The following is a 72089-nucleotide window of genomic DNA, read 5'->3' on the forward strand; positions in this document are numbered from 1 at the left end:
AAGGCATTTTTGTCCTTTCCCCCTTCCTGCTGCATGCCTGGAATGGGAAATGATGGTGTGCACTTCTGCAGCCATCTTGGAACACAAAGTAACTGAGGATGGAAGCCAAATATTGAATATAGGACATGTAGGAATTGTTCCCTGTACAAACCATGGAGAAAGTTCATGGGCCCAAGATTATCCACAGCAGGACTTCTTCTGTGAAACAAAAACGTCTAACTTGTTTAAATCACTGTTGATATGGATTTTTCTGTTAAATGCAGCAAACTCATTTCCTAATTGATACAATGCTATTTGTACAGAAGCTTCAAATTTCTTTTTTTTCTTTTTTTTTTTTTTTTGAGACCACGTCTTTCTCTGTTGCCCAAGTTGGAGTGCAGTGGCACGATCTTGGCTCATTGCAACCTCCACCTCCTGGGTTCAAGCAGTTCTCCTGCCTCAGCCTCCCAAGTAGCTGGGATTACAGGCACCCACCACCACACCCTAATTTTTGTTTTGTTTTTGCTAATTTTTGTATTTTTAGTAGAGACACAGTTTCACCATGTTGGCCAGGCTGGTCTCGAACTCCTGACCTCAAGTGATCCACCCACCTTGGCCTCCCAAAGTGGCAAGAGCCATTGCGCCTGGCCAGAAGCTGCAGATTTCTGTGTCATCAGATATATAACATTTTATCAACCCTGAGACACATCTTTTCTTACAATGCAGTCTCTCTGGAATCAGTATCATTTAATATGTCATAGTTAAATAACTTTTTTTATTGAGGTAAAATTTATATAACATAAAATTCATCATTTTAGCCATTTAAAAGCATACAATTCATGACTTTTGGTATGTTCACAATATTGTGTAACCACCATCACTACCTAATTCCAGAACAGGAAATTCTGTACCAGTTAAGTAGTCACTCCCCATCCCCTGTCCTCCCAGCCCCTGACAACCATTAATCTGCTTTTTGGCTGTCTCGATTTGCCTATTCTGGACATTTCATATAAATTAATGAATACAACATGTGGTCTTTTGTTACTGGCTTCTTTCACTTGGAATAAGGATTTCAAAGCCCACCCATGTTGTAGCATGAATCAGTCAGTCCTTCATTCCTTTAATGGCTGAATAATATTCTGTTGTACGTTATTCAGCCCTAACGATGGTTGTATAATGCATTCAAATGTTACACCACATTTCATTGATTCATTCAATTGATGCACATTCAGATTGCTTCCACATTTTGGCTGTAAAGAATAATGCTGCCATGAATATTCATGTATAGACAGTCCCTGACTTATGATGGCTTATGATTTTTCAGCTTTACAGTGGTGCAAAAATGATATGCATTCAGTAGAAACCATACTTCGAGTACCCATATGACTATTCTGCTTTTCAGTTTCAGAACAATAGTCAATAAATTACATGAGATATTCAATACTTTATTATAAAATAGGCTTTGTCTTAGACCAGGGGTGTCTAATCTTTTGGCTTCCCTGGGCCACATTGGAAGAAGAATTGTCTTGGGCCACATATAAAATACACTAACACTAATGATGGCTGATGAGCTAAAAATAAATCAAAAAAAAGTCTCAATGTCCTAACAAAGTTTACAAGTTTGTGTTGAGCTGCATTCAAAGCTGTTCCTGGGCTGCGTGCAGCCTGCAGTCCATGGGTTAGACAAGCTTGTGTTAGACGATTTTGCCTAACAGTAGGCTAATATAAGTGTTCTGAGCATGTTTAAGTTATGTTAGGTTAAGCTATGATGTTTGGTAGGTGTATTAAATGCATTTTCAACTTATGAGATTTTCAACTTACAATGGGTTTATCATCAGGTTGTAACCTCATCATAAGTTGAGGAGCATGTGTACAGAGTTTTTTTGACTATGCATATTTCTCTTAAGTTACACTAAGGAGTGAAATTTCTGGGTCATATGGTTGCTTTATGTCTAACTTTTTGAGGAACCGTCAAAGTATTTTCCAGAGTGGCTGTATTATTGTACATTTCCAACACTAATGTACCAGCGTTCTAGTATTTCCACATCCTCAACACTTGTTATGTTTTCATTCTTCCCAACCTAGTAGGTGTGAACCACATTTTCTTTATCCATTCCCCAGCAGTTGATGGACATTTGGGTTGTTCCCCCTTTTTTACTATTATAAACAACACTACAAATAATACTGCGAACAACTGTGTACAACACAGGTGTGTGTTCAAACAAACACTTTGTTTGAACATATGCTCTTCAATCTCTTGGGTATATGACTAAGAATGGAATGGCTGGGTCATATGGTAATTCTATGTTTATTTTTTGAGGAACCACAAAACTAGTTTTAACAGTGGCTGCATCATTTTACATCTCTACCAGCAGTGGGATTCCTGCAGACTCTCATCAACAGGCAATGAAAAGTGATAAGCAAATTTTCTTTGGTTCTCATTTCATTTTGCCTCTTTTATTTTGAAATTTAAATAATAGAAATAGACAAAGAGGAGAGTAAGCATTTTTATATTTACCACCCAGAAATGAACAACATTAATGCTTTGTTTTGGCTTCAGATATTTTAAAGTAAATAGAACATAACAGATTAAAAAACCTAAACCCCCCTTTCCCCTTTACCGCACCTATTACGTGGCCCTTCTCCAGAGATAATCATTATCACAACTTGGTGTCTGTCCTTCTAGACTGTATCTTACTAGTTACAAATATTACAAATACATTACATGTCTCAACGTGTTCTTTAAACTTCAGGTATGTGCTATCATACTGTTTTCATCCTGCAACTTGCCTTTTTTCTAAAAAGAGCTTTATTGAGGTATATAACTGGCACACAATAAACTGCACATATTTAATGCATACAGTTAGATGAGTTTGGACATATGCCTACATCCATGGAGCCATCACCACAGTCAAGTTAACAGACATAACTATAAGCTCCAAAAGTTACCTCGTGTCCCTTTATTTTGGGATATGTGCATGTATGGTGAAAACATGTAACACAAACTCTGTCATCTTTAATAAATTTTAAAGTGTATAATTAATACAGCACTGTTGACTGTGTATTAATACGATGCTATATAGATCTCTTCAACTAATTCATCTTGCATCACTGAAACTTTCCTCTCCCCTGAAACATGCCTTTAACTGTTTTTTTGAAGTCTGTCCAGTGATGTGCTAGTAAATGTTTAACAACCAGCTTTTGTGGGGAGGGAATGATATGTAGCTTTTGCTAATTTCCATGTTGTAAATACTCCTGACATAGCTTATACCAAGTTACAGAAGTAACATCAGCCAGCTCACAAAACTGAAATGTTAGCATTTCGTTCTCATGAGCTAGCTTCAGCATGCTACTAAATCCGTCCCTGTTGATGTGGAGATCTGAGTTTTGCTTTTTAGTTTTTATATCTTAAGACCGTATCACAGTGTTTTTATCCATCACCCTATTGATGGACGTCTAGACTATGTCTAGGGCTTCACTGTTACAAAATGGTGCTACAGTAAACATTCTTCTGCATAGCCCTTGTGCACATGTGCAAGAATTTCTGGAGCAGAAGGTATGTTTACTAGATGTGGAAACACTGTTCTCTGAAGTACTTGCCCAGTCCACCCACTTCACAAGCAGTGTGTGAGAGATCCTATCTCCCCACAACCTTGGCAATACTTGGTCTCATCAGACTTGCTTTTTGCCCATCTAAAGGTTATAATTCCATTGATTTTATACGTAGTTGTCCCTCACTGTGAGATCCAGTAACTATTCATATTACCTATACGTTTATAATTTCTTTTTTCCCCCCATTTAACTCCAGTATTCATCTGTCTCTAGTTGATTGTAATGAATACAAGAGGCTGTTGTGGAGTGTCAATGCCAGACCCCAAATAAGGACAACATGGCTACTTAGCTTCTCTCTGAATTTGAAAGAAATGTATAGCTTTAATTTGGGAATTTAGAAACAGAAGCTAAGGTGTCTGTAAGCCTGTATTGGTTACTGTAGCCTTTACCTGCAAGCATCAAAGAACCACAGCAACAGTGACTTAAACAATTGTGATGGGCATTTATTTCAAGCAATAAGAAGTCTGAAGCTAGTAAAGGAGGCAGTGTTGCCATCCTGGACCCAGGGTCCTGCCATCCTTCTCTGCCACCCTTAGCTGTAGGCTGTAATTCTCATGCTCCTCATCTCATGGTTGCAAGATGGCTGCTGCAGCTCTAGGCTTCACATCAGCACTCAAGGTGGAAGGAGCAGTGCTTGAGTAGAAACACAAGAGCTTTCACGTAAATACCTAGAAGCCTTTTGTCAGCATCACTAACCAGACCTGTGTCACAGGCCACTCGATGTGTTAGGCAAGCATTTAATGGGATATATTTTCTGTCATCCTCTGAACAAAATTGTTTTCTGTTAGGATGGGAAAAAGGAAGAAGGGAATTATCTGCAACAAGAGTTATTTGGAATGTGGATTTTATAGTATTTTTTCATAGTAGCATCAAATTGAGTGAATACTGGGAAATTATTCAGAGATATATACCATCCAGAACAAGAACCACCACCACAGAACACACAGTCGCCACATTCCATTGCTTTATAGGCTGCTGTTTTGTTATTTTCCACTATCTATTAGGTATCTAAATTTCACTTCTCTTTGTTCCTTTTTGCCAATTCAAGAAGAATTTAAAATGTTAGAATGGACAAATACTAATGAGGCACATGTTATCTAATGATGAGTTTTCAGGCATTCCTTCTGCCACGAACATGAAGAAAACGGAATCATTATAGGCTCTAGGGTGCGGTAGAGAAGCACATGGGACTAAAACAACTTGCATTTGTCATTTACTGTTTTGTTTGTAGGACAAGTCTCTTTTAATGTCTCATATTGACATAACTCATGAATGCTTTTTTCCAGAGTTGATCACACTTAACAGTATGTGCAGGCAGGACCGAAAAAAGGTGTGGTGCCCTCCAGCCCATAAATCAAAGGTGAGTCATGAGAATGCTGTCCATTAAACAGGAAGGAGGAGATTTGGATATGGAAGTAGGACATGCATTAGATTCCACAGCAATTAGGCTTTTCCATAAAAGCAGCATCTGCTTTTGGAACTTGAAAGTTCGAGGAAAAAAAAAAAAAAAAAAAAAGTAGAATAAAAGAGGAGCATTTAAAGGAGGTCTTGAAGAAGGCACACCAAGGTATTCGACTAATTGTAATTAGCTAATGAATACCTCCTGTAATAAAGCCTGAACTGTGGAAGGGAATCATTGATCGACTTCCCAGGAACACCCTCTCACTGTACTGTACCTGCAGTGTATCAGCATTCGGACACAGTGGGTGTGCAGATGTGTGTCTGTGTCATTTGGTTATATTCATTTATTGCAGTTTCCATTTTATACATTATTCTAGTATAGGTCAGAGAAGCAAAGAGTCAACCACTCTCAGGGGCTTAACATTTTACATACCCAGTGGAAGGATTTTCCTTCTAACTTTGCTAGATTCTAAGCCTGAAATGAGAGGGAAAAAAAAAAACTTGAACTATCTATTTAAGTTCCATATCCAAGTCTGATCTATTGCATAGGAGTTTTTAAAAAGAAGACAATGCAACTGTATATCCTGAAGGAGCATGGCAGCAAATCAAGGAACAAAACTTAAAGCTGACTGTCCCTTTTTTTCCCCACTGCTCTCTACCTTGTAGAGTGACAGAGAAACTTTGATGGGATGTTCAACTTCAGTAATTTTGACTCCTTTTATTTTTATTAGGAAATAGTATTTTCCTTACAATATATAACTGAAGTGTTTTCTCTGTTGTGATTTTCCTTATGTCTGAGGACACAGAGATCCTTGGAAGTCAGGCAGAGATGAGTTCAAATCCTGACTCTGCCACTTAGTAGTTGTGCAACGCTGACTGCATTACTCAGCCTTGGCAAATCTCCATATCTTAACCTGAAAAATGGGGATAATAATATATGTGTTTTGCAGAGTTTGTTGTGAAGATTGAGTGAGATTAGGTAAAGTGCTTAGCACCATGCCTGGAATTACTGAGTGCTTAAATGCAGACTGCGGATTAGTAGGATTTGATCTGTGACTTAACTTCATGTACTTCTTTAGGAAAGCATGTATTTTGTCACATGAGGCAAGTACTTGATTATTAACAAGAATGGTCTTCCTCAACATCGTGGAAGCAGTGCACACCTCAACACTGTGCATTGCCTCCACGTTTGTGTACATGTACTTAAGAAAGGGAGCTAGACACTTTCACCTTCATTGAGTTGCTGTGAGGGTAAAATGAGAGTTTGCATTTCATACCTGACACACGGGGGGCTTAGCAGATGTTAGCACCCTTCTACTGTGTCCCCCACTTTCTGAGTCAGTCTGTACTTCCATAAGTGTATCTCTTCTCTTAGAAGGGCCATCGAGAGGTGGGGGCAGAGAAATGATTCTGGGGCCAGGGGTCTTCTTCCAGGGCTCTTGTAGTCAGACTCTTACCTTGTCTTGGACGATCACTCAGATATTTGGATTAACACAGTTAAGAAATACAGTGGCTCTCTCCATTTCACAGATTAGCAGGACCAGAAAATCAATATGAAGAAAGCATTTACTGAGTGTCATCACCAAGATGGCAAAATAGAAGGCAACCTGCTCATATCCCCCAACTACAATATGGGTACAAGAATTTTTGTACCCATCTACAGTCAAAAGTCTGTCAGTGGGAGCCTCAGGATTCAGGTGGGAGTTTGTGAAACCCTGAAAGGGCCCAAGACCTAGGAGGGTTGTTTTGAAAGTACAGCCCAACACCCAGGTCAGTTGATCTGGTGAGCTTGCTTCCAGGTTCATGCCTGGAAATGGCCAAGAAAGTTTCTGCATGGATAGGATCATTCCCCAGGTACAGCAGGAGGGGCCAGAGCTGAGACTGGGACCCCTTGGGGTCTGCCGTTGGCTACAGCCCTGTTTGGCCTTGAGCTTGCAACCAAAACTATCTGCCAAGGAGTCTAGAAGGAATTGCACATATTAGAACCTTGGCAGAAAGACTCGTCTGTCCACTGACGTCAGTCTCAGCAGTGAACCTGGAAGTGGCCCTGTGGCTCTGCTCCAGCCTTTCTCAGCTGATGTCTCAGTTCGGACCCAGAAGGAGACTTGCCCATATCCCACAACCTAAAAGTCTGAGTGTCCCCAACACACTTGCCAACCTCTGTCTCATAGAAGATCCCAAGTGGACTCAGTCTCAGCTGCACCCTGCCCTCTGCAGCAACTAGGGAACTATCCTATTTGTGCTGAGACCTGCTGGGAGATGTGTACTTGTCTGGCCCAACAAGACAGGCTCTTTAGCTTCCATCCCACAGCAGATCTCAAGGACACCCAGACTCAGCTCCAGCCCCTCCTGCTGTAGACAAGAAACTATCTTATTTGTGCAGAAACTTGCTAGGTGATATAAACCCCTCTGAGCTGAGACTGGGCTCTCCAGTCCCTCACAGCAGATTCCATGGGGCCCAGTCTCAGCTCTAGCCCCTACTGCTGCAGTCTAGGAACTACCCCACTCATACAGGGACCAGCTGGGTGATGCATGTTCATCTGAGACAATGAGATAGGCTCACCAGCTCCTTCTCACAGCAGATCCTGAAGTGTCCAGTCTCAACTCCGTCTCCCCTTGCTGCAGTTGAGAACTGCAGAGATCTGCTAGGAGACACACTTGTCTGGGCCACAAGGACAGTTTTCTGGACTCAGGTCCCTCAGTCCAGTATCTGCCTGGGGTCTTCCCTAGGTCCATCTGGGCTGGAAAGCCATGTCAACCCCAGAATCCTCATGAAACTCATGGCAAGTCTGGGCTTGGAGTGTCCTCTAGTGCTGAGATGGCTGCAGTGGTCACAGGCTCAGGGAACACAACAGTTAGTCAGCTTAGAATCCGGAAGGCCCTCTGAAGGACAGGCACAAACAAACCCAGAATGCAAAGACTAAAATAAATACCTAATTCCTAATGCAGACATTGTTGTACTTCCACAAGCATCAAAAACATTCAGGGAAATATGACCTCACAAATGAGTTAAAACAAGGTGCCAGAGACCAACCCTACAGTGATAAAGATGTAAAGATGTGTGATCTCTCAGACAAATAATTCAAAATAGCTGCTTTAAGGAGACTCAATGAAATTTCATAAAACAGAAAATCAATTCAGAAATGTATCAGAAAAATTTAATAGAGACACTGAAAAATTTTTAAAAATCAAACAAAAAATCCTGGAGCTGAAAAATACAATGAATGAAATGAAAAATGCAATATAGAGCATCAATAGCAGAATTAATCAGTGACAAATTATTTGAATATACAGTCAGAGGAGAAAAAAGAAAAAGGAATAAAAAGAATGAACAAAGCTTACAGTATCTATGAGACAACATCAAAAAAGAAAATATTCGTTATTGGAGTTAAAGAGGGAACTGAGAAAGACAAAGGGGTGGAAAGCTTATTCAAAGAAATAACAGAAAGCTTTCCAACCCTGGAGAAAGATACAAATGCCCAAGCTAGGAAGATCAAAGATCACCAATCAGATTCAATCCAAATAAGAATATCCCAAGACATATTACATCGAACTTGCAAAAATGAAAGACAGAGAGGATTCTAAAAGCAGCAAGAGAAAAGAGGCAAATAACATATAAGGGAAATCCAATACTCCTGGCATCAGACTTCTCAGCAGAAACTTTTCAGGCCAGGAGGGAGACGATAATATTCAGAGTGTTGTAGGAAAAAAATGGCCAACCAAGAATACTGTATCAAGAAAAGTTCTTCAGAAATGGAGAGATAAAGACTGTCCCAGACAGACTTTATATTTATAGCAACCAGAACTGTCCCACAAAAAATGCTAAAGGAAATTCTTCAAACTGAAAGAAAAGGACTCTAATGTAATTATTATAGTAATATTGTAACTGTGATAATTAAACCACATATCTTTGGTCAGAAGACTAAAAGTCAAAATTATTAAAATAATGAAAATAATTTGTTAAGAGACAGGCAATAAAAAAGGGTAATTGGTGACATCAAAAATTGTAAATGTGGAGGAAGAAGGGAGTTAATCTGTTCGGGTGTTTTGTTTGTTTCTTTGCTTTTTTATGATCAAAATTAAGTTGGTATCAGTTTTAAATACCTGTTATAACTGTAGGATGTATTTTGTAAGCTTAATGTTAACTACAAAGCTAAAACTTATAACAGATAGACTAAAAATAAAAAATAACAAATTAAAACATACTGCTAGAGAAAAATCACTTAACCACAAAGAAAGACAAAGGAAGAGAGGAGTTACATACAACTAGTAAACAAGTAACAAAATGGCAGCCGTGAGGCCTTATCTATCAATAGTAACATTGAATGTAAATGGACTAAATTCTCCAACTAAAAAAACAAAGAGTAGCTGCATGAATTAAAAAACAAGACCCAACAATATGTTGTCTACAAGAAACTCACTTCACCTGTAAAGATACACATAGACTGAAAGCGAAGGGAGAGAAAGATGATATCCCATGCAATGGAAACCAAAACAGAAAAGGAGTAACTATATGAGCTAAAATAGACTTTAAATTAAAAACTGTAAAAAGAGATAAATAAGGTTAATATATGATCATTAAGAGGTCAATTAAGCTGGAGGATATAACAATAGTAAATATATATGCACCCAACACCAGAGCACCCAAATATACAAAGCAAACATTAATAGATCTGCAGGGAGAGATAGACTGCAATGCAGCAGTAAGAGGGGATTTTAACATCCTACTTTTGACAATGGAAAGATCATCCAGGCAGAAAATCAACAAAGAAACATCAGAGTGAAACTGTTAGAAATGGATCTAACAGACATTTACAGAATATTTCACCCAACTGCTACAGAACACACATTCTTCATCAACACATGGAACACTCTCCAGGATAGACTATATTTGGGCCATGGAACATTCTCCAGGACAGACTATATGTTGGATCATGAAACAAGTCTCAGCAAATACAAAAAAAGTGGAAATTATATCAGGTATCTTTTCTGACCACAATAGAGTAAAACTATAAGTCAATAAAATGAGGAATGTTAAAAACTGTACAAATACATGGAAATTAAACAACATGCTTCCAGACAACCAATTGGTCAGTGAAGAAATTAAGAAGGAAATTTAGAAATTTCTTGAAAAAAATAAAAATGGAAACAAAACATACAAGAATCTATAGGATACAGAAAAAGTGTACTAATATGGAATTTTATAGCAGTAAACATCCACATTTTAAAAAATAGAGACTCCAAATAAACAACCTAACTATGCACATCAAGCAACTAGAAAAGCAAGAACAAACTAAACCCAAAATTAGTAAAAGGAAAGAAATAATAAAGATCAGAGCAGAAATAAATGAAATGAGACTAAAAAAATTACAAAAGATCAACAAAACAAAAAGTTGGTTTCTTGAAAAGATAAACAAAATTGATAAACCTTTAGCTAGACTAAGATAAAAATAAAGAAGACCCAAACAAATAAAATCAGAGACAAAAAAGGAAACATTACAACTAATACCACAGAAATACAAAGAATCATTAGACTATCATGAACAACTATACACAAGCAAACTGAAATATCTAGAAGAAACGGATAAACTCCTGAACACATACTCTACCATGACTGAACCATGAAGAAACAGAAAACCTAAACAGACCAATAACAAGTCATGAGATCAAAGCTACAATAAAAAGTCTCCCCTCAAAACTTGGGGCCTGCCAGATTCACTTCTGAATTCTAGAAAACACTTAAGGAAGACCTAATACCAATTCTACTCAAATTATTTCAAATAAGTGAAGAGGAGAGAAACTCATTCTACCAGGCCAGCGTTATCCTGATACCAAAACCAGACAAACACACTACCAAAAACAAAAAATAAAAGAAAAACCAACTGTGGGTCAGTATCCCTGATGAACATGGATGTACAAATCCTCCACAAAATACTAGCGAACAGAATTCAAAAACATTAAAAAGATCTTTCGCCATGATCAAGTGGATTCATCCCAGGGATCCAAAGATGGTTCAATATATGCAAATCAATAAACATGATACATCACATCAAGAGAATGAAGGACAAAAACCATGTGATTATTTCAATGGATGTTGAAAAAACATTCAGTTAAATTCAATGTCCCTTCAAGAAAAAAATCCTCAACAAACTGGGTATAGAAAGAACATACCTCAGTACAGGCACAGTGGCTCAGGCCTGTAATCCCAGCACTTTGGGAGGGTGAGGCAGGTGGATCACTTGAAGTCAGAAGTTTGAGACCACCCCGGCCAATGTGGTGAAACCCTGTGATATGGCTGGGTGTGTAACCCATCCAAATCTCAACTTGAATTTTATCTCCCAGAATTCCCACGTGTTGTGAGAGGGACCCAGTGAGAGGTAACTGAGTCATGGGGGAGTGGGCAGTCTTTCCTGTGCTATTCTCATGATAGTGAATAAGTCTCATGAGATCTGATGGGTTTATCAGGAGTTTCCGCTTTTGCTTCTTTCTTATTTTTCTTTTGCCACCACCATGTAAGAAGTGCCTTTCGCCTCCCGCCATGATTCTGAGGCCTCCCCAGCCATGTGGAACTGTAAGTCCAGTTAAACCTCTGTTTGTTCCCAGTTTTGGGTGTGTCTTTATCAGCAGTGTGAAAACGAACTAATACAGTAAATTGGTATCAGTAGAGTGGGGGTTGCTGAAAAGATACCCAAAATGTGGAAGTGACTTTGGAACTGGTTAACAGGCAGAGGTTAGAACAGTTTGGAGAACTCAGAAAAAGACAGGAAAATGTGGAAAAGTTTGGAGCCTCCTAGAAGCTTTGACAAAAATGCTGATAGTGATATGAACAATAAGGTCGAGGCTGAGGTGGTCTCAGATGGAGATGAGGAACTTGTTGGGGACTGAAACAAAGGTGACTCTTGTTACATTTTAGCAAAGAGACTGGTGGCATTTCGCCCCTGTCCTAGAGATTTGTGGAAATTTTGAACTTGAGAGAGATGATTTAGGGTATCTGGTGGAAGAAATTTCTAAGCAGCAAAGCATTCAAAAAGGTGACTTGGGTGCTGTTAAAAAGCATTCCATCTTAAAAGGGAAACAGAACATAAAAGTTCAGAAAATTTGCAGCCTGATGAAGCAATAGAAAAGAAAAAACAATTTTTTGAGGAGAAATTCAAGCTGGCTGCAGAAATTTGCATAAATAGCAAGGAGCCTAATATTAATCCCCAGGACCGTGGGGAAAATGTCTCTCCAGGCCATGTCAGAGAACTTCATAGCAGCCCCTCCCATCACAGGCCTGGAGACCCAGGAGGAAAAAGTGGTTTTGTGGGCCAGGCCCAGGGGGGTACCCATGCTGGTGCCCTGTGACCCAGCTGCTCCAGCCGTGGCTGAAAGGGGCCAACATAGAGCACGGGCTGTGGCTTCAGAGGGTTGAAGCCCCAAGCTTTGGCAGCTTCTGTGTGGTGTTGAGCCTGCAGGTACACAGAAGAATTGAGGTTTGGGAATCTCAGCCTAGATTTCAGAAGATGAATGGAAATGGCTGGATGCCAAGGCAAAAGTTTGCTACAGGGGTGGGGCCCTCATGGAGAACCTCTGCTAGGACAGTGCAGAAGGGAAATGTGGGGTCGGAGCCCCCACATAGAATCCCTACTAGGGCACTGCCTAATGGAGCTATGAGAAGAGGTCCACTGTACTCCAGACCTCAGAATGGTAGATCCACCAACAGCTTGCACCGTGCACCTGGAAAAGCCACTGACACTCAATGTCAGCCCATGAAAGCAGCCAGGAGGGAGGCTGTACCCTGCAAATCCACAGGGGTGGAGCTGCCCAAGACCATGGAAACCCACCTCTTGCATCAGCATGACCTGGATGTGAGACCTGGAGTTAAAGGAGATCATTTTGAAGCTTTAAAATTTGACTGCCCCACTGCATTTTGGACTTGCATGGGCCCTGTAATCCTTTGTTTTGGCCAATTTGCCCCAACTGGAATGGCTGTATTTACCCAATACATGTACCCACATTGTATCTAGGAAGTAACTAGCTTGTTTTTGATTTTACAGGCTCACAGGCAGGAGTGACTAGCCTTGTTTTAGATGTAACTTTGGACTGTGGACTTTTGCGTTAATGCTGAAATGAGTTAAAACTTTGGGGGACTGTTAGGAAGGCATGATTGGTTTTGAAATGTGAGGACATGAGATTTGAAGGAGCCAGAGGCAGAATGATGTGATTTGGCTGGGTCCCCACCCAAATCTCAACTTGAATTGTATCTCCCAGAATTCTCATGTGTCGTGGGAGGGACCCAGTGGAAGGTAACTGAATCATGGGGTCTGGTCTTTCCCATGCTATTCTTGTGATAGTGAATAAGTCTCATGAGATCTGATGGGTTTATCAGGGGTTTCTGTTTTTGCTTCTTCCTCAGTTTTCTCTTGCTGCTGCCGTGTAAGAAGTGCCTTTCACCTCCTGCCATGATTCTGAGGCCTCCCCAGCCATGTGGAACTGTAAGTGCAATTAAATCTCTTTTTGTTCCCAGTTTTGGGTATGTCTTTATCAGCAGCATGAAAACAAACTAATACAGTAAAAGAGAACCCTAATACAACTCCTCTCTATTAAAACAAAACAAAAAAAGAGCAAGGAGTGGTGGTGCACATCTGTAGTCCCAGATACTTGGGAGGCTGAGGCAGGAGAATTGCTTGAACCTGGGAGGTAGAGGTTGCAGTGAGCCGAGATCACACCACTGCACTCCAGCCTGGGCAGCAGAGCAAGACTCCATCTCAAAAAAAAAAAAAAAAAGAAAGAAAGAAAGAACATACCTCAGTGTGATAAGGGCCACATATGAGAATCCCACAGCTAATATTAAATGGGAAAAAATGGAAAGCCTTTGCACTAAGAACTAGAATAAGACAAGGATGCCCACTTTCACCACTTTTATTCAACATAGTACTAACCAAAGCAATTAGTCAAGAGAAGGAAATAAAGGGCATGCAGATAGGAAAGGAAGAAGTTGAATTATCCTTGTTTGCAAACAACATGATCTTATATTTAGAAAAACCTAAAGAGTCCACCAAAAAAACCTATTAGAAGTAACAAATTCAGCAAAGTTGCAGGATATAAAATCAACATACAAAAATCAGTAAAATTTCTATATGCCAGCAGCCAACAATTTGCAAAAGAAACCAATAAAGTAATCTTACAACATCTACAAATAAAATGCCTAGGAATAAATTTAGGAGGTGGAAGACTTCTACAAGGAAAACTGCAAAACATCAAAGAAATTGAAGAGGATAAAAAGAAAGGGAAAGACATCCCATGCTCACTTTTCGGAAGAATTAATATTGTTAAAATGACAAAACTACCCAAAGCAATATACAGATTTGATGCAATTCCTATAAAAATACCAATGACAATTCTTCACAGAAATAGAAAAAAAAATCCTAAAATTTATATGAAACCACAAAAGACCCCAAATATCCAAAGCAATCCTGAGCAAAAAGAACAAAGCTGGAGGTCATTACCTGACTTCAAAGTATACTACAGGCCGGACACAGTGGCTCACTGCTGTAGTCGCAGCACTTTGGGAGGCCTAGGCAAGTGATTGCTTCAAGCCAGGAGTTTGAGACCAGTCTGGCAAACATGGCAAAACCCTGTCTCTACTAAAAATACAAAAATTAGCTGGGCATGATGGTAGGCACCTGTAATCCCAGCTATTCTGGAGGCTGAGGCAGGAGAATCACTTGAACCCAGGAGGCAGAGGTTGCAGTGATTCGAGATTGCATCACTGCACTCCAGCCTGGGCATCAGAAAGTGACCTTGTCTCAAAAAACAAACAAACAGACAAACAAACAAATTATGCTACAGAGCTATTGTGGCCAAAAAAGCATGGTACTGGTATAAAAACAGACACATAGACCAAAGGAACAGAATGAAGAACTCAGAAATAAGTCTGAGTTACTTAGAGCCAACTCATTTTTGACAAAGGCACCAAGAACACATATTGGGGAGAAAAACAGTCTCCTTAATAAATAAGGCTGGGAAAACTGTGTATCTGTATGCAGAAAAATAAAACTAGATCCCCTTCTTTCATCATATACAAGTATCAACCCAAAATGAATTCAAGACTTCAATGTAAGACCTAAAACTATGAATCTGCTAGAAGAAAACACTGAAGAAATGCTACAGGACATTGGTTTGGGCAAATATTTTTTGGGGTAGGACCTCAAAAGCATAGGAAGTCAAAGCAAAAATAGAAAAATTGAAAAATGGGATTACATCAAGCTAAGAAGCTTCTAGACAGCAAAGGAAGCAACAAAATGTAGAGACAGCCTTCAGAATGGAGGAACATATCTGCAAACTATCCATCTAACAATGAATTAATAAATAGAATATGTAAGAAACAAACAATTCAATAGCAAAATAACAAATAATCTGATTTTTTTTAATGGGCAAAAGACCTGGGTAAACATTTCTCAAAAGAAGACATACAAATGGCCACAGGTAGATTAGAAATGCTCAACATCACTAATCATCAGGGAAATGCAAATCAAAACCACAGTGAGATATCAACTCACTTCAGTTAGAATATCTATTATCAAAAAGAGAAAAAAATAACAAATGCTGGCAAGGATGCAGAGAAAGAGGAACCCTGTTATAGTGTTGGTGGGAATGTAAAGTACAATAGCCACTATGAAAACAGTATGGAGGCTTCTCAAAAAACTAAAAACTACCATATGATCCAGCAGTCTCACTGCTGGGTGTATATCCAAGAGAAGTCGATATATCGAAGAGGTATCTGCACTCCAGTGTTTACTGTAGAACTTTTCACAATAGCTAAGATTATGGAATCAACCTGTGTCTATCAATAGATGAATGGATAAAGAAAATATGGTATATATTCACAGTGAAATATTTTTTCACCACAAACATAATGAAATCCTGTCATTTGTAGCAATATGGATGGAACTACACATTATTGGGCACCAATGTCACATATTTTCATTTATGTGTGTGAGTTTAAAAAGTGGATCTCTTGAAAGTGGAGAGTAGAATGGTGTTCATCAGAGGAGAGGCAGGGAGTGGGGGCAGGGGGAGTGAAGAGAAGTTGGTTAATGGGTACAAAAATAAAATTAGAAGGAAGACGTTCTGGTATTCAACAGTACAGTAAGAAAATTATAGTTAACAATAATTTATTGTATATTTCAAAATAGCTAGAAGAACTGTAATGTTCCCAACACAAAAAGGTAAGTATTTAAGATGACAGATATCCCAATTAACCTGATTTGATCATTACACATTGTATACCTATATCGAAATATCACACATACCCCCAAAATATGTACAACTATGATACATCAATTAAAAATACAAAAAAAATGAGGGGGCAGGCATGGTGGCTTATGCCTGTAATCCCAGCACTTTGGGAGGCCAAGGCAGGAGGATTGCTTGAGCCCAGGAGTTGAGACCAGCCTGGGCAACATAGTAAGACTCTATCTCTACAAAAATTTTAAAAAATAATTTTTCAGGCATGGTGGTGCACACCCGTCGTCCTAACTACTTGGGAGACTGAGGTGGGAGGATCATCTGAGGCTGGGAGGTCAAGGCTGCAGCAAGCTGTGATTGCACTGCTGCACTCCAATCTGGGTGCCAGAGCAAGACTCTGTCTCTAAAAAAGAATCACGCAAAAAAAGAGAAGGCATAACTTAACTGCCAAAGTGAGAAAGACAGTGGGATAAATTCAGATTGAGACCTGTGGTTCCTAGTTCAGGCAACACTTGAAGACAGAAGGGCCTGTCATAACATGGAGTTGGCAGTTGGTTTTTTTCCTCTGGCTAACCTAAGCATTGGCTTAGTGGTTATCAGAGTAGGGGAAGACAGAGAATACTTTTCTGAAAGACTCCCTTTATTTTCCTCCTACAGAGAGGGTTTCCTTCAGGTTCACATTTGTTATGTCGTTGGCTCTGACCATGGTGCTGAATCCTCTGAACTTAAAAATTGAACTCCTACAAAGGTAATAGATTCAAACCCTTAGTTGGGAGATGCGCTAGAAGTGATATGGGGAAGTGCAGCACCCCTCCTCTCTTCTGTACTTCTACCAACTTTGTCTGCTCCCTTGAGCTCCTTTTGAGGTATAAAATATAGGGGAAATTTCTGGCTAAATTTATAGGCTCAGATGCTCCCAGTTCCTGAACGCCATCTACATATGAGTAGTTCTTTGAATTGTCAGAAAACAACCTGGCCCCAAAGTAAACTCAAGGCAGGCCAAGCACAATATTTTTGCCATTTATGGTGAATGATAAGAGGTATGTCACAGTTCCTAAGACAACCACAAGGGCTTCTGATCAGTGTGGGTGTTGCTGACTTCACTGGAGTCAGCAGCAGTCGGCTGCTTCGTCGCTGACATTCAGCAAATGTGTTTATATAAAGCTCTGTCATAGGCCAAGCCTCCATAATCCCACAGAATCTGCAGGGAATAGTACTTCCCATGCTAATTTGATTCAACACAGAGAGTACCTATATTATGCCAGGCATATGCTAGGAATATGGACCTTGAATCAAGAAGTTTACAGTCTATTTGCTGAGAAAAACACGCATATGAGTGATGCAAAGCAGAATGTACTATGTGTGTTACCAGAGATCCCATGTGTTAACCGACAGTGACAGGACAGTGGTCTATTCTGATCTGGAACCTGACCAGAGGCAGCCCTCAGAGTACTGAGCTCTGAGCTCGACCTTCCCCTCACCTTCCATTTCAAGCTAGGGGCGGACATATCTGAGCTGGTGGAGTCTGGTCAGCTACAAACCTGTTTTTAGAGATGAATTCTGTGCTATGAGACTCTGGTCACGAATCATGGAACTTCTGCTGAGAGCTTGTGTGGATTGTTTATTCTTCCAAGGACTGCTAACCAGTGAGAAGATAGTTAAGACAGGCTGGGGCAGACAGTGTTTAATCTGCTTCACAAACTGCAGCTCCATCCCACCAGCATCTGCAAACACAAGGCAGAGAGATTAGTGTGTGGACGTGGCACAAACAAAGGGATGCACAGGGATTGGTTTAGGAGAGAGAAGCCACAGGATGAGCCTTTCCTCTAGGGGACCTGGGAGAGTGTCAAGCAACAGGAGCAGAGGGTCTTGCCTCTCATTCAACATCAGGAGTCCTGCATCCCTCCTGGGATCCCTTTCTCAGAACTTAAGGACTTAAGAGAGAAGGTGTGGTATGTTGAGCCAGACATTAACTTTGTCTAGGAGAACAGCATGGGTTTTTAGCAGCATGGAAGGGTGGCACTTGTGATCAGTTTAGCTGCCTAAGCCAGTGTCCTAAGCTGAGAAAGGCCTGAGGAGCAGAGTTCTGGCCACAGTACAGGAAAACCCCCTCTCAGTGCCTAGAGAGTACCTGGAGCAGGGTAGGTGCTCAGTAAATTTTTACTGAACTGAATTCTTGCTGAGCTACTAAAGGAGAGGTGAACAGCTGCTTCTAAGGGCTGATACTATGCTCCAGAAAGCAGAGGAATGTGTCACGTGTCCGGTCTTTTGGACTCACAGCAGACCTCACATTCTATAGCACTGAGGTGCTCCTGCTGCTGGGACAGAGACATGAGCTCAGGAGCAGCTCTCCCAGGGACCCAGAACGCAGCCCATCTTCACCAGCCATAGCACCTTCAGATAAAAAAGGCCAACACATATGTCCACAAGTCCTCTTTTTCTCTGTCACTTTCACTTCGCAGACATTTCAATGAGGTACTGCTATTGACCTTCGCTTCTATATAGGGAAAACGGGGCTAGTGGGTTTTTTTTTTTCCATGCCCATCAGGACCCTTTCCAAGGCCATTTCAAAGTAATTCTCAGGTAGGGTACCCACCAGAATCTCTTATCTGTTGACTCTTTTCCTTTGGAACTCAGTTCATAATTTACATTTGTGCCAGCCTCTTTCCCAAGTTTCTAATTTTTTGTTTTTTGACATAGAAAGCTGGTAAGTGAGCTGGATTGGAACAGGAGTCCATGTACAATCCACACTTTATGCCTTTGTCCTTGTTCTCCTGCCTGCCCTTGACCTTCATCTCTGGCCTGTTCAGTCACAGGAAGGAAGGGAGAGGCAGCTGTCTACAAGAGTAAAAATGCCTCTTACAAAAGCATACCCGACGGCTGTCCTTTTTTCCAAGACTGGTTCTGACAGCTAAGAAGGCTGACACCCAGCTGGCATCCTCTGGTACCTTTGTCCTGTCACCTCCTGCCACACCAAGCCTCTGGCACAGTATTTGTTACCAACTTCTGTCAGGCCTGCACCATCTTCTGCCCAACCCACAGTGGGTGGCATCCAGCATGTTCAGGGTTGACACAGATTGGTTCAGGGCCATAATTTTGTGGACTTTTTTTTCATGAATGCAGAATTTATAGGTGATAGAAGCACCACTATCTTTCTATCCTCCTCCTCTTTGACTTCCTCCTGTGACTTTTGGTGAACAAGGTCCTCATCCACCTACAGACCCCTTTCATCTCCAGGAGGAAGGGCTGTGTACCTACTGCCCCTCGTTTCCGCTCTGGCTATAGAAAGTGCTAATCCTGAGACAGCAAGTCTGCACAGTTTGGCCCAAAGCTTCCTGGCCGCACCCACATACCAGGGCAGTGCCAGCTTGCTCCCTTCTAAGGCAGCATCTATTGTTTCCGTACAGTGGGCAGGGTTGGCCATTCGGCGCAAGGCCACCTGAGTGGAAAAAGCCTCTTCAAAACAGGGTGGCTTCAGAACAGTTGACTACACTTTGTTCTTTGGCCCCTAAAGAGGAGAGAGAGAGTAAATGAGAGGTGCGCAGCTTCACTAGAAGCAGACTATGGGAATTTAAAATTGATGCCAAAAATCCTTCCATCAGCTTATTAACAAAACACAATTTCTATGGGGTTCCAAGCTCCATTCTTGGAAAAAAAATCAAAGCCCACTGCAATGGGTGGCCATTATACCCAGAAGGAATGGAGGAGAGAAAACACTAGAGCTTCTTCCAGTCCTCACTGACCGAGGAAAGCTGTTCTTCCTTCTGATGCCTCTGTTTTAACAGCTGTAGAATGGAGGTAAATATTAAAAGTACAAAAAACTAGCTGGGCACGGTGGTGCACACCTGTAGTCCCACCTACTTGGGAGGCTGTGGTGGGAGGATCACCTGAGCCTGGGAAGTCGAGGCTGGAGTGAGCTGTGATCACACCACTGCACTCCAGCCTGGGCGATGGGAGTGAGGTGAGACCCTGTCAAAAAAAAAAAAAAAAAAAAGAAAAAGTATATTAGATGAAAAAGACCTCTATTATGGCACAAACTCAGGAAATTTAAAAGACACAAAGGATAAACAGAATCTCCTCAAAACTTTCAGAGCAAAAGGGCCAGAAATCAGCATTGTATCAGACCTCTTCACGGCACTGGGGGCTAGAGAACCAAAATCTGAGCCAGTCAGGAATTCCATAACCAGTGAAATGATCAATAAAATATGGGCAAAATGAAAAACCTAAAAAGACCTTTGTCAGGAAACTGCTGAAGGATGTGTACACACACACACACACACACACACACACACACACACACACACACAACACACACACACACACACACACACACACACACACACACACACACAGTGACTGTGTGTGGGGTCTGAAAATGCTGAGGGAAATGTTACAGTTCTATAAGGTTTAGGAATTGTTAAGTATATCATGAATTAAATTTAAAATGATGAAATTATTCATTTCAGAGTTTATAAGTTTTAAAAGGAAATCTAAAACTATGTAGTTATGATATCAGCAGTATCCATATAATTATCAATACCAATTCTTGAGTTAACCAAAAGCTGTGTTATAACCAAATTGTGAAGGTGAATGGAGTAATATGTGTACAGGTGGCAGTGGAGTTAAAGCTAAATTCTCATTTCCCATAGTAGAAAAATTCAAAAAATTCAAAAAATAAAGTCAAAATGAAGACATAGAGGTATGAGCATTTTAAAATGGAAGTAACAGTCTGTAGAATCACTTATCAGAAGAAACAGATAAATGATTTGAAAGCAGCTGCCTGCGAGAGAACAGAGTAGGACAGAGAACAGCTGTTTGTTTGCTCTGGGACTCAGTGCCCTCTTACTTGTTTATCTATGGATATATATTACACTGACAGAAATGAAAGTTTAAATTTAAAGAACGAGACAACTCAAATGCCTGTACGAACCTATGAGTGGATAAACAAAATGTTGTCTATCCAAATAATGGAATATTATTCAGTCATAAAAAGGAATGAAGTACTGATACACACTACAACATGGATGAACCTTGAAAACATCACGCTAAGTGAAAGAAGCCAGTCAGAAAAGGCTGCGTACCTTTATGTATCATGTATCATCCCTATTGTATGTATGTATCATGTATCATCCCTATTGTATGTATCATGTATCATCCCTATTGTATGTATGTATCATGTATCATACCTATTGTGTGATTCCGTTTACATGAAATGTCCAGACTATGTAAGTCTATAGAAAGGAGATTTTGCCAGGAGCTGGGAGGAGGAATGAATGAGGAATGTCTACTTAATGGGTACAGGTTTCTTCTTGGGGTGATTAAAATGTTGTGGAGTTAGAGAGTGGTGATGGTCACACAACACTGTGAACGTACTAAGGCCACTGAATTGTATGCTTTAAAATGGTTAAAATGGTAAAAACGGTAAATTTTATGTTAGGTGAATTTTTACCTCAATAATGAAGGAACACTGTATAGTGGATTTTGTATGGCTAGTACACAGATTCTATTGTAGTTTCAGTTAAGTAAGAGTTGTTTACAAAGTCTCTGCACTATACATTCTGCTTTAGTTAACACGAAAGAGTGAATAAATGTATGCCTTTGATGATTTATTATTTCCATAGTATCTGAGGAGCCGTCATCATTCTGAATAGCCAAGATTTTAGGCACAACAGACAGAAATGAATTATAAACTAACCTCAAAATAGAAGATCTTATCATTTATAATACAGGAATTATTCATGCTGCAGTTCTTTAGTAAACAGCTTGCTTTCTTGTCATCTGACACTTTCAAAAATGGAGAAGAAGAGAAAACTTGAATTCAGAGTTCTGGGTAGTAATGTCTTGTGAATGAGCTTACACTATGTTTCGCTTCACTTTTTTCCAATTAGATTTCAATTCTCTCTCCTTTGGCACCCCCTCATTCTGCAACATATTTTATTGCCTATTTTTTTATTAGTCAACTATTGAAACAGGTGAATTGGCTACAAAGAAGAGCTTAGTCACTCAGAGTTAACTAAGCAGCAAACCCTGGCCACCAAGACTTGGACTCTTGTGAATCAGCTTCAGATTTGTTTTTGTTTTTATTTTTTAAATATTTGTTTGGGTTTTTTTGTTAGGTCACCAAGAAGAGTTTTAAAACCCTGTCTCACTAAAGGGCTTTTTAAGATCTATACAAAGCGAATTTTTTCTCATAAGTATGTGTTATTTTCTCATAATGATTTTTCTCATTTCTATATCATATTAAAAAAATTCAGGCTGGGCGCAATGGCTCATGCCTGTAATCTCAGCACTTTGGAAGGCTGAGGTGGGCAGATCATGAGGTGAAGAGATTGAGACCATCCTGGCCAACATAGTGAAACCCCATCTCTACTAAAAATACAAAAATTAGCTGGGCATGGTGGTGTACGTCTGTAGTCCCAGCTACTTGGGAGGCTGAGGCAGGAGAATTGCTTGAACCTGGGAGGCAGAGGTTGCAGTGAGCTGAGATTGCGCCACTGCACTCCAGCCTGGCGACAGAGCGAGACTCTGTCTCAGAAAAAGAAAAAAAAAAAAATTCAACCAGGAGGGTAGATGTAATAAGTAGGAGGGACTTTTTCTCTAGGCAGTACCACTTATTCTTTTCCTGAGGATGTTAGTTTTATATGGATTGTCTTTAAGCATCACTTGGAAACGCTACAAATAATGCAGCTAAATGTTTAAGCAATTAGGAAATAGGAATTTTTAAATACAGAGTTTTGCACTGCAAAGTGTTTACAAGTATTAAAAGATTGTATTACACAACTTTGTTGTAAAATTCTAGTAATATAAATTGATACTAAAGAAAACAAACCCAGAAAGATCAAGAGACTTGGATCACACAGCACAGGAATTAAGAAGGAAATTAGTATTCTTTGTTGAATATTTTCCATTTGAATAGTTACAGGAAAACTAAGTATTTGCATATTATATACAAATTAATGTGTATTGACATCATAGTGGAAAATAACCATTTGTAAATCTGGAGCAATATTTGATATACTTACTAGTAAGTTAAAATTAAAAGTTTCAGTTTATTAAAATATTGTTCCTTTGTTTCTATAGAGGGAGCTCCCAAGTTATTTATATAATATATATATTTTTTAATTAGCCATGTGTGGTGGTACATGCTGTGAACCCAGCTACTTGGGAAGCTGAGGTAGTAGGATCCCTTGAGCCAGAAGTTCAAGGCTGCAGTGAGCTATGATCACCACTGCACTTCAGCCTGGTGACAGACTGAGACGCTGTCTCAAAAAACCCAAAACCATCATTTTATAAGATATGAACAATAGAGGAAACTAGGAGAGAAATATAAAGGAACTCTCTATACTATCTTTGCCTTTTTTCTGTAAATCTAAAATTATCCCCCCAAAAAAAGTTTATCTAAAAAGTTAGAAAAGTTAGATACTAAAGGCAGAATGTTTGAGGCTAGATAAGGATACTATGAGCTGTATTAGCTACCTATTGCTGCATAAGTAACCCCAAAAGTCAGTGGCATAAAACAATAAATTTATTATGTCATAGTTTCTGCAGGTCAGGATCCTGGGCATGGCTTAACTGGGTCTTCTGGCTCAGGGTCACTCACTCATAGGCTGCCATCAAGGTTTTGGCTGGCGCAGTGGTCACCTGCAAGCTCGTTGAGAGAGGACCCACCAAGGCCACTCATGTGACTCTCAGCAGGCCTCAGGTCCTGGCGAGGTATTGGCTGAAGACATCAGTTCCTTGTGGAATGTGGGCCTCTCCATTGGGCAGTTCCCAACATGGTAGCTGGCTTTCCAGAGTACGTGTACGAGAGAGAGAAGAGAGAGATAAGAGAGAGGAGAGGGGGAGAGAGAGAGAGAGCATGTCGTGAGGGTGCAAGCCTGAGGAAGAAGACAACAGAATCACAGTCTATTTGCAACCTAGTCTCAGAAGTGACATCTATCACTTTTGACATATTCCATCCATTAGAAGCAAACTACTAGGTCCAGTCCACACTCCAGGAGAGGGAATGGCACAGGGCATGAATGCCAGTAGGTGGGGATCAAGGGGACCACAGACAAGGCTGCCCAGCAAGTGAACACACCCATTTATGCCATCTCCCACACTGAAATGAGCAGTGCTGATTTTAAGAGCACAGGCTCTGGAATCACAGAAATCTGGGTTTGTGCTCCTGCTTGGAAATGTCAGTTAGACGATCTTGGATTATTTAATTCTTTTGTTTCTTCATGGCAAAATGAGAATGATGATAATAACACTGACCTCAAAGGGCTGTTTTGAAAGTCAGACTAAATGAGCTAATTCATGCAAAATACTTACCAAGTATCTAACACAAAATAAGAGCTCAATGATGATGATAAGCTGCTATTATCATCATCATCACCACCGCCACCGCCACCTGATTTGTAATTCAAACTCTCATGTTGACTAGCCGTGGCATTGCAGGCAAGTTACTTGACTTTTCTGTGCATCTGTTTTGTAGTGCATAAGCTGGGGAAATACTACCCACCCTTCAGAGCTATTGGGAGGGGAGGGTGGTGATCACGTGCTTGGCCCTTGGTCGCTGTAAATTACTTTTAATGGGGGTTCTGTCTGCTTAGCATAAATTTACTGCCCTTTTTGGTTAAGGCACATCTGTTTTTCTGTCTTTGCTCTTCTATGAAATGAGGACAACAATCCTTAATTATTGTGCTCTTCATGGCTCTCTAGCCTATTAAACAATTCCTATTTATGCATTTAGAAGGAAAAAAAATACATGGGTAATCCATAATGGAAGATAGATCAAAATCATATTTATGGTCTCAGAAATGTTCTTTGAAGCAGGGTTATTTTCTTCCATTTTATTTTGGTCATCACTGGAAGTAGTTTTTATTCCTCATGCACATGGCAGATGAAAATGGAGAGAAACTATGAAAAGTGGAGGCTGCAGCCTAGAAGGAAGATTTGCCACAGACACCTACACAAAGGATAGCTCACGTGGAATGTAAGAATGGAGTGTACACAGTATGTCTTGTTCTTGCCTACCGTCCCTCCTAGGAGCAAGGATTTTCCAGCCTCACAGAGAAGCCTAGTAGGTAATCAGTCATGAGAATATAACGTGCGAAGTGCCATCAGGCTCTGAAGGGGTACAGAGAAGCAAGCCTTTGCCGGGGATCTAAGCCTTGATGCAGAACGCAGAGGAAGGCTTCCTAGACAAGTTTACACCTGAGCCAGGGGCTGCAGGTTGGAGGTCCCTAGCTTACGGTCCCTAGGGGCTGGAGGTCCCTAGCTGATGAGGAGAAGGAGAGGGGAGATGTGGGCAGAGGAAATAGCACAGACACAGGCTGAGAAATGCCAAGATACCTGAGTGTTCTCAGCAGCAAGCAGCTGGGTGAGCACAGAACGCAGGCCCCAGGAAGCACAGCCAGAAGATGGTGACACAGGTAGGCGTGGGGTCACGAAGGGTCTGGTACCTGGTTGACACACTTATAAGAGTTCAGCTAAAAGTGAGGGACAAGGAGCAAGGTCATGTGGTTAAACAATTGTTATTTTTTAAAGAGATGGGATCTTGGTCTGTCGTCCAGGCTGGAGTGCAGTGATGCAATCATGGCTCACTGCAGCCTCAACCTCTTGGGCTCAAGCAGCCTCCTGCCCCAGCCTCCTGAGTAGCTGGGATTACAGGCACCAGCCACCATGCCCAGCTCACATATGTATTTTACAAAGATTAACTGGTGGCTACAACAAAGCTAGACTAATGGCGAGGGGTGGGCCCAGAAAGCTGTCTAGGAGGAGCAGAGAAAGGGATGGATCCTAAAGAGAATTGAGAGAGAACAGCAACAAGTTGTGCTGAGTATGGATGTGGGTAAGGGAGAGGGAAGAGGTCACAGACCTCAGGTGTTCGCAGCTTTCACCATGGGGCAGAGCAGGGAGAGCTGGCTTTGAGGAGAAGGCAATGTGGATGGCTTTGGTATATGCCTAGTGTTCCATTATTGGAACACTAAGCATGTGGGAGTTGTCTCCTACTGCTCAAGGTCATCGCCAAGGTGTGATGGCAAAAATTCAAAAAATTGCAACCTCAAGCATAAATAGATTAAATTGAGACAAGTTTAGAAGAGCAGGCTGAACTATTATACTTGGGAGCTACTAAAAACATAAAAAGCAAGATGTCTCAAAAAATATCCCAGGCTAGAGCTCTGGTTTGAGGGAAATCAACACACAGGGATGTATTCGGAACCAGGGGAGTAAATAAGATTACTCAGGGAAAACAGCAAATAGGTAAGAAAGCAAAAGACAAGAGTTTTGGGAAAATAATAACCATAGGATAGAAAAAGATGTGGTGGAATGATCCTGATTCTCGTTGGATTTGTGTGATAGAAAGTTTTGGCTACAAATTGCATGTGTTAGCCCCGGGGAGAAAAGGCCTTTTCCAGACAAGTGACAGGCAGGAGGGAAAAGGAGGGAGGTGGTGTGAGAGGGTGGGAAAGCTTAAGCAGGGTAGATAGAATATTACCTCTTGATTGTGAGGCCAGTGGCTTTTTCCAGGCCAGAAAGAAAACAGAAGGACAAGGCCCGAATTCCACCAGGTGCCCCTGCAGTTCTCCAGGACGCCACATGGGGACAGCAGGTGGCCGGTCTGTGCAGTACCTGTGTTGGGAGCTGCACGCAGGGGCCCCTGGAGGAGGAGCGGCTGAGACAGCTCAGTCTTGAGCCTTTTATTTTATTATTTTTATTTTTTATTATTATACTTTAAATTCTAGCATACATGTTCTTATGCCCAAAGGATTATAAATCATGCTGCTGTAAAGAGCCTTTTATTTTTGCCTCTTAGTGGACCTAAAAACTCAGTATTGTTTTCGGTCTAATGACTTCACTTCTAGTGAGGTTGTGTTAGTCTGTTTTGTGCTGCTATAAAGACATACCTGAGACTGGGTAATTTATATAGGAAAGAGGTTTATTTGGCTCACAGTTCTGCAGCCGTACAAGCATGGCACTGGTACCTGCTCGGCTCCTGGTGAGGCCTCAGGATGTTTTATACATGGTGGAAGCCAGAGAGGGAGCAGATGAGTCACATGGCGAGAGAGGGAGCAAGAAAGAAAGAGCAAGAGAGAGGAAGGAGGTGCCAGCTTTTTTAAACAACCAGCTCTCTCTAACTGAGCAGGAACTCGTTAAGTGAGGACAGCACCAAGCCATTCACAAGGGATCCGCCCCATGACTCGACCACCCCCACCAGGCCCCACCCCCAATACTGAGGATCACACTTCAACATGAGATTGGAGGGGACAAACATCCAAACCATATCAAAGGTATACTCTAGGATCCTAGTTCAAGTAGCATCTGCTTTCATTGCTTTGCCTTCTAAACTGAACTGACACATATTAGCACGGTTCTCTCTCAGCCATAGAAACCCAGTTTCTCTGGACCATTTTTCCTTATGTAAGAAAATGACCTGTTTAACCACGGAGGGAACTCCTCTGCCAGCTAAGAGAGGAGAGTTCAGAGATAGCTGGTGCAGCTTCTCGTCGACAACAGAATTGACTCCCTCGCTGCTCCTTTCCCATCATCTAAGCCAGTCATCGATTTTCCCCAGGAGTGTTTCTAGATGTCCATCACCAAAACAAAACCCCCACCAAGTCTGGAATTTCTATAAAGTATAACCATTCACGATATGCTAATAGTGAACCATTTGTTAGTATTATACCACATGCAATTCAGGTCAATGAAATTCAACTTAGAAACTGGAAGAAGAAAAATCACCTCTGCATTATTGCTTTGCATTTGTTTTCTTAGTTCTTGTCCATGGCCCCAAGGGTCACCAATACATTTCCTCTCAGCAGTCAGCGTCATGGTGCTCTTCCCCAATCATTATAACCGATTTCAGATGGTGCTAGAAAATTATATTGACTCTGAACACCAAAAGAAATCAGTCATCCTCTAAGGGGTCACAGGAGGACGTGAGGGTTGGGAGGGCCGAAACCTTACTAAATCCGGCATACATTGGGCTCTTTAACCCAGGCACGATGGAATGAGTCTGTACTATCTATTAAGTGCTATAGGTTTATTCCACAAAGAAGTATAAAATTCCAACAATGCGATATCCTGTATAATTACATTCATCCCTTGGTATCCTTGAGGGATTGGTTCCAGAAAGCCCCTTGGCTACCAAAATCCACAGATGCTCAAGTCTCTGATAGAAAATGGTGTAGTATTTGCATACAACCTACACACATCCTCCCGTATACTTTAAATCGTCTCTAGATTACTTAGAATACTTAATGCAATGCAAATGCCATGCAAATAATTGTTATGCTGTATTGTTAGAGAATAATGACAAGAAGAAAGTCTGTTCATGTTCAATACAGACACAACTTATTTTTGGAAAACTTCCGATCACAGTTGGTTGGATCCGCCAATGCAGAGACCTGACTGCCATTCGAGATATATGCCACCACTGTTGGCAGGGGTGAGGAAGGGGTCAGTACATGTGAGGCAGGTTCTCACAGCCATCCCGCTGTTGCTTTCAAATACTTCAGAGCTGTCCCATTCATTTCTTTTGCTGTTGGCAGTGCAGCGCAGCTGGTCTCCCCCAAGAACACTGATTTCAAATGGTGCTAGACAATCACTATTTAAATCTAAACCACCATATGAAACCAGCTTCCTGAAGAAGCTTTATGATCTATTTTTTTCTTCATAATGCTCTCTTACAATAAACCCAAGACAACCTAGAAAGGAAAAGTTGAAACCTAGTTGTGAGTGAGTTACTTAGTGGTCTAAACAGAGCTTTGGCAAATTTCATATACTCATAAACTGATGTCACCGAATTTGTTATTGATGGGGGAGCATGCCTGGGACTCCCCTGATTCTTAAGTTGCCCAGACAAAGGTTCAGCTTCATCATTTAGAGGCAAGGGCACATGTCAGCCCTGTCACTCTTGGGTGGGAAGACAAGGAAAATCCTTTGCTTGGGTAAAGGCAGGAGAAGTCAGAGGTAACCTGTGATCAAGTACCCAGGCAGGCGGAGGACGACTAGCAGTGGTGCTGGAGAACCGTCCGTCGGACATGCAAATAGGACAAAGCGAGCAAGTGCTCTGTAGAAGGCGAAGAAAAACGCCTTCCTAAACCTATTATTTTCACTTGGAGATAACTTTGTTTCATCCAAAGGATTACTGAGATTTTGGGGTCTAGGGAAGAAAATAGACTAGCTCAGAGGCCAAGTCACATAATGGCACTAATGAGATGCTAATGTCACTTCCGGAATGAATTCCTTAGACTGCATCTACGAGTTAGGGGTTTTTGTGAGCTTTACTTAAGACGACTCTTCCCTCTATTCCAAAGGTAAGGCTTTGTACCCTGAGTTCTCCTTGGCAAATTATTTTTTGCAACAGTTCTTTTTCCCCGTCACGGTATAGTTCTTGATACCATCTTATTAGGTGGCCTGTTGTCATCCCTTTTTGTGTTCTAGGCATCCAAAAAGATATTTCATGTACCCAGGCCACCTAATTAAAGGGGTGTGCACTGTTTTTATAAACTGTTATAAAAAATTTTATACATTAAATTGGAATGACAATACAATGAATTCCTAAATCCATACTATCTAAATTCAGTAACTATTCCTTTTTGCCATGTTGTGCTTTAATTATGTTATCTATATGTAATATAGATATATATTTTTTGCTGTATTGTTTGAAAGTAAATTGACAAGCATCCATACATACACTGCTCCTAACTACTTTGAGGTCATTCTATAAAATGAAGACACTCTTCTACATAACCACAAAATCTTACCATACCTAAGAAAATAAACAATTCCTTAGTACCCACAAATATCCAGCCTACATCCAACTTCTCCCACTTTCTCCAAACAAAAGGTTTTTTATAGGTTTTTCAAACCCAGATCACATCAAGGTTGATTCTCTAAGACTCTTTGTTCTCTTTTAGCCTCAAAACACTACCCAGCTTTTTGTTTTATCATGACATACCACCTTGTAAAAACCAGGCTCCAATCCTGGCTGTACCATTCACTCAGTCTGTTCCCTTGGCTTATATTGAAGAACTGAACTTTAGTTTCTCCTTCTGACTTTCCTCATATATCATCCTCATTTTACAATCTCACTATGTGTATTAGAAGAACATCCAATTACCACGTGCCTGTGGTTGATGATTCCGAGTGGGTTCAGTGCTAATCAGTCAGGAGGTGCACTGCAGGCTGTTTACCTTGGGTCTGATTAACATAACATTCTTGTTCCTCATGGGCTTGGCCAGTTACCTCTTCATAAGGAGATACCAGCACAAACTCATCCTTTATCATGGAGAAGCATCCACAGCACATACCTATTGCTGCTAGGCTGGTTTTTAAAAAAGTCTCTGTGAATAAGGGAATAGAACATCAGGGCTATGGAGATGTGTGGCAATCATTTCATCAAAGTTGTAAACAGCTTGTTGACTGCAATGAAAGGCACATACTTTGTGAAGTGACAGGCAGTGACACATTGCAAGTGGATAGTAAATTTAAGCACCAAAACTGGGAAAAGTGCCAGGACAGAAGAATCACTGCAACTCTCAAATAATGGTTTTACTAATTCTGTGATTCCTTTAGGGACCCCCTGCATCCTTCTGTATATGCTAGTGTAATTCGCAGTATCAGTGACTGAAGTACAAAAGAAGCAGCCAGATTATTCTCATCAGTTACAAAATTCCAAAGTCTGCTTATTTTTGAAAAGTAACTAGTCACAGTGTTTGCCTACTGCCTAGAAGTTTTTTCAAATGATTGACACTTCAGTTATGGGGAAAATTATTCCTGAAGAATCAATTTCTTTCTTTTATTTATGTCTGATATATATATCTCATACACCAAATACGTCACACACACTGTATATTCAACCATGGCCTTAGCAGGGCCAAACAAATATGCTAAGTTTTTTACACTGTCTTTATGTATGCTTCTCAAAAATTCAGCAGAAGGCTGAGCGTGGTAGCTCATACCTGTAATCCCAGCATTTTGGGAGGCTGAGGCAGGCAGATCACTTGAGGTCAGAAGTTTGAGACCAACCTGGCCAACATGGTGAAACCCCAGATCTACTAAAAACATACAAAAAAAAACAAAAAAAGAAACTAGCCAGGCATGGTGGCACATGCCTGTAGTGAGACCGAGGCCGAGGCAGGAGAGTTGCTCGAACCCAGTAGGCGGAGGTTGCAGTGAGCTGAGATGGTGCCATTGCACTCCAGCCTGGGTGACAGAGCAAGTCTCTGTTTCAAAAAAATTAGCCAGGTATGGTGGCGCATGCCTGCAATCCCAGCTACTCAGGAGGCTGAGGCAGGAGAATTACTTGAACCTGGACCTGGGAGGCAGAGGTTGCAGTGAGCCAAGATCGTGCCACTGCACTCCAACCTGGGTGATACAGCCAGACTCCATCTCAGAAAAAAAAAAAAAAAAAAAAAAAAAGCTGGGCATGGTGGCTCTCGCCTGTAATCCCAGCACTTTGGGAGGACGAGGCAGGTGGATCATGAGGTCAGGAGTTCAAGACCAGCCTGGCCAAGAAGGTGAAACCCTCTGTCTACTAATAATACAAAAATTAGCTGGGCGTGGTGGCAGGCGCCTGTAATCCCAGCTACTCGGGAGGCTGAGGCAGGAGAATCGCCTGAACCCGGGTAGCAGAGGTTGCAGTGTGCCAAGATTGCGCCACTGGATTCCAGCCTGGGTGAAGGAGTGAGACTGTCTCCAAAAAAAAAAAAAAAAAAAATTCAGAAGAGTAAAGGTATGATATATTATTTTGCATCTGTGGGCTCTTTATATTAGCCCAGTAAGGTCATTTGGCTTATCTTCCCACATTGCTTTTATGTCCTTGGGGAGAAAGTGGGGTACTGAGTTGGCAAGTAGTGACCACACCAGGTACTCCTGTGTGGCAAGAGCTGAGTAGTGGCAGTTGATTGTTTTCTGTGACATGAAAAGCCAGCAAACTGGCTTAAGGTCACTTCCCCTGGGGTTTGAGGATTTCACAAGGAGAGCTCTATCTGAGCATGACATTTCTTTAAGAATGTAGCTTTGAAATGTTCGAGACATCAGGACACAACAGTCCCAACCTGAGTATTGAGGCTGGACTACAGATGCAACTGTTACAAAACAGAACATACTGTGATAGACATCTTGAGTGGGGTCCCTGTTTTCACATAAAGCAAGAGGCTAGTTTCCTGAAAATAAGTCTCCATGAAGAGACTGGCTACCCAGTTAACAGCAAAAAACCCCCATGGCTCACTAGTAAGGAGATGGAAGAAAACCAGTTGATAAATTAAAAAGGGCTCATTCATTCTCTTTCCAGGGCATACATAGGAGAATAGAGTGAGAGCAAGTGGGATCCGCTTATTTTGTTGAGTCTTTCAGTGACTTTCAGCTGCAAGGGCAACTCTACTGAGAAGGAAAGATTTCACTCAGTAAACATTACCATGTTTCCAACCCTCCCTAGCCTCTCATTTCCAACAATCAACTTGATTGTTCTGTATTTTTAGGCCAGGATACACTAGGGCTGAATTTCTGTAACTCAGGATGTTCTATTTTAATCATCGGCAATTTTAAGGCATGGCAACATCTGAAAGAAAAAAAATGTAATGACTCTTTCTTACACACAGAACATGCACTTAAAATTGTCAAAACTCTCCATCTCCAGCATTAAAACAATCATCTTTCAAGAACAAAATCCTTTCTCAGTGTCTCTCAGCCCACAAGCCATGAGAATGTGTCTCCATTTCAAAACCCAGTCTGTACCATCATGCTTCCGCTGTTTCTCAGCAAGCTGCCTTTCTTTGTAACTTTTTTCATCCAAATCTGATAGTGAAGCTGGAGCCTGAGATGTAAATTAATAAACCACACCAGGAACTCCTTGCATGGCAAAAGCTGAACAGTACAAATCCATTGTTTTCCTGGATGTGAAATGCCAGTCTGTTCTTGCATGAGCAAACTGGATTAAAGTCACTTCCCTTGGGGCCTGTGGATTTCACAAGGAGAACTGCATCTGAGCAGGACACTTCTTTAAGATGTAGCTTCAAAATGTTTGGGACATTGGACACAATAGTCCTAAGTCGAGTATTCAGGCCGGACTATGGGTGCAACTGGTACTGCCCTGACGAGGGGCCACACAGCTGTACGTCCTTCTTTGTTGCCCCATGTGCCTTGAATGGATGTTTTCTTAGAGGAAGCGGATGAACAAGTTAACCTAGGATCTGGATGGACTGCTTACTAGCTGTGTGATCCTGGGCAAATCATTTAATTTTTCTGAGCTTCAGTATCCTGATCTGGAGAATGGAGATGCGAATTTCTATACTGCGGTGGTTGTCAGGGTCATATGTAATGCAGTCTATAAAAACAGTGGGTCACTTTTAAAGCACTATGTGAATGTTTGGTGTTTTATCAGCTGGATCAGAACACTGGAGTGCTTTTGAGGGAGAAGGCCAAAATGAACTGAAAAGTGATGGGAAGTGTACTCTGTGAAATAGTCATCATAGCTTCCATTTTTGGAACACTTACTGCATGGTAGACACTGTGCTATGTGCTTCACATGGACTTTCTTGGCATTCACAACCACTAATATGGTTGGTGGTGGCATCTTCGTCTTTCAGAAGAGGGGCTAGAGACTTAGAAAGGGTACATGACTTCCTCTTGGTCACAGAGCTGGAGTGGCAGGCCGGGACTCAAACTCCAACGTACCTGATTCCCAGCCCAGGCATTCAGCCAGCACTCTTTGCTGCTCGGTCCTTTATACCATTCAGCACATCTTCACATGGACCTCTGAACAGTCACTGGCCCCAAGTCTCAGGGTTTCATCAGTAAGTACATGAGTAAACCATGAAAGCCAGCTTTGGACCTGAGGAGTAGAAGTAGCACCAAATAGCTCACCAAAAGAAAGGGAGAAAAACTGGAAATTAGCACAACTTGGCTTGCACTGAATGGTCAGAAGACCCAGACCCTCCACCACACTTCTGACATGCACTGTGACCTTAAGCCAGTCCCGTCTTCTCTAAAGCCTTGTTTTCCTACTAACCTTAAAGAAGTTCAAGTCAGGCCGGGCGTGGTGGCTCACCTCTGTAATCCCAGCACTTTGGGAGGCCGAGGCGGGTGGATCACGAGGTCAGATCAAGACCATCCTGGCTATCATGGTGAAACCCTGTCTCTACTAAAAATACAAAAAATTAGCCGGGCGTGGTGGCGGGCACCTATAGTCCCAGCTACTTGGGAGGCTGAGGCAGGAGAATGGCGTGAACCTAGGAGGCAGAGCTTGCAGTGAGTCAAGATCGCGCCACTGCACTGCAGCCTGGGCTACAGAGCAAGACTCCATCTCAAAAAAAAAAAAAAAGTTGTTCAAGTCAAAGAGCACAGTGATGAGTCCCACAGATCATGCTTGAGATTATGACAGTGTTAAAATACTGACTCCAAAGTACAGCCCAGCAGTTTATCTTCTCGAGTTTCCTGTTTCTATGATGCTGTGTGGTGAGATGGCCAAATGCAGACTCCAGAGCCAGAATGCCAAGCTCTGCCACCAGCTCCTCACACAACCCTGCGCAAATCACTTTAACGCTCTGTGCCTCAGTTTCCTCATCTGTAAAATGAGGGTAATAGGCCAGGCGTGGTGGCTCATGCCTGTAATCCCAGCACTTTGGGAGGCTGAGATGGGCAGATCACAAGGTCAAGAGACTGAGACCATCCTGGCCAACATGGTGAAATCCCATCTCTATAAAAATGCAAAAATTAGCTGGGTGTGGTGGCATGTGCCTGTAGTCCCAGCTACTTGGGAGGCTGAGGCAGGAGAATCACTTGAACCTGGGAAGCAGAGGTTGCAGCAGTGAGCTGAAATCGTGCCACTGCACTCCAGCCTGGCGACAAAGTGAGACTCCGTCTCAAAAAAAAAGATGGTAATAACTGGACCTAGCACATAAGGTTGTTGTGAGGATTAAATCAGGTAAATATGATGAAGCCATCTGAACCAGTTTTAGCACAATGTAAATATTCAGTAAATGGTAGCTATGATAATAAAAGTAATACATTAGTTTTCAATGAGCACATTATAAACAGACGTGGCTAAGAGATCTACCACAGCTGGTAAATGGAGAGGGTGCAGAGATCCTGCTGTCACATGCTTTGCCATACATTGACACATTCTAGAGTAACTGACTGCAAAGCTGAAATGGCATCCCCAACTGAATTTACTGAAATACATATATTTAATATTTTCGATGCCTTTTCCTCTTCCCATTCTAAGACCTGAATATGGGATCTGTACCCTTGTTTTTAAGCAGGAGTTCATGTTATAGATTCTTCCTGACAGTAAACTGGGAGTTGGGTGGTTGAGAGAAAGAGAGTAGAGATCAAATACTAATGACCATTTAAAAAAATTTATCAGGCTCGTCAGGCACGGTGGCTTATGCCTGTAATCCCAGTACTTTGAGAGGCTAAGGCAGAGAATCACTTGGCCTAAGTGTTTGAAACCAGGGCAACACAGGGAGACTCTGCCTCTACAAAATAAATTTTAAAAAATTAGCCAGGCGTGGTGGTGCATGTGTGGTCCCACCTACTTGGGAGGCTGAGGTGGGAGGATCGCTTGAGCCTGGCAGGTTGAGGCCGCAGTGAGTTGTGATCACACCACTGTACTCCAGCCTGGGCAACAGAGCAAAACCCTATCTCAAAAAAGAAAAAGAAAAATGTACTAAGGAATCATTCAGGGACAAAATAAAACTCCCTTGAGGTTGACTTACAAGCAGAAGCCTCTACTTACGTAGGTGTAAAAGCAATCTGTTAACAGATATTTTCCAGGCACAGAAATCCTCGGAGGCATTTGTTCAGAAGACCTGCACCTGGAATTTAAATGACAGTATGAGCTCCTAGGAAATCTCCTAGAGTAACAGCAGAAGAAAAAGTTGTTTTCTCGTAAGCATGTTTCTCCACCAGTGTCACCAACAGATGCATTTTTAAAAACAAGAAATAGAAAGCACCTTCTCTTTCCTGCTTGACACACAGGTTGGGAAAGTTCCTGTACAGTGAGCAACACATGCCCCCTCATGCTGGTGCTCTGTGCAGGAGAAAATGCGAGGTGTGGCCGTTGCTACGGAAACTGCTGACATGAGGCAGAGCAGCAAGGTTTGCTCAGCAAGGTATCTTAGGAAATAAAACACAGTCTAAGCCTATAGGTCCCATCATAGAAGAAAGGCAGGCAAGGATCCCGCACAGGAGACAGTAGAAGGCTTTTATTTTCACAACCGATTCTGCAGCCTCGTGCTATAGCAGTACAGGCTGCAGAAGGTTTGTGGAGGGGAGCGCCGGTCTGCAAGGACAGTCTGTGATGGCTTCAGAATCAGGTGGAGGGCAACTGAGAAGAATGGAAACCACCTCACATTCTGTCCTACCTGGTCTAACTTTACCGACGAAATGCATCTTTCAGCTGCATCACAAGAGAGGAAGCCAAGGTCATAGGGTCTTCATTTCTGAAAACTGATTGTTCAAGTAAATCCTTCAGTCGTCCCCCTGATGTGACCTGCTAGGGAAGCTGGGAGCGCCTTCACAGTGGCTCCAAGGGGGTGTCCTTATAGGGGATTACATCTCAAGACACTCACATTTTACCCAGCAAGAGGCTGCATGACTCAGCAGTCTGATGAAGAAAGCTCTGTCAAGTTACCACCAATTGCAATTTCTAAGTTAATGATTACAGCTCCACCAAGGAACCTGAACACAGCTGAGGTCGCAGAGCATTCCCCATGCTTACTGGCCAGTAGGGATGATGTGGCCCAGATGTGTGGGTCAGAGCTGAATGGTGAAGACAATGATTTGTGATTCGCAGGTGGACTCTTTAAGCCAGGTGCTACTGAACGTGCTCTTCAGTGACTGGGAAGCTCTCAAGATGATATCAGAACAGGAACAGAGTATGTTGGGAAGATTCTTGAGAGTTGAGATTAAAATCCAAGAGGAGCTTGGCCAGTAAAATAAATGGTCAGAAAAAGCCATTCGATACTGTCTACAACAGAAAAATACATCTAAAAAATCAAGCTGAGAAGTACAGATGGGAAGGAAGAGGCACTGGGGTAAAACAACAATCAAACCAACGTGAAGCTACCGAACACACAGAATTCTGGAATATTTAAACACTATCATAATAGCATGTTTCCAAAATTGTCTGATTATAAAAATGAGGATAGAAGCCAATGTCAGACAGGAGCTTTTTCATTTTTCATTTTTTTGTGTGTGTGAGATAGTCTCACTCTGTCACCCAGGCTGGAGTGCAGTGGCATGATCTTAGCTCACTGTAACCTCCGCCTCCTGGGTTCAAGTGATTTCTCATGCCTCAGCCTCCCAAGTAGCTGGAGTTTTAGGCATGTGCCACTACACCCAGCTAATTTTTGTATTTTTAGTAGAGATGGGGTTTTGCCATGTTGGCCATGCTGGTCTTGACCTCCTGACCTCAGGTGATCCGCCCACCTCGGCCTCCCAAAGTGTTGGGATTATAGGTGTGAGCCACCACGCCCAGCCTTCTTTCACTTTTCAACAGTAACTGAAGTCTACGTCAGATTGTGAGGAACAACGGTCTGCTGCTTTCTGGAAGCTTTCAGTATTTGAAAAAGTGGCTAGGGAAGCTGCTGGGAAGTCCTTCAATTAACCTTAAAAAGCATGTAATAAAACCTAAATATAGAGCATGCTTCTTTCATCCTCTCTGTCACTCCTCTAGAGAATGTAGTGACTTTCTAAGCCACTGTCGCTGCAACCTCCTAGGACTTAGATGTATGAACATTATTTACAGATGGGAAAAACAGAGCACTGAAAGTTTTGGTCAAGAAAACCATACAGGTTAGTGATGGGGTTTCTCAGTTGTGAAGACCTGAGCTTGACAAATGCATTTTCAGCTTCCCAGGATACCCCTGGCTCCCCAGTGAGCACTGGAAGTCTGTCCCTTCTATAACAGCCATTGGCAGTTCCAATCTAGGGGCAGAAGCTAGCCTGCCACTGCAGAGCAGCAAGTTCCAGCCCAGCCGGCGAGCACGCTGCACTAATGGGATTCCCGAGGCTCTGGAGGGAAGTCAAGGGTCAAGTGAGGTCTTCTTAGGTGCTCAGCAGTCACACTCTGGGGCCTGAAAGGTCTTAGAAGCTTATCTCTGTCAATCTCTGCTTAGAATCAAATCGATCAGTCAATACCTTTTTCTTCTCTTTGCTTCACCTCCTGAGCCCCAGCATATTTGAGTGAAGGTACTTATATGTACGTAGCCTTTTAAAAGCCAAGTACTATCAAGTGAGCTCCCATTTCAAGGCACGTTTGAACTGGGAATAGAAAGACAGGCAGCTTAAGCTTTGGGATCATACAGACCCAGATTCAAATTTCACTTGTTACACAGCGTTGGCAAGCTATTCAATCCCTTTGGGGCTTTAGTTTTTTGTTTTTTTTTTTTTAATTTATAAAGTAGAAATGATAATGTTAACTCTCAGAGTTGTTGTGAAAACACAGCTAACTCAAATAAAACACATGATACATAGATTTTCAACACGTTAACCCCCACCACCCCACCACATTCCCCTGTGAGGGGATGGCACATCTAACATTTTTGGGTAAAATTTCCAGAAGATCTATACAATTGAATTGTTAAAACTGGCGTGAAAGACTAAAATAAGATTAGGCATCAGTAAATCAAGGCTGCGGCGGGTGGGTCTGGGGGCTTCTCTGGAGGGAAAGGCCAGAGCAAGGGATGTCCCAACAAGAAGTTAGGAGTCTGGGGAAAGACAGATACGATCTGAAACTGGGACCAGGAAATTCCAACCATTTCTGCCTACTGATTACTCATCATTGATTCACCGAGTTTACAGTTTACCAGGAGGATACGGGAGCAAACTGGAGAGGTAAATCCCACTGAAGTTTAAAACATAAAAATAGACAATGACAGAGGGTGTCAAAGGAAACCACAGGGCACGGCGGGGGCAAACACAGGAGGCGCCGGTCCCCGTGAGTCAGACACAGGAGGGACATGTCACTTCTTCCGCGAGGGACTAACCAGCAGCAATGCTGCAGAGACACAGGTCACTTCTCAACATTCCTGGTCAAGACAGACCTCTTAAAATCATGGGTAAATATCCACTGACTGCCTCCTAGGAGCCCACACTGTGCTGCACACTGCTGGGGAATACTGAGGAGGGGATGTGAAATGTCTGTATGTGACCCAGGACCTAACTGTGGAATGGAGTCCAACTCTCAGGGACAGAGAAAGTGCTCCGGTGTGTCCTGCTGGTGGAGAGCACAATCGTCATTGGGGACCGGATGAGCTCAGGGCAGGCTGATGGATTATTCAGGAGAGGCTTCATAGGGGCCAGAGGCCTGAGCTGGGCTCTCCAGGGGGGCAGCCTGGGGAGGGGAGAAAGGGAGAACTCTAGGAAGGGGATGGTAAAATCATGCTAGAGGTGGCAGGGGTGAAGACAGTGGGGGATTGGGCAGAGCCATGGTAGACATCCCACCGCCAGGTTCAGAGATGACAGGGCAGCAGGCGTGCGGGGGTGGAGCCCACATGTAGATCCCCCGCCCCCGCACACAGGGTCAAAGTTAGCTGGGATCAGGGATGACAGGGTGAGAAGAAACATGAATTTTATGAAGAGTAGAAGAAATAGATGTTTGTTAAGACCTAACATGTGGGAGGCACTGCTGTGGACAGCAGTGAGTGAAACGTGGGGCCAGTCTTCATGGAATTTACAAGCCGGCGGGGGATACAGCCCCATGGACAGATAACTGTCATTACACGGGCTAAACACTAGCATAGGGGGAATTCTAGGAGATACAGGGACCCACAGGTATGGCACCAGACTATGGGGTCAGAATAAGATTTCCCCACAGAGGTATGAGCAAAAAGAACCAGGATATGGTCTGTTCCTTTCAAGCTTCCCACAGGGGCCAGGAGCCCCTTTTGCAGGATGTCTTAATAAATGGGACATAAAGGTACCCATTTGTCTAGAGTGCAGTGTTGGCTGCAGACAGTGAACATATGAAATGATACCCTTAAAATGCCCTTTGGCTCAAAACGAGTCCCCTTCCCTGACCCCAGCTTTAGAAGTCAAAAGGAAGATGATCATGTCATGGGACCCCAAATTACACTCACACTGCAGGTGAAACACTGGGGTGACTTTCACACGCACAGCTAAGAAGGAAGCCAGTTTCCATATGACTGCAAGTGCACAGAAAATCTAGCATGCCGAACAGGAGGAGCAGTGGAGAGGAGTGCTCGCTTAGGAGGGACCCAGGAGTGTGCAAAGCCTCTGTCCTGAATCTGCTCCCTCTATGTAAGGAGGCCATGAATAAGGTACCCATTCCAAGAACAACAGCAAGGGGAGGGTTAGGAGACATTCTCATCCAATGTGAATATAAAAATCTTAAGAAGAAAACAGTACCTACTGCTTTCTGTTCCATTGTCCCAGCTTACTGTGTGATTTTCTGTTAGGAGAACTGTACCCACAGCTTTAATTTGATGCATTCACTGGATCATTGCTTTTTTAAACAAATATAAAGCAGAGAAGAAAAAAAATCCAAGGTAGATTTCAGTTAAACTATCACCACCACGACTCTGTATTTCACTCCCGTGTAGGAAATGTGCATTTGTTTCTACGGAGCATGTGCAGACAGCCCTAGCTCCCTGGAAGAGAGATCTGAGGGAAGGCCATTATGGACGCACGGTGGTCTTAACACAGTGAAACTCCTCTCTCTTCAGTAGCTTTTTTTTTTTTTTTTTTTTTTTTTTTTGAGACAGAGTCTCGCTCTGTCGCCCAGGCTGGAGGCAGTGGTGCGATCTAGGCTCACTGCAACCTCCGCCTCCCAGGTTCAAGTGATTCTCCTGCTTCAGCCTCCCAAGTAGCTGGACTACGAGTATGCCCCACCACACCCAGCTAGTTTTTGTATTTTTAGTAGAGATGGGATTTCACTATGTTGGCCAGGCTGGTCTTAAACTGCTGATCTCAGGTGATCCACTTGCCTGGGCCTCCCAGAGTGTTAGGATTACAGGCGTGAGCCACCATGCCCAGCCAGTAGCTCTTTTTAAAATAAACTGGGCTGGGCATGGTGGCTCACACCTGTAATCCCAGCACTTTGGGAGGCCAAGGCTGGAGGATCACTTGAGGCCAAGAGTTCGAGACCAGCCTGGGCAACACAGCAAGACTGCGTGTCTCTACAAAAAATTTTAAAACTAGCTGGGTGTGGTGGTGTTTGTAGTCCCAGCTACTTGGGAGGCTGAGGCAGGAGGATCGTTTGAGCCCAGGAGGTTGAGGCTGCAGTGAGCCTTGATGGTGCCACTGCACTCCAGTGACAGAGCGAGACCCTGTCATACACACAAAAAAAATTAAAATAAATTGCCTACTTTAAAAATAAAGACAAGGCGGGGCACAGTGGCTCATGCCTGTAGTCCTAGCACTTTGGGAAGACGAGACAGGTGGATCACTTGAGGTCAAGAGTTCGAGAGCAGCCTGGCCAACATGGCAGAACCCCGTCTCTACTAAAAATACAAAAATTAGCTGAGCTGAGAGATCACAGCACTGCACTCCAGCCTGGGTGACAGAGCGAGACTCTATCTCAAAAAAGTAAAATAAAAATAAAAATAAGACAATACAGGTGTTGGGGGCGGGGTCTGGGAGGTGGCTGTCATTTATCTCCAAAATCATGCTAGAAGCTAAATATATAATCATTTTTCCTCCACATTGTTTCCATGGGCTTGGAAAAGGGAAAAAATGGCACTTAGTGTTACTAGGACCAAAAGACAGCTCCTCCTACTAAAAGATCATCCTAGAGTTGCTTAACTGAATATTTATGACATATTAACATTCTTTGGGGGAAAACACGTTTTGAAATAATCAATTAAAAAAAGCAAAGTGATCAATGACAGCTGTTTAAACACCACCTGGAAAAGTAGGATTTACTCCACAGCAGGGCTCCCTGGGTGCAGAGATCTCGGTGCAAATCCCATTTTGCTGACTTGCTTTCTCTCCTTAGACAAATGTGTGTGGCGGGGCTGAGTACCTGGCTCAGGTCCTTTTCTGGGGATGCCACACATGGCTGGTTTCTGGCCCTCGGGGACAGTGGCTGAGGTCCAGAGGAGAACCCTTACTGGCTGTAGTGTGGTGGGCACAGCAGGGGTGGGCCGGTTCACCTCCTGGCTTTGAAGAAATGGGTTCTCTCCTATGGGATCTGTGATCCCCAAAGTCGTCAATCAAGCAGGAAGGGGGTGAGTCGATGGCTCTTCCCAAGGCCTTCTCCTCCCATGGACAGCTGCTCTGTCCGAGTTCTCTCGCCGTTTCTCCCCCCTTTACTCCATCCCAAGAGGCACTTGTGAGCTTCAAGGGCATCTTCTAAATATTACATTCACCCAGTGCCCCGAAGAGTACAGCATGTTCTTAGAACATTGCTCAATTCTTTCTCCTGCGGTAAGGATTCAGTTTGTTTTATTAAGAACTAGTGTGGCATAAGTTAATTCTCATCCAAAAAAAAAAAAAAGAAGTATATCAAGTCTCTTCTTTTGGCCTATAGTAGATAGAATTGTTATTATCCTTGTTTCTGTCCCAGAGCTAATACATTCACAACACGCTGGCAAAGGATATTTTGAAAAAGCTGTCTATGGCAAATAATTGATTTGTTTCATTTTGTAAAAACGAAGTTCTCCTTTCTGACCCAAGTCATTTTCTAAACGATCTCAAAGGGCAAGCTGCCTCTTCCAGCGGGAGGCTTGAGGCCACGCTGGAATCTCCTTCCGAGGTCTGGACAAGAGCTGTGTGGTGCAGAGGAGGGAGGGCTGGGCCCAGAACCCAGAGGTCTGCCTCGGGCTGGCCTCTCTCTCCAGTCCTGTGACCTCTGGCTGACCAAAGCCTCCCTGGTTCTGTCCCTTCATGTCTGAAATAAGCAAGCTATATTTAATAGTTTTCCTTTTGCTCTAAAATAAGATGATTCTGAAATACGACATTAAGCGTGAGGCTGGTTTCTGCTTTGGACCTCACCTAAGGGGTTTTAGTCATAAGCCCATGTGTGGAAACTGGCCCTGCCAAAAAAGAAACATTCTGAATCATTCAAAACCATTAAGAATGTTGGCTCTGACTTCAGAAAGGCAAGATAAACAGACCCGTGCCCAGCGGGAACTCACTTACTGGATGTCTCTGTGTTTTTAACTCATCGGTGCCTGAGTACTTCCCAAGGTCCTTCGAATGGCTTCAATGTTTAACGCTGTCGCATTTGTACTATTAACTCCACTTTCATAAAGGCGGGGGCAGGGGGGTATTTAATTTGGTGCTAAGTGCTCATTAATTTTTTAGTGTTGTCACCAGAACTGGCTTTTTTGCAACCTCTATCCAAAAGCAGGTTAATTCTCCTGCCCCACACAGGTTATAAAGTAAAGAATAAAACTTCCCCGCCCAGCCTTTAAAGTCCTTTTCCCCTAAACAATACTCCACAATCAATGAATCTAGAGATTCTTTGGACTGGAGTGGGTTCCAAATTAATTGACCTCTGAGCTCCAAATGCATTTTGATTCTGCTTCTATTGATCTGAAATAATAAAGGCTGTGGAATTGGGATATGGTTCTGGTTTCTAGTAGAGTTTACCTGAAAAACTAGGATACCTTTGACCATCCATATTTCTAGGAGGCCCTCTGACTATCCATATTTCTGGGAAACCCTTTGACCATCCGTATATGGCTACTTTTTTATACATACAGTACTCATGCAAAATAAACAGAAAAATAAAAGAGTAAATCCCAACTTCCAGGTCACAGTTTACAGCGTATCTGGCAACTACGTGGTAGAGTTTAGTGGACCTGCCAGAGTCCTTGTGTATGCCCCAGACATAGGCATACAGACACAGAGCTCAAGAAAAGCTGCCCAAGAAAATGACAGTCTTTTTTTTCTTTTTCTTTTTTTTTTTAAGGGACCTTTCACTGGTGTAGAACTAACTGAGCACATAATGGATAAGGACAAACACTGAAACTTTTTTTTTAAAGTTAAAAAATTCCAGCTGGGCATGGGGTGGCTCATGCCTGTAATCCCAGCACTTTGGGAGGCTGAGGTGGGTGGATCACCTGAGGCCAGGGGTTCAACACCAGCTTGGCCAACATGGCAAAACCCCGTCTCTACTAAAAATACAGAAATTCACCAGGCATGGTGGTGGGCACCTGTAATCCCAGCTACTTGGGAGGCTGAGGCAGGAGAATTGTTTGAACCCGGGAGGTGGAGGTTGCAGTGAGTCGAGATCATGCCACTGCACTCCAGCCTGGGCGACAGAGCAAGACTCTGTCTCCAGAAAAAAAAAAAAAAAAAAGTTAAAAATTCTATGTTCAGAAAGCAGGAGACATGATGCTATATTCTCCAATTCTGAAAGCTCCCAGTGGTGACAGCATCGTTAGCCACGTGTAACATGTGCATCCAGGCAACTGACTAACTGTCACCAGACTTCTCCATGGCCTTACTCGAACTGTGTAAGCTGGTAGTATTTCCTAAGAGTTGTCACTCAGTTGTGAAAACAGAGAGAGCTTTTTGTTTTTTGGAAAATCCTGATCAGCTGAAATGCCCGGGTGGTCAGCCTTGCCCATCTTTTGGCTACTTAGATAAAAGCTTCTTTTCCCAGGCAAGGAGAGAGATGATGGTTAACTTGCTTTTTAGACTGAGGTCATCGCTATTCACTGGTGTAATGAATAAGCTAGACTTTTTTTTTTTTTTTGAAAACCTCCTTTCAAAAGCAACCACATTTTTCTCTTCTCTGGAAATGAACAGAATGCGTCACAATTTTTTAAACATCCATCAGTGCCCATGAAAAACGTTTTTAAAAATAATCTGAACCTCACTTGTTCATTGCCTACAATATCAATCAATGGCTTAGATATCGCTCCGTGTTATATTACTTCTCAGCGCTCTTAATTCATAAGGTCAAACAGAATCTTAAAACATGATTTAAAAATTTCCTTCTTTTCCATGTCTCAAGGTATCTGTAAATGGATAATTTTGGTGTGCTGAAATCAAATGACTGACCAAGGCGCGTAACTGTGATCACAGGTAAAATGTTTTTCTGCTTTGCCAAAAATCTGAGTTTCCTTTGCTCTCTGTCAAACTGAAAGAGCCCTCCCAGACCCAGGGGCCAGGTGGAGAGGCCACTCACACCCGCCCGGTGCCGGTCTGCCTTGGATGGCCTCACCAGGGCACGGTTCCCGGGGTGGTGACTCAGCTCTGGAGGACCACCTGCTGCGTGAGGGTTGCTGCGTAGCAGGTCACTGCCAGTCACGAGGGCAGAGAGACCTAAAGGATCAGAGAACAGCTCCGAGCAGGTCAAGGGCAGTGCCAGAAGGAAAGCCTTTGTTTACAGAAGGAAAGATGCTGCACCTTGAGGTGAGGCATTAAAGAGTAGAGGGGCTTTGCACCTGCATCCTAAGCCTCTTGGTTCACCACTAAGCCGCAAAGCCACAGGGAGGAAAGCACTGGGAATACCATCACAGAAAATGAAGGTAGGGCCACAGGGCACCTTCCACTCTCAAAGGGAAAAGACGGCCCTGGATCATCTTTCTAAAACACCACTTTGATGAAGTCACCACGGTTTTCCAAAGTAATAAATGGCAGACACTACCTACAAGATAACAGAGTGCATTTGAAACCTTTCCACCGCCTAAGTCCAATCCACCTTCAGGGCATTCGCTCTACTTCCTTAGATAAAGCCTCTGCTGGAGTTAAGATGTTCTGTCTCCGCTGCCCCCACTCTGCAGGCTTTCTCCTCCTGCTGACTGGTGCAGAGAATGGGGGAGCCGTCAGGAGCCACAGACACTGAGCTATTCCACATGGAATTCTTTTTATTGTTTGATCTATTTCACATGTACAAAGCTTTGACCTTCCAGTTCTAAGAATTCCTACTTAGAACTGGTAGGTTCTAAGAACCTCCCTGGACCGATTCTGGCACATGTCTCTTCTGAACTCACAGAGCTTGTGCCTTAACAATTTAGAGTCAACTGACTTTGCTGTCCTTTCTAATGTGTTAAGTTTCAGTCCGTGACAAACACTGACAAGACGTGTACCTCATCAGGCACTGTAAAGGGAAGGGACATGTCCCCTGCGGCAGAGGTCCACAGTCACACAGACGACAGAAATGTGCCCGATGTCTTCCAGTGTATGTCACAAACGCATATTTGACAAGGGAGAGCAGAGACTCTGCAGGTGGTGAGTTTTGCCTGCAGCGCCACAGAAGTCTTCATGGGGGAGCTCCAGGCTGGATTTTAAAGGAAATGCCGAATTTTAAAGGAAGAACAGGTTAAACACCAAAGGAAAATGGGGAGGAGTGAATGTTTCAAGGAACATGTATACTAAACAACAGAGTGCATTCTCTCCAGCTCTGCAGTTCGGGGTTCCAGGGTCGGGGGTCCCACAAGGTGGGGAGGAGAAGCGGGCCTTATCATGAAGGGCTTTGCAGGACAGGCCGAGTGTGTACGACGTTTGAGGTGGAATGACAGGGCTACGTCCTGTGGAAGGGGCCGACTGTAGGACTGCTCGGAATTGGGAGTTTGACAGGAGAGAGGCACTTTCACAGACATTATCTGGTTTCATCACCGCCCCTTCTTGAGCCATATATTTGGCGATTAATTGCGCACTTGTGACATGTTCCTTTCTGCTGTCTGTTCCTTAACGCCTCCTGCTTTTTTGTCTTGTCCCCAGCTGGTCTATCTGTTCCTGGTGGCCACAGAACAATACCTTCTTTAATGGCTCCCACAGTGACCAGCATGTGCCTTAAACTCAGAGCAGGTCAATCAAACTCCTTTTTAACTGAAAGTTTAGGATGTGCTTTTGCCACACTCTCAAGTAAGTAATTAAATTCATCAGCAAATACCAAGTCCTAAAATAATGAATCGTACTTAGGAAACACATAAAGAGTGGTAGAAAACTAGGTGGGCTGGGGTCATCCTGTGGAGGCCCTGGACGGCCCGGCTAAAGCATTTGGAACTCTTCTGTAGAAGTGTTTTGATAAAGAGATGATGTGATTGAAGCTATGCTTAATAAAAGATGAACTTGGCAGTAGGATGGGCTGGAGGGAGACAGTCGCTGTGGTGGTAGAAAGAAGAGGTGAAGAAGTGTTGCCAATCCAGGTGAGAGCGTTTGCTACCATCTGCACCAGCACGCAGCGCCATTCCTCTAGGGCCCCTTGAACTTAAGGTAGTTCTTTTCTGACATCCGTCGCACTTAGGAAGACCACATGGTGATGCTGGCTTTTATTCTCCCTCCCTTTCTTCCTTCTAATAATTAGCAAGCAACAGTTATCTGCCAGACAGTGTGCTATTACACAAGGGAGAGAGAGATGAAAGGCAGTCTCTACTCTGATGCCTTGTGGGAGAGGAAGAAAAGTACCTGGTTAAAACGCAGCATGTTGAATTCTCTGATATGCCCTCCCTCCCTCTCTCTCCCCCTTCTGGCCAGTCTGTCTTCCATTTCTTTTTCTTCCAAAAAAAGGATCTGAGGCATAATGAAGGAAGTCAGCTAGGAATGGGGAAGAGGGAAGCTAATCTGATGCAAGGAATCCCTGGAGGAGGTGGCACCTGAGATGACTCTGGGGTGAGCTGGTGTCAGCCAGACGAAACTGGGAGGAAGGGAGAAGAGCCGTGTGCAGACACAGGCTGGGGCAGAGGAGTGGGCTCAGCAGCCTCCTGAGACATGAGCTGGAACCCGGAAAATGAGGAGCCATGAAAGAGCTTTAATGAGAGAAAGACAATGACATCTACGCTTTAGAAGGATCGGTCTGGAGACGGCAGAAGGGCTTATCAGAAGGCAGTGACTCTATAGTCAAAGAGATGGCAAAGTACAGATTTGAGAGATGCCACAACAGATGCATTAAGCTCTGGAGCTGGAATGATACGCACACTGAGAGAGTGAGGGAGTGAGGTCCTTGCTGAAGACCTTTAAAATGAGTTTATTTCACCCAGAAGCTCCAACAAGGGACACACACACTGCCTCGTGCTGGCCACGAGGTGGCAGCCCCGCACAGCCATTCTAGCAGAAAATGCATCCCATCCTCACCAGCGCTCACCACCACGTGGGCAGAGCCACTAAAAAAATTCCACCACGGGGACAGGAGTTCTCTGAGCTTGCCCCATAAACACGCTTTTCTCCCACAGAAGCCTCCACAGAAGCAGTGAAAAAGTCAGTTGATTTGGGGAGAGAAGCATTAAAAGCTCGTGCTCTTCAGAGTGCTCTGGGCTGTTTCAGGGTGGCAGCTGAGCCCTCTGACAACTGCGAAGAGATCGAGACAATACAGGCTGGGGACGAAGGGGTTCGATGAAGGGTGTCACCCCCAACGAGAACCAACCGGAGAACCAACTCTCGGAGAGCTCAGGCCCCATGACTCAAGTCTGACCCGACGCTGGCGAATGCTGCGGAGGACCCTGAAAACCTGCGGGGACCCCGTCCCCAGGCCAGCGACAGCCACCCCTCAGGGCCCCTGGTCTCTGTCGGGCAATGTGGGTCATCTGAGGGAGGCTGGGCCGCAGATTCCACGTGTAGCTGGGAGGGGTCGCTGCGTCTGGCCAGGCAAGGGCTGCTGTCTAAACTTGCAAGGGAATGATGTGGGCACCCCAGGAGGAAGGGATGCCCTGACCCCGCTCCATAGTCGAGGGCATGGAGAACCCATCCGACTGTGGCCTTGTGGCCCATCCCCACTCTCTGATGAGCTCATTGTGATTTTCAGCCACTTGGCTATTTGCCACTCAGAGGCAAAGCGGCTGCAAGAGGTAGGGGAAAGCAAGAGACTCCCTCACCTGGAACAGAGCATCCACCACGATCCCAGAAAAGACAAATCCCCTTGCAGGCACTTCAATCCACATAGCAGTCCTGGGACGAGGCTCCTGTTACCATCCGCATTCCACAGATGAGGAAACTGTGGCACAAAGCATGAAGTAACTCGAACGTGCCCAGAGTCACACTGCTAGCAAGGAGCAGAGCTGGAGTTTAGGCCCAGGCAGCCTGACCTCAGAGCTTGTGCGCTACCTGCTGCCTGGTACAGTCCACAGAGAGGGGGCCAGTGCCCGGCCCAGAACCACATGCCCTGGGGCTGGAGACAGGTCAGGGCAGCCGAAAGGTGGCGCGCCCTCTGGAAGGTGGAGCGCCCTCTCCAGCGCTTCTTCCTCACCCCCTGCAGCTTTCTCCTGTGCTCCAACTGCCACCACTTGCTTGGGCAGCCAAGCATGACAAACTGGCCAGCCACCAAGCAGGACTTTTCAGAGGAGTAAAAACTCTTGTATGAATGTACACTCTTCTTGTCACACACAAACGCCCTTCCTTCCACCTTCAAAGGTGATTCTGAGACTGCCTGTTTTTATCTTTGCTTCAGTTGTGCTTGATTTACAGCCTCCTGTTTTTTTTGTTTTTTTGTTTTTGTCTCTGTCACCCAGGCTAGAGTGCAGTGGCGCGATCTCAGCTCACTGCAACCTCTGCCTCCTGGGTTCAAGTGATTCTCCTGCCTCAGCCTCAGCCTCCCAAGTAGCTGGGATTACAGGCACCCGCCACCACACCTGGCTAACTTTTTTTGTATTTTCAGTAGAGACAGTGTTTCACCATGTTGGCCAGGCTGGTCTCGAACTCTTGACCTCAAGTGATCTGCCCGCCTAGGCCTCCCAAAGTGCTGGGACTACAGGCATGAGCCATGTGCCCGGCCTCCCTGATGTTTGTAACTAACATTGCTAGTGGTTTAAGTTGGGCATCGACAAGTATTAGAACCTAATTGCAGAGGTCACGTTGTTTGAACACCGGAACTTCAAGGCGTGCTTGAACCACCTGATCAAAGGAGAAGGGACTGAGGACCAACAGGAGTGGGGCTAAAGGCATCCTTCTCCAGCTTCCTGTGAACCCGCTCCTCTGAGGAAAGGAGTAGTCTCCATGGAAGACACAGGATCCTTCTGGGGGTCCTCCTTGGCCACATCACACTTCCAGACTGCGTGGCGGGACAGTGACCACCAAGCCCACAGACGTGGGTTTGAAAGCTACACCTTCAAATCAGCAACTCCCTTTCCTCATGAATATTTTAGTGTGTAATATAGAAGATGTTTACACACTGAATTAGTTTACACACTGAATTAAAGCACCTGCCACTGAATCTTCCTGCTGGAATTATGGGGGGTGGGAGGAGATGGAAAAAAAAATCAAGGTTTCAAAGCAGTCCTGATGTGCTAAAAATATCTCTCACTTCTCCTTTCATCTGTCTGGTCATTGTCCCAGACGCAAGCTCAGCACAGCCTCGCCCATACAACATGTCGAATCGCTGTCTACCTCCACTTCTTAATCGGACAAAGAGAGAATATTCTTTTTTTTTTTTTTCCTTCCTCAGACATTAGTCCAAGATTACAGACTAGGATATAGCAACCTATTATTCAAGAACAGCTTTTAAAGGTAGCTGCTTCAGACTGGCACTTCGGGAAAACTTTGAAAGTAGACTCCTTTTTTTTTTAATGCTTATTTTAACTATAGATTGGTGATAACGATTCAACCCCAGAGACCCAGCTAACTGTTGGCACAGAAATCCCTAACGCTACTCTCAAGCAAGTAGATCCTGTAAGGGGAAACTTCTGCAAAATATACCTTGTGAACAAGCTGCTCGCACCTCCTCTTGCAGCTGCAAAGATATTCTACTCTATTGCTTAACTCGTGACCTTGAAAAAACTCCACCTTTCCTGCCAGCAGCTCTGCTGCATCCACCTGTCCCTACAGGTAGTAAAAGATTAGACGGAACAGAACCACGTTTACACAACACACTTCCGAGCCTCTCTTCCTTCTAGCCCCTGCCCCACCCCCACTCCAAGGTCGAAGTTCATTTCTTCTTGCAGGCTTCACTTTTCAGGATTAACCAACACTGTGCTTTTCATCCTGCTCAACACCAGTCCTTTGGCCTCACAGTGCTTGCCTGTGTGGAACACGCTGCAGCCACCAGGCCATCTGCTTTAGACCCAGCTCCATGTCAAGTGCTGTTATGGTCCCTCGGGCATATTGTCATGCTCCTGGGCACCTGAAAACTGACAGCTGGTTTCAAATTTCTTACAATTTGCTTTTCTGGTCTGTCCTTATTTATTCCCCTCACAGTGACATTCACAGAAGAGGAAGCAGCAGGCAGTCTCTTGGGGACGGGTCTCTCCTGAATACCTGGGGGGATGCCCTGGGCTAGGGAACCTCACAGGGGCTCATCAAGAGATTCCAGGAGACAGAGTTCGAGACCAGCCTGGCCAACATGGTAAAACCCTGTCTCTACTAAAAATGTAAAAATCAGCCAGGCGTGGTGGCATGCACCTATAATCTCAGCTACTTGGGAAACTGGCAGGAGAATTGCTTGAACCCGCGAGGCAGAGGTTGCAGTGAGCCGAGATCGTGCTACTGCACTCCAGCCTGGGCAACAGAGCAAGACTCTGTCTCAAAAAAAAAAAAAAAAAAAGACATTCCAGAAGACTTCTGAAATGGAAGTGGCCACCACGCAGCTGCACCTGCCACCTCCTTCCCCACTCCAGGGCCTTTGAAATGTGCTGCTTTCTCTGTGTCAAGAGCTCTCACCCCTACCCCCTGCACCCACACATTCCTGCTCATCCCTTAGTTGAGACCTTGGAAATCACCTCCTCAGGGAACCACTGGGAAGGAGGTCCTTTTCATCTGAGTGCCTTCCCCTCAGGGCATGATATTTCTTGGGCCATTTTTTTTGGTATGTGTTTACTTAGGTTCCATGATGACAGAGACCATGCCTGTGTTTTCATCACTACCGTCTTCACCTCACTGCCAACCAGTGCCTGGCACACAGTAGGTGTTCAAGAAAGGTTTGCTGAATAAATGGATGAACAATGACGTCAGTCTACTTTGACCTCTTGAGTTCCTCTGATCTCTGAATGTTCTGGAGCAGGGACCTTTAACAGCATCTCCATCTCTTCCTGGCCTTGCCGCCCCACCCAGTAAAACCATAATACTTGCTGGTATAGCCTCTTCCTGCAAATAAAAGTATAAAAGGAGTAAAAGGAGTTCAGAACGGACACTCCAAACAAAGGGATTTATGACCTTGGTCTCCTGTTCTATTGTGGTGGTAAAATTCACTTTTCTATGAAATTAAAAATTCCTCCCTTCAACAACATTGCCAGAGGTCCCCAGAACAAAGCAAAACTGGGTATTCAAAACTTTTTAGGAAATGCTGCCTGGAATCTCTATTTCTCCCTCCTCTGGTTGCATTCTATTCCTCAGGTTATGTGCTTATGAAATTCGTATCTAGCTCTGTGCCCAAAGATGCTTCCAGCTCGCTTGCTTCCCCTGCTCCCCGCTCCCCACAGGCCTGCGGAGAGCACCGCCCCAGTCTGCTATTAAGATCTGCTCAACTGTTTAATTGCACAGCCCGTCCCAGCAGCAACCTCTCCACAGCCTCTCACTTGCCAACCAACTGGCCGCCCACTCACATTCTCTTGCTGGCTTGCTCACTGCCCAAACACACACCCCTCCCCCCAGTTCATCTCTTACCCACTAACACAACGAAGATCTGACTTATCCGATTTGCTGATGTACTTTACCTGAAGCCCCATCCACCCCCCTCCACTTCTCCAGAGTTCTACCCACAAGAAAAGGAAAGCAGTCGGCCTGGTCTAAATACAAAAGATTTACTGTCAACACCTTGAAACTTGGAAAGGGTCCATTACATGCCAGCATCAGACTTTTGGTGGAAAAGCGCGGTGGTGGGGAGGGTAGGAAGATGCTAAGAAGAAAAGACGAAGGGGAAGAGGGAGATGAAAGTCCATCAATCCTCCCTCTGGGTCTAGTTGGCCAGGACAAGGACGACATAGGACTTTTGTGAAAGATTCTGGAAATATTTCAGAGAGTTGCCTCGAGAATATCCACATGGCGGTACATAGGGCGTAAGATCTGGGTTCGAAGACCTGAGCCTGAGTCCTGGCTTTCCACCTGCTAACCACATCCCTGCCATCAGGGCAGGCTGATGTTTCCTGGTCAGTACAACAGGGATGCAGAAATCTATTTCCCAGAGTTGCCGGGAGGATTAAATGAGGTCATGTGTGTGAAAGCATCTTGTAAACTGTAAACACTAGACATGGTATACATTAGTTTTTGGTGTTACCCAGTAGGTCATTTCTCTCAAACATTTATTGTCTATCATGTGTCCAGGTGTTTATCCAAAAGTAAACACTACACAATCATGGCATCATGGTTTTGTTTTATTTTGAGACGGAGTCTCGCTCTGTTGCCCAGGTTGGAGTGCAGTGGCGCAATCTCCGCTCACTGCAACCTCCGCCTCCCGGGCTCAAGCAATTCTCCTGCCCCAGCCTCCCGAGTAGCTGAGACTACAGGAGTGTGCCACCACACCCAGCTAATTTTAGTATTTTTAGTAGATGGGGTTTCACCACGTTAGCCAGGATGGTCTCGATCTCCTGACCTTGTGATTCGCCTGCCTCGGCCTCCCAAAGTGCTGGGATTACAGGCGTGAGCCACGGTGCCCGGCCCCAATCATGGCTTTTAAGGGGTCAATGCAAGCCAGGGAAGATGGACAAAAAGAGGAATTACAGAACACAGTATGACACATGTACAACTGGGTAAGCAGAGGGGGCTGTGGAAGCACCGAAGTGGCACCTAGCCCAGCCCTTAGGAGTCAGCAGAGGCTGCCTGGAGGAGGTTTCATCTGAACAGTGCTCTGAAGGGACAGTAGCCATTGGCCAGGAAGAGGGAAGGAAGAGCTTCCAGGCAGATGGCAGGCTGACAGGCTTCATTTGGCTGCACCAGAGATCAACGAACAATGGTAAGGATGGGGGGAGTCCTGAGAGGTAAGACCAGATCATGAAGGGTGTCTTGAGCCCTGTCAAGACATTATGAGGTCAACCAAGCAACAGTAACATCACAAGACAACAGGTTTCTTTCTGGGTCCTGACAGTGTACGTAAGTTATGGGGCTTGAACTTACTGGACGGCATTAATGAGCTTCTGTTCATGTCTAATAATGAAAAAGGGGGTTCTAACATGGGCTATGCCACATTTGTTTTTTTTTGGTAGTTCGGACAGTTGCTTTGTTAATTGCCTTTTTTGAACATACTCTCCTATACCCACAGCACATTTGCTGGAGTCATGGGGGCGGGGTGTGGTAATCTGCACTATTCATGAGCTGTAGCCAGGTGATCCAGCACAAAGATGCCCAGCTGTGGGGAATACATTCATTCTTCCCTAACACATTAAAACCACAAACAAGGAAAGCTGGCTGAATAAAACTGAGTGGCCCCAAGGATAAAAACACCTCCAACATGAGTCATTTATTTATGAAAAGTGATTAGGATACAAATTAAAAGCTTGGGCACAGGAGCCAGACTGCTGTGACTTGAATCCTGTCTCCTCCATTTCCAACTTCCCCCAGCCTCAGTTGTCTATCTGTAAAATGGGTCTCATAGTAGGATCTGCCACACAGGATTGCGTATTAAAAGAGATAATCAATATCGAGTATTTGGCACAGTGCCTGGCACATGGGGCTCCCAACACATGGTGTTGGTGGTGGTCCTATTTGTTGTTTTTCTCTTGTAGCAATGCTGAATCCAGTCTGCTCCCACTTACAGTTTACATGATGGAAGAATTAGAGACTTGAACACAGAAATGAATTATCCCTGTTAACCCTGACCCCAGAACACTGAGGCCACAGGAAATACAACCGCAGTGACCTGGACTTTTAGTCATGATCAGTACATATTAGGTCACAGCTAGTCTACGCTTTATCACATGGTGGTGACATTCCAGTTTCATATGAGAGGGCTCTCAGTTAAGTAAGTGCACTAAAAATGCAAACTGGAAAACACCCGTGATCTATCTAAAACATTGTTCCAGTGCCCTCATTTTTTTGTTTTGCTTTGTTTTTTTAAATCCCAGAGAGCAATACCATAGAATATTTCATTAGACCTTTTTATTCAAGATCCATCTTAAAAAGTTGAGGCTGTACCTCAGATATCTTTTATTTTCCTTGCTGACTTGTTACATGACCCCACTGCCTGTGAATATATCCAAAGATTTTTCTGTGTTTTAATCTGAACTCACTTTGAAGCTATTTACATGTTTGGCATGGTAACACGATGGAGATAATAAACGCCATGCAGGTCTGACTCAGCTTTGAAAGCAGCTTTCTGAGTGACACCTTCCTCAGGATTCCCTGAGCTAACTTTATGGGATCTGGTAAGTAACTTCATATTCACTCCGTAGCACTTATGATCTCCCAATCATTTCCTGCAGATCTAGCCTGGAAGCTAAATTTTAAAACTAGCTGTGAATTTAGAAGATGATTCATAAGCTCTGCGCATACCATGGTTATGACGGGTGGAAGGCAGAGATTCTTACATCAGTCTTCTTTACATTTTAACAGCAAGGAAAATAACAGGTTAGAGGAGTACTTTGTATCTACCCTCCCTTGCTTCCGGCAAATTAATGAAAGCCAAATAAATTGCAACACTTTGATATCTGTGTCTCTGTAACCTTAAAGACAGCCCTGGGCTGCGAGAGACGAACGTGGTAGGGCACCTCCGGGCCAGCTTCCCAGTGGAGCAATGGTATTGGAGAGGTGGACAACGTGGGGAGGCTGAGGGAACTAGATCTTCAAAGGCAGAGAACACCACGGTGCATCAGGCAAGCAACAAGCTCTTTTTGCAGCATAAAAGCAAGAGGGGAGAGTGGCAATGGAAAAACTCAGGTTATTTTATTTTTTTCTGAAAACCACTTGCTGAAATAGAATGCCTCTTCTGAATACTGATGTCATTAGACTATCAGCTTAGGTTATATTAAATTTTTTCAGGATAGCTATCCTTAAATTTCAAAGCATTTATTGGCCAGGCTTCTAAAGTGTGATAGCATCATTCACCAGGAGGCAGGGAATTTAGAATCGAGGTGACACCGGACCACAGAATGAGTCTTTGGGGTAGAGGCGGGAATATGCTCAGTAAGGCAGCTGGTCAGCCGTAAGGCTGCCCGGGCGTGAGGCTTCCTCTGCAGGGTCTCACGGGTGCCTTCTCATGCCTTTTACTGGAGCCATATCTAATGACTTTAAAAGGTTAACCCTGGATCTGTTCTGGTGAACTTCATCAATGTTTGTAACATCCTGGAAAGTATTTATTCCGAGAAGCTGGAAACAAAAAAAGATGTTCCCAGATTTCTGAAAATGGGGTGGATACTGACCTACATTCAGTGTTCTAGATTAAAATCACAGATTTTGGATAGAGAAAAAAATATTCTCTGTAATCTAATAAAACCAACTTTTTTTTTTTTTTTTTTTGAGGCAGAGTCTCGCTCCATGGCCCAGGCTAGAGTGCAGTGGCACGATCTCGGCTCACTGCAACCTCTGCCTGTTGGGTTCAAGCGATTCTCCTGCCTCCTGCCCCAGCCTCCCAAGTAGCAGGGATTACAGGCATGCACCATGACGCCCAGCTAGTTTTTTGTATTTTTAATAGAGAGGGGGGTCTTGCCATGTTGCCCAGGCTGGTCTTGAACTTCTGACCTCAGGTGATCAGGCCACCTTGGCCTCCCAAAGTGTTGGGATTACAGGCGTGAGCCACCACGCCTGGCCAAAACCAACATACTTTATGGATAGGAAATTGAGGTTTAGATGGGGGGAGAAAAAACTACACAGGTTAAACCACAGCTAATGTCAGGTGGTGACCAAAGCAAGTCTTTTATTGCAGGCTGTGGGTTTTTCCACGTGGCTGGTTGTATGCTGCACCAAGAGGCAGACACAGTAGGCCAGTTTCCTGTGCAGACCAAGTTGCAATCCCATCTCTAAGCCAGGATGCTATTAGGTCTCAACAACCCATGGGAATTTAGGGTGCCCATGATTTTAGGCTGGAAAGAGGTGACTAAGCTCCTTGATCTAAGGTCTATGCAACTGGCCACTCACTGTGGACCAGGGACATTCAATGCCAGACAGCGGTAGGGCTGGTCTGGGGCGACAAGCCAGATCCTGGGCAAAGCAGCCTTTCTGCTAAGGGTTCCCTGGCAGAGCACGACGACGGCCTCTTGGGAATGTGACCTGACGGTGGCAGAAGTCTTCTTTCAAAGCCCATTCCTGGGGCCTGCCATTTCCCCAGCACTGTGTCCCAGGAAGCCCCCTTGCTAGCCATATTCATAAAGTTAAACGACTAAAACATGTTTTGGAAAGTAGTTTCTCTTGGTATTTTAGTGTGTTTACTCTCTTAGTGTACGAATAATATAAATTGCTAAAGGCTTCCTGGAAATCAAAACTACAAATTAGAGAAAAATAGGGTTAGAGAAAATGTATTTGATAGTCCACTTTGAAATTCAAATAATGATTTGAGAGGTTTAAGAATTATTACGTGAATAGATGGTAAACTGACAGAATATTAATTATAGAATCTAGCCAGTGTATTTTTTCATAATAAAATATTGGAAGAAAGTATTATCGCATCTTCTGTGCATACCAATATCCAACAAGTTCATGGGCTCCTACCACTGGATATAACAGCAAAAAGTCTTGAAACATAAAGGAAGCACCACAAATTAAATAGGGAAAGATACATGACTCAAAACATGATGGGGGATTTACTTTGTGAAACAAGTCCATTTGGATCTTGTTTCACACCATTTTTTTTTTTTAAAGACACAGGGTCTTGCTCTGTTGCCTAGGCTGGAATGCAATAGCATGATCATAGCTAACTACAGCCTCAAACTTCTGGGCTGAGGCGATCCTCCCACCTCAGCCTCCCAAGCAGCTAGGACCACAGACACATGCTACCATGCCTGGCTATTTTTTAAATTTTTTGGTAGAGGTGGGGTCTCACTGTGTTACCCAGGCTTGTCTTGAACTCCTAGCCTCAAGCGATTTTTCCACCTTAGCCCCCACAAAGCACTGAGATTACAGGTGTGAGCCACTGTGCCTGGCCACACCTTACTTCTAATTTGGTGAGTTTAATGTTAAAAATGAAACTTTTTTTTTTTTAAATAGATGAACATTTTCTACCTTCTGAGTAGGAAAGAATTCCTAAGCCTGAGGTAACGTAAGTTATACAGGAAAAAAAAAATAGATAACTTACTCCACTACATAAAATATAAAGGTTCTCATGAGAACACATGGACACAGGGAGCGGAACATCACACACCAGGGCCTGTTGGTGGGTGGGGGACTATGGGAGGGATAGCATTAGGAGAAATACCTAATGTAGATGATGGGTTGATGGGTGCAGCAAACCACCATGGCACATGTATACCTATGTAACAAACCTGCACGTTCTGCACATGTATCCCAGGACTTAAAGTATAATAATAATAATAATAAAGGTTCTGTATTTCCAATAAAGTATAAGCAAAACTAAAAGTCAAAGAAGCTGGGAAAAATATTTGCCCCAAATATCGTACACACACACACACACACACACACACACACACACACACACACACATCGTTATAAATATATCATAGAAGCAGTCACACCCGAATAGAAAAGTTGATAATGGACATGAACAGAACATTTACAAAAGAAAACAACAGGCTGATACGCACATGAAGAACGTTCAACGTTACTGGTAGAGATGAAAACATGCCACATGCCTGACCTGGAGTGAACATTCATTAAATAGCTCCTGAGTAGATGAACCAAAAAGAATGTAACCTTTTTGTCTAAAGATATAAAAGAGAGAACACTCAATGCTGATGAAGATATGGAGAGAAGGACATTTCATACTTTGCTAAAATGTGCAGAACTTGGTTCAAGCTTTCTAGAAAACAATTTAGCAAGGTATATCAAGAATCTCACAGTTAACCTCCTTTTACTCAAGAAATTCACTGTAAGGAATCTCTCCTAAGGAAATCATTAAAAATATGCCCAAGATTCATGTATTTAAAAGGTTAATTACTGTAATAAAAAATACTTCTTAAAAACTGGAAGCAAATTAGACACTCCCAAATTAGAGAATTAGCACCATTAGAAATATTTTAAAGGCATTTTAAAGCATAGGGAGAACATGCCTGTTTTAAAAGTGGGATAGAAAGTGTCTATACAGGCCAGGCGTGGTGGCTCAAGCCTGTAATCCCAGCACTTTGGGAGGCCGAGGCGGGCGGATCACGAGGTCAGGAGATCGGGACCATCCTGGCTAACATGGTAAAACCCCATTCTTTACTAAAAATACAAAAAATTAGCCGGGCGTGGTGGCAGGTGCCTATAGTCCCAGCTACTTGGGAGGCTGAGGCAGGAGAATGGCATGAACCCGGGAGGCGGAGCTTGCAGTGAGCCGAGATTGCGCCACTGCACTCCAGTCTGGGCGATGGAGCAAGGCTCTGTCTCAAAAAAAAAAAAAAAAAAAAAAGAAAAGAAAAGAAAGTGTCTATACAGGCTGGGCGTGGTGGCTCACACCTGTAATCCCAGCACCTTGGGAGGCCGAGGTGGGTGGATCACCTGAGGTCAGGAGTTCGAGACCAGCCTGACCAACAGGGTGAAACCCCGTCTGTACTAAAAATACAAAATTAACTGGGCGTGGTGGTGCGTGCCTGTAATCCAAGCTAATTGGGAGGCTGAGGCAGGAGAATTGCTTGAACCCCAGAGGCAGAGGTTGTGTTGAGCCGAGATTGCGCCACTGCACTCCAGCTTGGGCAACAAGAGCGAAACTCCATCTCAAAAAAATAAATTAATTAATTAAAAATAAATAAATAAATAAATAAAAGTACCTATACAGAATTATGCTGATTCTGCAAATTGTGTGTATGTAGGAAAATGCTGGAAGGAAATACACAAAACTCTAATAGAGCTTTGAGGATTAGAGGTAATATGTGGAATCTAAAATAGTCAAATACAGTCCATAGAAACAGAGGGTGGTGGTTGGGGGGATGGGGAGATGTGGGTCAAAGGGTATAAAGCTGGAATGATGTCGGATGAATAAATCTAGAGATCTGCAGTACAGCATGAGGACCACAGTGAAGATACTGAATATTTCTAAGTACATTTTAGGTGGGCTTAACACACATGCACAAAAAGGTAACTGTGAGATGGTACACTCATAGCTTGAGTGTAAGTTATTATTTTGCTATGTACATGTTATATCAAACCAGCATGTTGACACGTTAAATATATACAATAAAAAATAAAAGAGGTTTTATTACAAACGAGTCAGAATTGAATGAAAAACACCATATAAAAAATTAGAAGAGTGATCCCCTGCTTTGGAGACAGGTCTTCACTCAAGTCCTTATCCACATGGCTCAACTGCTCACTGGTTCTGTCTCTGCCATTGACTCTGTACTGACATGTCTGAATGCCACCTATCCCCCCTCACACCTGGGCCCCACCTGTTCCCCCTCACACCTGGACTTCCTCTTGGACTGCATTTTGTGGTGAATGATGCCACTTGATAACCCTGGCCACTCTGCCTGCATCAGCCTCCCCCATTTCTCCCCTGAATCCATCACCACGTGTGTCCTGACCAAAGCTTTCCATTTGGCCTCCTTGCCTCGATGGCCTGTCCCCCACCCCCACCCCCTCAAGTCACTCTCTTCACCGCAGCCCGCCTGGCCTTTCTGAAGTGCACATCTGACTTTGTCAGGCTCCTGGGTGGAAATCTTCAGGCAAGCAAGGCGCGGCATTCAGACCTCTGTTAACAAGCACTGTGGAGTCTGCATCTCCCATCACCCCTTCCCCACACACACGGGTCTGCGCCTCTGGACAGGCTGCCCCACCTGCCTCCCATCCAACTAACTCTGCCAAGCCTGTCCATTGGGGTCAGTTGTGACTTCGCCTCCATTGGAAGCTGCATGGGGTGGCGGTTGAGTGTCACAAGCCCTGCGCATGCTGTTTTTATGCCCCCATGGCACTCATTACATACTGTGACTCTGTTTCTGTATCTTTGTCTCCTCTACCAGACCGTGAGCACCTAGCCAAGTAGGCCCTCGGGGTTTGTAGAATTAATGAATGTATGTTTCCACCACCCCAGCAGACTTATCTGCTTTCATCCTGAAAGAGGTATCAAACCAAGATTTTGTAGCTTCCCCCAGTTAGCTGCTGAAGTATTATATCATCCTCACAAGTGAGACAGTCATCCTTATGTATTAATCACCCAGCAAATTCACGTATTATATACCGTCTGTCATGACACTATCGCTGGTTTTATTTGAACCTACTTACTCCTGCTAAGTCTATCACAGAAACGTTACTCGTATCACTAAACACAACAATCATCTCAAGTACTGTGCACCAGGCAGTGTGGAAGGCCCAAGGAATATAAGGATAAACCAGACTGTTACTACTTAAAGGCCATTAACAAGAAATCCTCCAGCCTTGTGTGGAATAAATTCCTCAGTTGCCTTATCTTTTCTTGGAAGGGCGTGTAATTTCTGTTGCTTGTGTATCAGCTTTTCACAATTGTCCAAAATCTTTTTTCAAGTGTGACTCAAACAGGACACAATGATGAGTCTGACAAACACTACGTCTTGTTTTCTTACCCTTCTATGTCATACTTCTTTTAATATACCCAAGAATCATGACTATTTTTTTCCCACAACAGCCTCACAGCATTGACTTTAAGTTTAGCTGATGAGTGATAAAGGCTGCCATTATTTAAAAAATGATATTTCTTTTGTACTCAACCATGCTCTTTTAAATCTATCCCTACTACATTTCTTCTGCTAACGTAGAATCATTTTTCTGCTTTGTTATAATTGTTATGAATTATACTTCTGGAGTTGAGATGATTTTGATTCCTACCTAATGTGGTAGCGTGCACATAAAAAAATGAAAAGAGATTTCATAGTTTTATACTGTGCAAAAGGCATAGACAAATATATGTATGAAAACTCTGCCCAACTGCTTAATGTTGAGTCTTCAGCCGTCTACCTGAATTCACAACGTACTTTAAAAATACTCGTGGCTACATGTTGAGGGATTCTGAGCTATCAGTTTGGAGACTCTGGTATTAACGATGCTCTTTATTTATTATTAGTCCTGTATTTTCCCCACCCTTTGTCTTTGGCTTTGCACCCCCACCTAGCAACCACAATGACTTCTTTTTGACCTGGATGGCTCGTCTTTTTACATAACAGTGTTTCCTGGGAAGCTTAAGAACAGCAGAGTCACAGTGAGGGCTTAGTCCAGGGCAGCCTTCTTAATGTGGGGTACATGGATGTGCTTCTTTGGGTCTGTAAATGGGCAGGCACATGTTTGCATACAGGTGTGGGAAAAGGATTCATGGCTTCCATCATAATCTCAAAGGGATCTAGCACCCTGGAAAGGTTAACAACGCTAACTCCCAGGCATTCAGACACGACACAGCACAGCACAGCACAGCACAGCACAGCAACAGCACAGCACAGCACAGCACAATGAATAAATAGCCCCAGCTTGCCTGACTGAACCTTCTACTAAGCCACCTCCCAAAAGAGCAAGAAATTCTATAGTAATTATACACCAACCATCTTCTGGAAGGCAACTACGCTCACCACTATACCACCAACACGCCAAACACCTTTTGAATAATGAAGATCATAATTTGAGGGTGTGATTTTGGGGGAGGATTCGGCATATATGACATTATATAGAGGCCATAATCTAACACGTTAAATATCAAAGCTATCTTTTCTCAGTTTCTGCTTTTATCCATGTTTTACGTACTTTCTTTGTCCTCTTCTGATACTTTTAGCTTGTTTGGTAACACTGGTTGAAAACCAAAACATCATGAATCACAAGTTTCTCTACATATTAACATTTTGTCAGAAGCTCAAAGCACAAGTCTTTCATTAACTGTTGATCATTGTATTATTTTTGCCAGAATATACTGGTGCCTTGTATACTTGTGTTTTAATAGCATTACAGATATCATTTTAGTGTACATATGTCAAAACCAAAACGCCTTTATGTCAATATGCTGCAAAAATCTATCAGAATATATCTTAATTCGTAACTTTCATTGTTGTCTGTGGGTTGTCTTTTATAATTCTCATCATACCCACAGTATTTTCTGTAGGTAAATATGAAATGTATTATAAATGTACCGGGGGAAAATGCTCTTTAAAGCCTTTCCCTAGACAAAGCACCATTTAGGTGTTAGAAGCAAGAACTAGTGAAATCAGAAATTGCTGTCATACATACTCACCAGTGAACGGGCGTACAGAGGATCCCCAAGCGCAGGACTTGTCCTGGAAGCAGAGGATTGGATTCCATCAGGAAGAGAGGCAAGTAGAAACACCAAATGCCAGCGCTGCCTTTCCCCAGCTCATCTCATTTGCAGGCACACAGATTTTGGAATCCTCCAGGACTAACAATAAAAACCACACTAGGTTGTTTTCCTAATTCCTATGAAATGAGTCAGTAGGTCAAACAACTTATCCACTCCGGACAGAGAACAATTCCTTGAGCTACACTCCCTGTTTCCAGTAACCCTATTCCCTCTCTGTGCCCCTGGATAAAAGTGCTGCCAATAATGCATGGAGAGCCCACCGGGTTCTGAATGAGACACATCGTGGAGATTGCCAGAAAGTTAGTTGCCTTCATGGGATAGTTTCCCTTATGAATATTTAGGAGGAAAAAAAGTCCAGTTAAGAGTAACATGAGGATCAAGTTTCTTCATTTAAAGAGTCAGCATAACTTTTTCTCTATTGAGACCATTTATTTCTTTCATACAGGAGGACTGAATGATGCTGAAAATAAATATAGAAAAGCGATAACTGTACCTTTAAAAGCCCCCACAAACCACTTCCTTCTGTAAAACACCCTTTCCTCCTCCAAAGGTCTAGTATATTCACAAGATTCACTGATTATTCAATGAATCCATATTCTTAAAAACCCTTCACAGTTGTCTGTGCGTCCTGCAGTTCCATGCTCTGTATCATATAAAGCAGAAGGTGTTTAAGAGCTTGCTAGCCGTCATTTAAATCCATGACTCAAGACGACCAACACTGGGTTACCAATAATCTTCAGAAACTACCACCTACTCACCGAGTGTAACATTTCTTGTAGTTAGCGACCTCTGCATAGGAAATCACCAGCTCCTGGCAATGAATCCATACTTCCAAGAACTCACACATTCAGGCAAATACATGGACATACATCTCTAAATTTAGATACAGAGAGGTCTGCCATGACAGTTCAGTAGGAGACTGGAAATACTTTTGCTTTCTGTATCGATAGTACTTTCTTTCCTTTTTAAAGAGAAGGTTTCGTTTTGATCTCGAGAAATTCTGATAAAACCACCAACTGAAAACCTGCCATTATAAAGGAGGGATTTCACAACGTTCATTCCAAAAAACTGTGGCTATTCATTTCTGGAAGTGATTCACTGCAGAAGAATCGCTGTTTGGGGGTGGAGGGAGCGTTGATTTTTTAGAAGCCAGCCTGCCCTCTGAGAAGTGAGCAGGAACCTCCGAGATGGCAGCCACGTGCCTTCTGACCCCCAGCCCTGCTCCCTGAATCACCACCCCTCGAGATGACACGCAGTGACCAATTTCCTCTTAAAACTCCCTTCTGTACAAAAACCCTATGATCCATGCACCCTGTGTCTAATCCTCTGCGATGGGGCCAGTCTGCAGATCCGTCTGGGCGGGCTGCGGTAGCATTCTCCACCTGCCAACACTCAGTTGCTGGTGAGTAACCAGCATACGGACTCTCACTTCCTGTGAGTATTTCTGAAAGAGCTTATGATATTTCCTTTAAAAAAAAAAAAAAAATTGTGGGGAGGAAAGCCACTCAGGGAGGAGAAGCAACTTCAACAGGCAAAGCTAAAAGCATGCAACGTGATCACTGTTGACCAGACACGCCTAATTTTAATTTGGTTTCTCAACCCCTGTGTAATTAAGACAGCCCAAAGAGAACAGCATCAAGAGGGAAAAAAAAAAAAAAAGACATTTCACAAATGCTTAGACCTTCGGTGCGCGTGACCAGAAAAGTAATTTTAAGATTCAAGGGAACCAATCTGAAGCTGGTTGGAGCATTAACCCTTCAAGGAAAGAGAAAGAATTATTTTTGTTTGTCTCCAAATTTCAAATACAGAATTCATCTTCCCTACCAGGAACTGAGATGCCAAAAATCAGCCTCTAAATACCATCCTCTGGGCTTGTAAGATGAAAAAACTTTTTCAGATTTGTCCATCACGGGGGTAGAAAAATACCTATTTATGAGACCCAGCCACATTAACAGAGCAGCCGACATGGTGTTGACACTCAGGCACCCTTTGAAAACTGGCCACTAAGGCTAAAATGTGACATTTTGTATTTCTCTAGGCTGTAGCCAAACCTGCTAATTTATGTCAGAGAGAAAAGCAGCGTTTCTTGACAACTGGGCAAAATGAGTAAGAAAACTTGCTTTCATCCCACCTTACAGAGTATCAATGGTGACAAAGCTCACTTTCTGAGATTAGTAGACGTTTTACTGAAAGAAAGATTTTTCAGAGCCTGTCCTTCAGCTTCGGGCTGTGAATGTGCTTCCAACTCGGGGCCTCCATGTGTCTGCATGGTGGGGAGGGGGGCTCTTGAAGGGGGAAGGAGGAAAATACAAGCTTCTACTTAATGGGCACTGAAGAATAAAACAAATCACCCAAATTCACACCTGTATTTATCACACAATCCATGGAAGCCCTTAACTTGAAACACGGCAGCACTTTGCCACTTAGACCCCAACTCTTTTATTTCACATTTTTGGATACTCAAGATAAATATGAAAAATATATATAAAAACATAATCTGTGATTTATATTCTGGAAGGGAATTTTCACTTTTTTTTTTCTTTTGAGACGGGGTCTCGCTCTTGTCGCCCAGGCTGGAGTGCAGTGGTGCGACCCTGGCTCACGGAAGCCTCGACTTCCTGGGATGTGACAAGCTTTTATCATCTTTACCAAACCAATATTTTAACAAGAAGAGTATGGAAATCATTTGCCTGATATACATAATTGATTGATTGATTGATTGATTTTAGAGGCAGGGTCTCACTTCATCTCAGCCTCCAGAGTAGCTGAAACTACAGGTAAGTACCACCATGCCCAGATAATTTTTTTTTTTGGTAGAGATGACGCCTTGCTATGTTGCCCAGGGTGGTCTCTAACTCCTGGCCTTTAGCGATTCTCCCGCCTTGGCCTCCTAAAGCACTGGGGTTACAGGCATGAACCACTGTGCCCAGCCTGCATGATGTAATCTCCAAATTGAGGGTGAATAAAAAGTAGCACTTACAACTAGAGGTAAATTTTTAATTTAAAACAACTACACTACACAATAGTCATCTCCTCAGCCCTTGCCCATGAGACCTTATGAACCTCCTCAATAGAAAAAAAGGAATATTCTGTGATAGGATCAAAGAAACAGGAACCCTTTACATGGAGAGTAATTTTAAATCGCTACAATTTTTGAGCTCGTCCATTGATACCCAGGCTCAGCAAAAGAAAAAGCAGTGATTACAGGCCTGACCACTACTCAGTGATTAGCATATTCACTCTTCTCTCGTACTTAGAAGGAAGCCCCTCTCTCCCGCTATGTCAGGTATACACACAAGTTCACAGCTCTCAGTGTTTCTGTGCAATTTGTTCCTGTTTCAGATGGCTTTCCAGAAAAGTTCCTCTTAAGTCCTGGGTGGCCAACGCAGAGGTTTTAAAAAGAGGAAAAGTAGAGCCAAACAACAAAAAGATCATGAAATAGAAGCTTCGGGAGGGGGGAGCAAAGAGAACATGAATCTAACAGATGTGGCAGTTGCAAAAAAGCTGCGATCCTTTAGAAACTCCTGTTAATTTGGGGACCTAAAGGGAGCTGTTTCTAAGGCTGGATATTGAGAATGTGATGAAACCACGGAGGCTGTCCAGGTCCTTGCTATGCTATGGACACCATTCAAGAGTTATAGAGTCCACCCTCTCCAAACAAAGTAAAACCCCGTGACAAATGTCCTTCTTGTTTAACATTTACTCAGTTCTCTTTTAAACAATGAAATGGAGCGCACTCTTTCGTGGCACTTTTATAGGCAGGAGAGAGAGTGGCCTCACAACGGAAGGGCACCAGCCACTGAGAAGTCCTAAGGCTGTGTTTGAGTTCTGGCTCATCTTTTTTGCTAATTTGCTCTTGTGCACATCACTCAACCTCTCTAAGCCAGTTTCAGCATCGGTGAGAACAGCACACTGACATGCAGGGCCAGCTCAGGTGCTACCATGAGCTACACATCCGTCCATTCATTTAATCTTCACAGCAGCCCTGGAGGTAAGTTCTATTTTTATCCTCATCCTACAGATAAGGAAACTGAGGCCCAGGGTGCTTAAGGATATGCCCAGGGTTACACAATCAGTAGGTGTTCGAGCCAGGATTCAGAGCCAGGGAGCCTGACCTTGACTCCACACTCCAGAGCCTGCCCTCAGCATGTCTGCCAGTAACACCCAGGTTGGCTGCACAGCAAGGAAAACAGCATATAAGAAACTACCTTAAAACCTACAAAGACCATAAAAACACAAGGTAGATTTTTAATCATGTCACATGCAAATATATTCTCTGTAAAAATGTAATGAAGATTCAGGACAACTAAGCAGTGGTAACTCTGCTGATCCTGTGAAAACAGTTTCATATAACTTGCAAGTTATTTAGTTGCACAATGTGTGGTACTGAGTTGTAGAGGTAGAAGGGATTCAGAGATCCTGTTTTCTGTCAGGGTGGTTGGGTGAGGCTCCCAGACACAGGGCTGAAGTCTGAACCTTCTTCCTTTCACTCCCAGCCCAGTGATGTGCCACTGTGTCATAGCCACATGGTGGTTATGAATGCATCTGGAACTCTACATTTTAATCTGCCAGGCATCCATCCATTCGTTCACATAATTCACGTGTGTGTAATAGTAACCTTCAGAAATGAATGTCACAATATTTTTCTCATTACAACATCTTTAGGCTTTAAGATGAAAAGGGTGAAGAAAGAAATCTTTTCTAAATCTTTTATTCCTGCTATTCATTTTTTTATTCAAGGAAAAACAAAGCCTCTATTAAAGTTCTGCTTACAATGAAATGTAACTGAATGAAGTTCTATCCAATTCTTTCCTCTTCTCTGTAAACTTGTTCACATGCAACAGCCTCTCTGATGTTAACAGGCTGTTCCTCCCAAGTGCCTGCAGATCATGGCTATAGGAGTCACTGGAAGGAACTTGCCTCGGCAGCAGTTTGGAGGCTTCCTGGGCTTTAATGATGAAAAATGATTTGGTCATTTAAGACAGAGCCCCGCTCTGTTGTCCAGGCTCGAGTACAGTGGCGCGGTCATAGCTCAATGCAGCCTCAAACTCCTGGGCTCAAGTGATCCTCCTGCCCCAGTTTCTTGAGTAGTTGGGACTACAGGCGTGTGCCACATCTGGCGGTTTTTTTTTTTTTTTTTTTTTTTAATAGAGAAAGGGTCTTGTTATGTTGCCCAGGCTCGTCTTGAACTTCTGGGCTCAAGCAATCCTTTCACCTTAGCCCCCCAAAGCAATGGTTCACAGGTTCACAGGTATGAACTACCATGCCTAGCCTAGCTATTTACTCTTAAAGGAAAAATAATTTTTTATTTTCAAGCCTTTCATGCTATTTACACTAAAGTTTGGCCTTATTATTTTTGCTTAGAATCTTTTAATGGTTTTAGGTCGTGTTGGGTCACATCAAAACACTTGAAAATGCCTCTTTCTAAAACAAAGACATTCGTTGACAAAAAAAAGTTAAAAGAAAAAAGGAGACCAGCCAGGTATTTGGTTCCATTTAAGAGCGCACAGGCGACCGTATGCAAGATTCTGGAAAATTTATGTACGTTCAGTTTATAAGCCAGCACTTTTTCCCCAAGGATTTATTTGGTGTGAAAAGTTACTTCCTGTACTGTAATCATAAAATCAAATGTTATTTACTCCTGTCATAACCATTCACATACTTCCTGCCATAAAAACTTAAACCTGGCTAGAATATTAAATAAAACATGCAAAAAACTACAAGTTCAGGAAGTGACTGTATGTATTATATACATTAAGTTCATATTCCAATCTAAGAGAAAGCTGAATCACCCCTACTTGGGAAAACCAGTATCATGTTTTATCATCTGGGGTGACTAATCCCACAATGGCCCATGCAATGAACTTTAAGGGTAAAAAGGGCTTTCTCTTTCGCGCTAAGCTCAGTCCATAGTTTTGTGGGGGCTGTCAGGATGCCTCGCAGGTCTGCTGTGTGTAGTGGGCTGCAATACACTGCACATGGCCCAGAGTTAAAATTGTAAAGATCCAAAGACTTACTTAGGGTAGATGTGCACACTTTAAATGCATGTGCAAGTTTTTCTTTGGTGCCTGCCTACTTCTAAAAGAAAACAAGCTTCTAAATGCTTAGGCTTTGGCGTGTCGGGTGGGAAAATCAGAGCCAGTGTACACATCCAATGATAGAAGAAAGCGTGCGTGAACAGATTTGTTTACAAAACAGGGCCCAGCAAAGTCTGTCTCTCAGTGCCTCGGCAGGATCCATCCAACAAAACAAACACACAAACACACTGATCTAGGGAACTCGCTCTTCCTTCTGATGAAGGTGTAACAGTTTGTGATTATAACTGGGCAGTAAGTTACAACATAATCACCTGACCCAGGTTTGAATTGGAGATATGCCAACAAATCCAGTTTAGCACCAGTGCGCATGCACACACGTGCAACACACACACACACACACACACACGGTTATATGTAGTACAGTGGTTTCAGCTCTCCTTCTGTGGCATTAATCTCAAATCTGTATCTTTAATGGTAGCTACCTTTCCTACCTGTATCTTTAACATATTTCTATCTGGATAAGGCAGCCCCTTTAAATTCATCATGAAGCAAAAAAACCAACACCATTCTACTGATTTTACTTAACTGTATAGCCATCCTACCAGGGTTGAAAGTTTGGCCTCTGGACTCCCTTCTTCACTGAGCCAAGCTAAGCCATTCTGTCACCAAGTCTAGTCAATACTTATTTTCAATGTCTGCTGCCTCCATCCTCTCCCTCCCACTCCCATTTCCAGTCACCCAAGGTGCACCTTTCTCTCTGTCCTTGGAGAAGTAAGACAGCCTTTGTAATTGGTTCACTTGCCAAGGAGCAACTGGGTGGTAAAGAAACACAGCAGGCAGTAGGAAGGTTGGGTTCTAGGCTTGGCTATGCCAGAACCAAACCATGTGATGCTAAGAAAGGACATCATATCCTTGAGCCTTAGTGTTCTCACCTATTGCCATGAAAAAAATGGCTATCAAATGTTATTAGCTGGTGCAGAGCATACAGAGTCACCAGCTATGGTCTTCTAAAATGTAGTAAAATTCATGTTGCTGTATTCCTCAAAAATTTTCTGTGACTTTGCAATGTCTAGAGGGTAAAACTTAAGCTCTCTAGCTTCTGGGCTTATATAAAGAATTAAACAAAATAAGTGTAAAAGTCTCATATAAAATGTAAGGTACCACACAAAAGCAGTAAGAGCCCTAATGAGGACAGGACTATTTCTTAAACTCATGCACAGGGTATTACTCAGGGTTTTATACATATGGGTTCTAATCCTCATGACCATGGTGCAAGGTTGGTTTTATTACTCTACATAAAAGATCAAGAATCTTAGGTTCTGTGAATAGCACACTCAAGGTTATAGAACTCAGTGAAGTGTCAGGGGTGGCTTCCAAATCTACATGTGGTTGATTATGAAGCCCACTAAACCATACTGAGTACTATAAATACAACATAATATTTGGCAGGGGGTGGGGATTCATTATTCGAGTAATCATTATCTGAATCCCTGTAGTTACCAAGTTGCAAAAGGAAGTAAAGGTCATCATCATATAAAAATATTGACAAATACAGTGATCACTTATTATTAGTCCTCATTAACATCAGCATCTATTCTTGCTACTTTCTTGGTTGAATAATGTCATAGAATAAAATGAAAATCCAGTGTAGCTCACTTGTAAGGTGGAATTGCAGATTTTCACACAGTTGATAAAAATGATACCAGCAAACTGCATGAGTCACATAGGGTCACTGACAAGGATGAAAGACAGTTTCAACAGTTAACAATTGAGGAAAAGAAAGTCAACAGAGGTGATTATATAAGAGGTAGACTCTTCAAGAGAATGGTTTGTATATCAAAAGATTAAGAGAGGCCTTCGGGGAAATTTGAATACTTGTACAAAAATCATCTTCTTTATATGATTCTGCTTTAGAAGTCAACATTCAATCTTCCTTCTAAGAAATAACATGCTGTTGCACATATCCCAAATTTCTATTATATAAAACGAACTAAACTTCAACTTTAGTTTTATTTTTTTCAGGACTTAGTCCCAATAAGATCTTTAAAAAAAAAAAAAAAAGTGACTGTTTTTAAATGTTTGATTCAGTTTTAAGTCAGTCCTCTGAAAATAGCAGTAGTGGTCCAGTATCAGTTATCTTCAGATAACAAGTAACTCCTGAAATGGTAGTAATAGGAAAAAAAGAAGAAAAGGATTAACTGATATGCAAGTAGCAGTCAACAAGAACTAATTCTTCAGCCTATGATGGAAAGTAATGTCCTAGTTTTTCCCTCAAGATCTTGGGCTCACCCAGACCAGAGCTCATCACCCCCATGCCCCATTCCCACCACTGTATCAATGTCAGTGTGGATATAACATTTGTATGGTATTAGGCCAGACCCTGGGCAAGTCTGACTGTTGAGGCAAAACGAGACTGCAGCCCTGTAAACCCTCAGTCTACATCCTAACTTTACATAATTCACCCCATCCATTCTGCCTTTATCCAGTCCTCTGAAGATCTCCACTTTTTTTTTTTTTCAGAAGACAAGAGTCAGGGACCTGGAAGAATTCTGTCGTATAATAACCCACTTTTAAAAGGCACCCCTGTATCACGATCCTTCCTGACATATACCGGTGTATATATCAAATGGTTTTGGTTCCTGCAAATATTCTTCCATCAAATGTTCAGAGAAGGGCTATTTTGAGAAAGATTTAATGGGATTTGTAACATA

Source organism: Hylobates moloch, unplaced genomic scaffold, assembly GCF_009828535.3.
Source record: "Hylobates moloch isolate HMO894 unplaced genomic scaffold, HMol_V3 SCAFFOLD_1, whole genome shotgun sequence".
NCBI classification, from domain to species: domain Eukaryota; kingdom Metazoa; phylum Chordata; class Mammalia; order Primates; family Hylobatidae; genus Hylobates; species Hylobates moloch.